Here is a 72,089-nt window from a genome sequence, read left to right on the forward strand (position 1 = left end):
AGCTCATGGCCAAGGACTAAGCCAGAACACCAGCTGCCTCCGCAGACCCTTGCACTCCGAGGGCACCCTGGATAGCCAGCAGGATTCTTAGGTGGAGAAGTCCTCCAGGGCCCAGTCTCATCTCCAGAATCAGCTGATTCTGTGCAGCTGGAAGGCGTGGCTCAGCTGCAGCTTGTGGGACCCTGGGTGCCCTCCCCTGACCTGTGACCCCCAAAGTCCTAGGTCATTCGGCAGGCCTAGAAATTAGATTTGGGTCCAGGACTGCAAGACCTTCGATTTCAGGGGTTGGAGGTGCAGGCAGCAAGGACTGAGGGATCAAAATAGTAGGTCAGTGTCTACTTAGGTCCACAAAGAAGAAGAAGAGGCAGGGTGCCAGGGTCCTGGTCTCCAGGGGCTGAGGAGTAGAGGGGGGTGCACACTCCAGGCTCCAAATGGTGGGGGCTTTAACGCCCAGGTAGGAGCTCACCCTTGGTGTCCTTGGGGATGGTATTCAGATCCGTGGTCCTGGAGGCCTGGAGAATGGGGAGGAAACCATTCGGGTTCCAAGGGAAATGTTAGATAGAAGCCTGGGCCCCGACTCATCACTGATCTCCTTGAAGCCCACTGTAGTCTCCAGACTCCACCCCATGTCCTGCCCTCCGCCCTGCAGAACACAGTCTCCATGGCCGCCAGCAGCTGGACAGCTCCCCGTCCCTGGCCTCGGGGCATTCTCTATGGAGCAGCAGCTCCTCCTATCTTAGCAGATGAAGAGAAGGTGTACAGGTAGCCGAGGGCTGTGAAACAACGATGGACTCGGACATGGCTGTGAAGTTATCATGCAGGGAGTGGGACACTGGAAACCCAGGAATCAGGGCCAGGGCTGTCCCCTCCAGGGAGGCACAGGCCTTGCTCTTCCCTCCTCTCAGTTCCTTCATTCTCTCAGTGACCCCAGCATAAGGTGGTCAGGGCTTGAGGGGAGCGTCTTGCTCTGGAAGAGAGGAAGCCCCTTAATCACCTCCCCCCTCCTCTTCTCTGCCCTTCTTGCCAAGTGTGTTGGAGTTATATCGCACCCATGAGTATGGAAAAATGCCAAATCTAAGTATAGCTTACCCACCAATTATAGGGCCAATTATGGAGCCCAGTTACAACACCTGTGCAATTACCAGCAGCAGAAAATAGAGACCCCAGGGCCCCTGTGCCTCTCCCCACACAGAACCCAGTCCCCCCAACACAGGTGTCCACTAAGGTGACCTATTCCACTGCCCCTTTCCTCTCTGGTTCCTCCCTGTCTACTCCTGTTGGCCTCCATCCTCCTAATGTCCCTCCCTTTGCTCACTTCAGGAGCCTCCCCATCTTCCTAGACCATTACCCTGGGGATCTCTTCCTCCTCCTCCCCGTCGTCCACCCCATCCTCGGGATGGAGAATCGAGAATTGATTCCCTGGAGGAGGAGACTTCATCCCTGGAAGCAGCCGCAGGAACAAGTGACAGAGACTCTGGGGTTCAAGGGCTCATCCAGGAGACTGAGGACACCCAGGATGTTTTCAGGGTCCACCCTGGACCTGGGAACCAGCTTTTATGGCCTGGAGATCTGCTCATTCGTCCCTGAGGCCAAAGTCCATGGTTATTCAATGGAGAGGAAAAAGTCTATGGTCAGCATGTATTTGGGGAAACAATTTGGACTCTGAGCCTTACACTTGAGTGGGGGCTCCTCCTCTTGTGCACAGCCCTGTCCTGCTGATGGGAGCCCAAGGAGACCCACAGGAGATCCCCAGGGAAGGGGCCAAAGGGGACCTCTGGTCTTCTGTTCTCAGCCCTGTGGCCACACGGGGGCGCCACCACCCTGCTTTCCTATTCGCACAGCCAGGGGAGAGGATGGGCTGTGGTCTGAGTCAGGAAGAGGTGGCTGATCTGGAGGCTGGACATCAATGGGGGATGAGGATGCCTTCTGAGCAGCCCTGGGCTCAGGCTCGGGGGTGGAGCAGGGATTGGAGGAGAGGGAGCTCTGGAGCCCTGCCCTGCGTCTGAGGCCTCCAACTTTTCTCCCTACAACCCCTCTCTCCAGCCCCTTGATGACAACACTCTGGAAAACTGAAAAATAGATCATGTTTTTCTTCCACTCCCTATTCCTTTTCTAAGGGCTATTTTAAAAAATAAACTCTTTTATTGTAGAATACATAAATGGAGGTTTACAGAAAAGTTGCAAAGTTAGTACAGAGTTCCTGTGTGTCCCACACTCAGGTGGCCCTGTTGTTAACGTCTACATCACTGTCATTCATTTGTCACAGCTAATGAAGCAATATTGATACATTATCACTAAACTCCACACTTTATTTGGATTTCATTAGTTTTTCTTTTTTCTGTTCCAGGATCCCATCCACGATACCACATTACGTCCCAGTCACGTCTCCTTCAGGCTCCTCTGGCTGTAACCGTTTCTCAGACTTTCCTTGTTTTTTGATGATGTTGACATTTTTGAGGAGTACTGCTCAGCTATACTGTACACTGTCCCTCAATTTGCATTTGGTCGACCAAGGCTATGGATTTGGGGAACAAGCCCACAGGGGTGAAGTGCCATTCTCAACACAGCATATCAAGGGTATATAATACCCACTCGATTGACCACTGATGATGTTAACCTTCCCCACCTGGCTGAGGGCGTGTTTCCCAGCTTTCTCCCTGTGAAACTCCTATTTTCTTTGTCCCTCTCCACACAGTAGTCTTGGGGAGGAAGTCACTGTGTGCAGCCCACATTTAGAGGGTGTTCTGCTATAAACATTTGCATGCAGGTGTTTGGACAAATGTAAGTTTTCCAATGAGTTGGGTAAAAACCTAGGAGAGTGATCAGTAGGCTGTATGGTAGGTCTATGTGTAGCTTTAAAGTGTCGACACAAATAATCTATAACCAATCTATAGACAAGAAAAATAGAGTGGCACTTCCTGAGCTGAGGACTAGCCCAGAAACACCATCTCCAGCAGGGAAGCAAACACCTAGGGAAGCGTGGTTTACGGCACGGTTACATCCCGTTTCAGAACAAAGTAACATACAGCAAGCATGACAGGAAGACAATTTTTTTTCCAAAGTCACAAGGAGATGTTTGGCTGCAGTTTAGCAGGTATACGACAGGTCAACTTGACCTAAGACCTCTGGGAAGAAAAGCTTATCTTCAAAGAAGTTTTGGTATCGGCATGAGAGAAAGGGAGATGTTCAATCCCCCTCTTTAAAGAGTGCATTCTTTGCTTTGGGAAAATGTTGGAAACAGATGGACAACGCGTCTTTGGTGGGCCATCAGTCAGATGGCTCTGGGAAAAAGAAGTTTCAGCCAAATCAGATTTAAACCAGAATGGCTTCCCCATATACCTCTATATGTGAAAACTTAGTATTCTTATTATTTTCATCAGAAGAAACTGCAGAATATCTCCCATAATGGCTGTGCTGTTTTGTGTTCCTGCCCACAATGAACGAGGGTTCTTGTTGTTCCACATCCTCGTCAGCACTTGGCATCACCAGTTTTTGGATTTAGGATATGCTAATAGGTGCGTAATGGTTATCACTGTTGTTTTCATTTGCATTTCCAGATAGCATGTGATGTCCAGTGTCTTTTCATATGCTTATTAGCCATCCATGTATCTTCTTGGGTGAGGTGTCTGTTCAGACTTTTGCTCATTTATTTATTGAGTTGTCTTCTTATTTTTGAGTTTTAAGTGTTCTATATATATTTAAAACAAGTCCCTTGTCAGATATATTATTTGCAAATATTTTCTCCCATGTCTGTCAATGGCCCCAGCCCTGCTCTCTCCAGATGCCATTTCCTGAGGCAGTTCACTCTCACACCTGCTGAGGGGGCTGTTTCTCATATTCTCCTCCCTCCTCAACACCCCCTCCCTCCCCACTCCCCACTCTAAAGTGATGAGTTTATTTCTTTCTTCACTCAAAGAAGGACTAGGTGAGAACTGCATCATCATCCCCCCACACCCCACATCTGTACCTGTGTCCTCTGCCTTCACAGCAGTGATGATGGATGGTCCTGCTCCTGTCTAAGGCCACCTCTCACCTGGGGCACAGGATCACGTCCCCTCCCTCCCCTGCATCATCAACTTCCCGCTCTCTACTGGCTCATTCATTCCTGGATACAAACATGCCATAATATGTCCTATTTTTAAAAAAAATAAACTAAATCAAAACAAAATCCTCTCATAAAAATCTACCACTCAATCCCATGTCACCTTCCAACCTGCTCTATTTTTGTGACGCTCCTCATAGAATAATTTCTCAGTCCATTCTCTCACCCACCATGTTGTCTTTTTATTTTTACCAAGTATCCATTTGCACATAGTTTAAAAGGTCCAATACTTCCACAAGGCTTGTTAGGAACAGAAATGTCCCACCCCCTTTTCCTGAATCTCAGAGACAACCGGTTTCAGTTCTTTTAGCGGATTTTCTGTTACTTCTTTGCTTCTAAATAGAATACTTCTAATACTCCTTTTTTCTTATTCAGTTTTATGCATCTTCTTTACTGAATTGACTCTTCTTTCACACTCCCCCATTCTCCCAATATAATTACTGTAAAACTGATTAGCTCAATGTGCAGTGTCTGCATTATTAGGACCAGTAAACATTAGTCACAACTGAGCATTTAGGAAACTATGATATCTTTCCCTTTCTTGAATCAACTTTTCATGTTCCTTGCAGTTAGTAAATATCTTGTTCCTTCATTTGATTAGTTTCTGTTGTATTTATTATTAAATCATTCCACTACTCTCCCCAGAGGCTAAGTGTTCACAAATACATTTGAGCACATTAGGTATTCTACCAACTTGATCTTTGTGAAGACACCTGTCTCACGGTCCTCAGTCCTGCCACACCTGGACTGGTTCCCTGCACTCCTGGGGTAGGGCTGACATCCCGGATCTCCTTCACCTCATCCTGGGAGCCCTTTGCTTCTTTGTTGTAGCTCCCCTGTTGCCTGGATCCCATTTTTTCCCTTTTTTGGTTTTCTCCATCATTGTTCCCCACTTTGCCCAGTAATATCTTGAGGAAGGGTACATGGAAAGGAAAACCTTGAAACCCTAAACATCTGAAATGTCTTTAGGTTGCCGCAGCCCTTACCCACATCTTAACCTGATAGAGAAATCCACATTGCAATATTTTTTCCTCGGAATTTGGAAGGCATTGCTGAAATTCTTCTAGCCTCTAGCCCTGTGTTTGTTGCCTCTTGAAGTTTTCAAGGTCTCTACTTTTGTATCCTCTTTCTGAAATTTCATTGTGATTGTCATGGTGTGGGTCTGTTTTCATCTACTGTAATAAGAACTTGGTTAGGCCATTCAAAACATAAACTTTATCTGTAGACTCTGAGAAATTTTCTTGCAATATTTTTATCATGTCCTACTCTCTAGTCTTTCAAAACTGATATTATTAACATGTTGGAATCTGATCGATAGACTAATACTCTCATAGGTCTTCTCTCCTGCTTGCCTTGACTGTTTCATCTGAACCTTTTAGTGGGAGTATGACTTTATTCTTCTGCTTCATCTACTGAATTATTCATTTCTATGATCATATTTTTAATTTTAAGTGCTCTTCCTTACTCTATGATTGTAAATAATTGTATATAGCTCTGTTCCTGTTTCATATGTCATATATCTCTTACATCTTCTATTCATTATCAATAATAGTGGTAGGGGACCTGTTAGGTCTCCTGGTTATCTGCTTTCATGATAACATGAAATTTTTTCCTCATAGCTCTTAGCTCAGTAGTGATTTCATTTATCTCTGTCATTTCTGCTAAATGTCCACCTTCTCATGACAATGCAAGCCCCATATCACCAGGGTCTTCTTTGCTCTTCATGTATCTCCTGAGTCTAGCTGATGCTGATCCACTGGAGGCCTCAAAATATATGCTGGTTGATGGACTTTACTGTGGTTTGGACAATTAATTCACACCGCTCCTTGAGGTCCTCCTGAGCCGTGATCTAGTGGCCTCCTGTCATAGAACGTTCTGGAACATTGAAACAGTTTATTTGCATGGGGTGCAGAGTCATCCTGCCACCAACAGTGGACAGAGAATCAACGAAAGACAAGTCAACAAAGCTCTGAGAGAAAACTCTCTGGGTTCAACCTTGGCTCCACCATCTCCTAAACCTCTCTGAGTCCCCCTCCCTTTGTTCATACAAAGGGATCACATGTTGGGAGCCCCATGGGTTTGCTTTGAGGATTAAACTTGACCCTCTATGTAAATCATGGCATCATTGCCTGAGACATATTATGTGTGCCACTATTCATAGTGACCATCATTATACAAATTATAGCATTGAGTCAAATTCTATTCTTTTGCTTGTATAAACCACTATTCAGAAACGTCCTTGAATACATATTTTTGGGAACATGTGTGATTATTCCTTAGCATAAATTCCTAAAGAGAAATTTCTGCATCAAAATTTAAGTCAATTTAAGTTGTTGAGACATTTTTCAAAAGTGCCCTGTAGACATTTTGTACCAGGTTTCAATCCCATCAATCTTTACCACAGTGTACTTTCCATGCCCTCTGGTAAATACTCTCATCGCTTGCTTTCATCTTTGGCAAGCTGATAGATTTTTATTATTTATTCCCATTTCTTATTCCACATTCTCATTTTGTTTCCATTTATTTATTACTACTATATTTGGTTCACATTTGCATTGCTTTTTTCCACATTGTTTTCAATATTCTTTAATTAGTTTTTGCGGGGAAGAGGTTACCTTAAAATACGGAATTTAGAAAGAAGGAAAAGCAGCCCCAACATCGGGAACTGGTCTGACGCTTACCGCTAGGCCTCAGTGTGGTCAAAAGCTGGCCCGGTGCTCACCACCTGGTGTGCTATTCTGTTGGACATAAGTGTTCTCACAGAACATCAACATCAGACAAGGACACACTGAGAACATGACAAAGTGAGACGAAACAAGAACACTACATCACTTTGTCTCAGCACAGACAAAATCAAGGCACTGTGCAACTCACAAAATACCAGACATCTCCCCGTGCTGGCTCATATGAGCGACTGCTGCTTCTTTCCAGTCACAGCCTTATCCTTGCTCTAGTCGGCCCTGTCTATAGATAAGATTTATTGAGATGCCCAATCACAGAATTGCCCCCACTTCCTGACAACATGCAATCTGGAGTGAGCCCGTGCTTCCATAGATCCTCCCCAAATCACCAGACCAAAGCCCAAATCCTATGAATGTTCTAACACCTTCATGCTAAGAGGCACTGTGGTCCCCAATGGTGTGTGTTCTCCCACAAGGTAACAAGTAATACATCCAACCTGTTGGCCCACAGATGTGCTCCTGGTGGCCTTTGGCTGAAGAACATTGAGGCATGTCATTACCGTTCTGTCTGTCAAAATTGTTTATGTGTCTTTGAGCTTGATCATGGGCAAGTGTTTGTATCATTGTGAGTGTGCGGTTGACACAGACAAGTTTTATGTTTTTCTTTATGGTTTTTCAACTTTGGGTCATGGTTACAGAATTCTTCATTCCACAACTGTAAATATTTCATGGATATTTTCATCTAGGAGAGGGGTGCAAGGGTGAAGGGAAACAGAGAAAATTGTTGGAATTATGGGGGCAGTATGGGAAGGAGCAGTAGGTGAAGCATTCTAAGGCGGTGGAATCCTCAGGCTGACATCTTCTCTCTGTAATTTTACAAGTAGGTGCAGGGCCTCAAAGTATTTGATGTACGTTGGGTCCAATAAATGCCTTCTCTTGGGCTAAGTGAAGACTTAACCTCTCTGCTTATGTTTACCAGGTTAGATAACACCACCAAGAGTCCCAGTGTAACACACACAAGGATTAGCTCCAGTGATGGGCATTTTTGAATGCTTATGACCTTAAGGTGATAAATCCTGTATTGGTTAATGTCTGTACACTCTAGTTGTGAAAATACATATTAATTAAACCTCTTGGGCACGTTATATTTTAAGGATATGTCTAAGATCCACATAGACAAATCCATGATCCCCACATGAAGATAATTTTAATATATATCAACCTATCAGTCACACAGTATCTTTTCTGGGGGAGGAGACTGAAAACTAAGAACATTCTAGATATGCACTGTCCAATATGGTAGCTACTAGCCACAGATGGTTATTTAAATTAAAAGTAAATAAAATTAAAAATTCAACTGCTCAGCACAGTAGCCACATTTCAAGTGCTCAGTAGCTACACATAGCTACTGGCTCCCATATTGGACAGTGCAGACACAGAACAATTCCTTCATCACAGGGTGTTCTATTGGACATGCTGCTCGTCACACTTTGTGGGCCTCAAATCAGATGCATCAGACCCGTGTAAAATGAAAAAGCCAATATTATTTCACTTAGAGATACGTCAGATTTCTGTCTGAGACAAGAATACATATCCAGCTGGTGTATAACAAAACCAACATAGGTCATCTGTGGGTCTGGTGCCTCAGGCACAAACTGTTCCCAGATCCAAAGAGAAAACCTGTCCCTTCAACTCCCGTTCCAGACTGAGGACATTCTCTGGCATCAAATTTCCAGCAAGTGAGTTCTCTTCTAGAGGAGACCAGGGGCAACGCTGTAAGTTAAGTTTTGGGAAGTAGGGAGTCCAAACTCATGGAGAGGAATTCCAGGAAATGAAGAGGAGGCAAAGGTGGGGACCTGCTGGGAGACTCTCCCCAGTTCATTCAGAACAGCGATTCTCAAAGTGTGGTCTGTGGAACCCTTGAAGTCACTGAGATCCTTTCACGGATCCATGAGGTAAAACTCTTTTCATAACATTACTAGACATCATTTGCCTTTGCAGTATGTTCACATTTGCACTGAGGTAAAAATTAGTAAGAATGGAGGCCGTGGTACCAAACTGCAATGGTAGTTATCTTCACCACCACTTACTTGCAGGAAAAAAATACCACTTTCACTTTAAAATGTCCTGAAGCATTCAAAATTATTATCTTTACCAAATCATTATCCTTAAATCCACATTTTAAAAATATCTTACATGATGATGTGGGAAGTACACATAAAGCCCTTCTGCTACTTTCCCACATACTATGTCCCAACGAGAATAATTTGCGTGAGCTGGGCTAGCCTCTTTTTCATGGAACATCATTTTTACTTGAAAGAATGAATGACAGGAACTAGGATTATTAGATGGGGTTAATTGGGATGCACTGTCTCAAAATGAACATGAGCTTCTCCCTTCAAGAAAATCCACCGACAGGTAACAACTGACAGGACTTACTGCCTTGATCAAAAGGAAGCTCTCAAGAGAAAATGAGAATTTTGGAAAACGTGTCCACCATGTAAGCCTGGCAGCTTCCCAGTCCTGACAGACTTTCTTGTTCAGATCTGTGGTCACATTAACAAATGTGATGTTTTCATAGTTTGTAGTTAAATGCATCAGCACAGGAAGATCCACATAACTTAGTGAAACAGTGCATTACTTTTAAAATCATACATTAGTACAAGAGCCATTCAATATGTAAAACAGGCCTGTGGATTTTTATGTAACAGAATAGGAAATATTCAATGATACTGTTTCAGGTTCCACCTTGCAAATAACCTGTGAGAAACTGCCACTTGTGTAGTTTCATTTTAGTACCAAAGTTGAATATCCACAATTATCTGGAAAGGTTATTAAAAATACTACTCCTACATATCTGTCTGAGGCGGTATTTTTTTCATATACTTCAACCAAAACAACAGATGAAATGAAGAGCAAATGTGAAGAGTCAGTGATCTTCTAATCCCAGACAAGAAAGAGACTTGCAAAAACATGAAGTGTAAAAAGACCCATTCTTCTCCTACCTTATTCTGGGAAATTGTTATTTTTCAGAAAAACGTTATTTCTTTTAACTAGCAGTGGGTTATAAATATTATTCTAAATAAATTAATTAAAATATTTAAAAACTTTTGTTCCTAGTAAGGTAAATATTGATAGATATAACCAACATAAACAAATTATCCTCGGGGCCCTCGCTAATATGAAGACTGTGTGGATATCCTGAAACTAAAGTGCTTGAGAATCGCTGACTCAAACAGCCCCTGGGCCAGGACTCAGGGAGACGGTGTGACAAAGAGCTCTCGGTGCAGGAGGAGAGGGGTCAGGGCAAAGTCCCAGGTCCCCGGACGTGGCTCTCAGGGTCTCCGCCCGAGGGCGGAGTCTGGGGCGGGGAAACTCAGTGTTGGGGAGTCCCCGTCTCCTGAGTTTCACTTCTGCCTCTCGCAACCTGTGTCTTGTCCTCCTGCCTGGAGACTCATGACGCGACCCCAGTTCTCACTCCTATTGCGTGTCCGGTTTCTAGAGAAGCCAATCAGCGTCTCCGCTGCTCCGGGTTATAAAGTCTGCACTGAGCACCCAGGGCTCAGAGTCTCCCCAGATCGTGAGGATGCGGGTCATGATGCCCCCAACCTTCCTCCTGCTGCTCTCGGGGGCCCTGACCCTGACCGAGACCTGGGCGGGTGAGTGCGGGGTCGGGAGGAAACGGCCTCTGCGGGGGGCGTAGCGAGGGGACCGCGCAGCGGGGGCGCAGGACCCCTGGGGAAGGCGCGTCTCCGCGGACCCAGCCCGAGACCCGCCCAGCGCGCCCCACCTCGCCCCCGCCGTGTCCTAACCCCGCTCCTTCCCTCCCCAGTCTCCCGCCCTCGCCTCTCCCCCACTGGGGTCTCCCGCGCTTCTCGGTCCGCCGCCCCTTTTCCGTCTCACGACCCCATAGCCCCCTCCCGCTCCCGGCCCCATCACCCTCGGACCCGGGACCCGCACCGGGAGGAGGGTCGGCCGCCTCTCAGCCCCTCCCCGCCCCCAGGCTTCCACTCCCTGAGGTATTTCTACACCGCCGTGTCCCGGCCCGGCCGCGGGGAGCCCCGCTTCGTCGCCGTCGGCTACGTGGACGACACGCAGTTCGTGCGGTTCGACAGCGACGCCGCGAGTCCGAGGATGGAGCCGCGGGCGCCGTGGGTGGAGCAGGAGGGGCCGGAGTATTGGGAGCTGAACACGCAGCGCGCCAAGGACACCGCACAGACTTTCCGAGTGAACCTGAACAACCTGCGCGGCTACTACAACCAGAGCGAGGCCGGTGAGCGACGCGGGCCCGGGTCCAGGCCGCGCCCCCCATCCCCACGGACGAGCCGGGGTGTCCCCGAGTCTCCGGGTCCGAGATTCACCCCGAGGCTGCGGGACCCGCCCGGACCCCCGACCCGGGAAGAGCCGGCGGGGACTTTTCCGCGGTTTCATTTTCAGTTTAGGTTTAATCTCTGCGGGGGGCGGGGGCGGGGGCGGGGCCGAGTGGGCGGGGCTGACCTCGGGGCGGGGTCAGGGTCTCACACCCTCCAGGGGATGTGTGGCTGCTACGTGGGGCCGGACGGGCGCGTTCTCCGTGGGTACAGTCAGTCCGCCTACGACGGCGCCGATTACATCGCCCTGAAGGAGGACCTGCGCTCCTGGACCGCGGCGGACACGGCGGCTCAGATCACCCGGCGCAAGTGGGAGGAGGACGGTGTGGCGGAGGGCTTCAGGAACTACCTAGAGGGCACGTGCGTGGAGTGGCTCCGCAGATACCTGGAGATCGGGAAGGAGACGCTGCAGCGCGCGGGTACGAGGGGCCGCGGGGCCTCCCGATCTCCCCTCGGGCTGGGCAGGCTTCCCACAAGGAGGGAGGAAATGGGGGTCAGTGTCAGAACATCCTCCCTCAGAAAAGAAAGGAATCCACGCAGGTTTTCATATTCTGTGATGACTCGCCCAGAGGGCCCGCCCTTCTCTAAAGGACAGTGAAGGAATCCGGTTTCTTCAGGAATAGGAGGGCAGACCACCCCTGAAATCGCTGCCCTTGGTTCCCTTTGACCCTGGCAGCCATCTTGTGACCCATGACTTTCTCAAGGCCTTGTTCTCGGCCTGAGAACATCTTTGCAGGTCTGACTCCAGCTTTTGTGAGTCATTCACCCTCCATCCAGATCAGAACCAGAAGTCTGTGTTCTCCTGTTTAGAGACCTGAAGGCTCGTACCCTGGGCTCTCACCGTGATTCTAGAACTTTCCAAGGACTCTGAGCTTATCCTGGATCCGGAAGTCCAGGCTGGTGTCTGGGTTCTGTGCTTCCTCTTTCCAAACCAACTGTCCTGTCCGTTCTCAGCATGGTCACATGAGTGCTGCTTCAGCGGCCCATGGAGGTAACTGAATTTTCTGACCCTTCTCCTCAGACCCGCCAAAGACACATGTGACCCACCACCCCATCTCTGACCGTGAGGTCACCCTGAGGTGCTGGGCCCTGGGCTTCTACCCTGCGGAGATCACCCTGACCTGGCAGCGTGATGGGGAGGACCTGACCCAGGACACGGAGCTTGTGGAGACCAGGCCTGCAGGGGACGGAACCTTCCAGAAGTGGGCGGCTGTGGTGGTGCCTTCTGGAGAGGAGCAGAGATACACGTGCCATGTGCAGCACAAGGGGCTGCCTGAGCCTGTCACCCGGAGATGGGGTAAGGAGGGAGCCGTGGGCTCAGAGCCTCTTCTCAGGGAAATCAGGACCCCTTCTGGAGACCTTCAGCAGGGTCAGGGCTGAGGCCTAAGGTCAGAGCCCCTCACCTTCCCTTCCCTTCCCAGAGCCGCCTCCTCAGTCCATCATCCTCATCGTGGGCGTCCTTGCTGGCCTGGTTCTCCTGGGAGCTGTGGGGGCTGGAGCTGTGATGTGGAGGAAGAAGCGCTCAGGTAGGGAAGGGGGTTTGGGATCTGAGTTTTGTTATCCCCCTGGGGGTTTCAAGAACCAAGCAGAACTTGCCCTGCCCTGTTATTGAGACGTACCATCCACACTCATGCACTTGCCATTTTGGAGCGGATTGCTAACACTGTTTTGTAAAGTGCTTATGAAAATGAAAGAGATTTTTTCACCTTGATAATTCTGGTGCTGGGGACCTGATTCCCAGCAGTCAAAGGTCAGAGGGGAGGGTCGCTGCTGAGGACAGACGTCCAGGAGAGCAGTTGGTCCAGTCCTCACACATCTCTTTTCTCATGTTTCTCAATCCTGCCCTGGGTCTTCAGTCATGCTTCTAGAAACTTCCCTGTGGTCCAGGACTAGGGGGTTCCTCTAGGATCTCATGGCCCAGCCTTCTTCCTGTTTTCTTCCCACAGGTGAAAAAAGAGGGATTTACGTGCAGGCTGCAAGTAAGTTTGAGTGGGGAATTGATCCCTGAGACCCTTGAAATAGTGTAGACAGGAGCCCTGGGGGGTGGGGAGCTCACTCACCCTGTAGTTCCTCCTTTAGTCTCATCTTCTCTGGGCTCTGACCACTTCCTGTTTTGTTCTACCCCAGACAGTGACAGTGCCCAGGGATCTGATGCGTCTCTCCCACAGAAAGGTGAGACTTGGACGGCCTGGGTGGGGAGGGGCTTTGGGGCAGAGGGGACACAACTGGTTTATGGGGATTCTTTGGCGTATTTTGAGCATGCAGAGGGCTGTTGAGAATGTCAACGCTTATGTGACTGACATGAATTTGTTCATGATTATTTTCTTGTACAGTGTGAGACAGTGGCCTTGTTGGAGACCAAGTGATGCAAGATTTGTTCATGCTCCTACTTTGTCACTTCAGATCCCCTGAGTTCTCTTTCTGCAGCTGGCATCTGAATGTGTCTGTGTTCCTATTGGCATAATGAGAGGAGGTGGGGAAATTGACCCACCCCTGCCTTCCACAACCCCCTCCCCACACTGACCTTTGTGCTTTCCCTGATGAAATGTCCTGTTGCAGCAGAGGTGGGGCTGGGCCAGCTCCCTCCCTGTCTTAACTTCCTGTTGCACTCACTAGTGATCATTTGCTTCCTTACTGAAAATATGAATCCAGATATGAATTTTTTTCTAATTCTTGTTCTAAGGGATTGATGTGTTAATTAAAGAAGAAGATTCCTAAAGTTTGAGAGTGGAAATAAATGGAAGCACTGAGAACTTTCCAGAAGTCATGTTTGCTGTGCGGAGTCTGCGTGTGGATTAGGCCTGTGCACAGTCGGTGTTCAGTACATCGTGGGCTGTGATGTTGTCATTCCTTGGCTGGCGCATCTCTCTGCTCCTTTGTCCTGGTTCCTTCTACAGAACCTTGTTCCATCAGTACCTGTGATCACAGGGATGAGGACATCACCTGGGTGTTGTCATGTCTTCAGGACCGTGGGCAGCGAGGGCTTCCTGTGGCCAGGTCAGCCAAGGCTCCGTCCAGGGTCCAGCCCTCAGCCCCTGCCTTTTGTGTGTTTAGACTTTGTTTCTTTGGGAGTTTTTTTGGATTATACCTGTTCTTTTTCATGTTTTGAGTTCTGGTTTCATTCTCCTCTGGGTGTCCCCGTCTCTGACAGCAGCGGGAGTCGTTTGGCCTGTCATTGTCCCCATGAGGCCCAGGGTGGCCCCTGCACACAGGAGACTCTGGTATCGAGAGACCAATTTCTGGACTCATTCTCTTCTTGCCTTCTCTCTAGAGCTGTTTCCTGGATTGTTCTTTCCATCTTTCCGCCCTTCTACAGAACCAGAATCTGGAAGTAGTAGACAGGAAGGATTCAGTAGTTTCTCATCTCACATAAATTCCCGCTGGTTTTCTGTCTTCTCTGCAGCCTGCCCCATCTCTCTGCCCTCAGCCCTCGTCATCCTAGTGCAGGCTCCGATCCAAACACATGGATTTATAAAGTTGAATCTACTTTAGATTCACAATTGATTGGAAAAATAGGTCCCATAAGCTTAGGATTGTCCTTTCTGAAGAGAGATAATTGTGTGTGTGAGTTTGCAGGAGGGCGGCTGTGGAAGGGAACGAGGGGAGAGCAGCGCCTGTGAGAAAAGTACAGGCGGCACTGATGTCAGTGTGAGCGGAGGTTGTGCTGTAGCTGCCACAAAACAGCATGTGACCTGAGGTTACATTAAGAAAGATACTCTCTAGAATAGGGAGGTGCTCTATACTGATCATTCATTCAACTGATTTGCCAGATAGATGACAAAGTATTTTACATCTAGGAAACCTCGGAGAATTAAAAACAGGCAGAAATTGCCAGCCTTGGGGAGCATGTGTTCCAGTGGGGAGGGGCACACTGTATGCTATAAGCATAGTGAATAAGGGAAGTGTTTATGTTAAAAGTTGTAAGTGCCTTCAGGGAGGTGACCCAGAGTATAAGTGTGTGGGGACAGGGAAGGTGGCTGTTTTCCTAGGGTGGTCAGTGTGGACCTCACTGGGAAGGTGACCTTGAGGAAAGATGTGAAGGACATGAGGCATTATTCACGAGGATGTCTGGGGAACTTCTTTGCAGGCAGGGGAACATCCAGTGCGAATGCGCTAGGGCAGGAGTGTGTCTGTGTTTCTGGGAAGAGCGAGGAGGCTGGTGTGGCTGGAGCAGAGAATATTGAGATGAGGTCCGAATTACACCCAGGCCATGTAGACCTCGAAGGTAGTGGAAGGGTTTGACTTTTCTGAGTAAGATGTGGAGTTACAAGACTGCTTTGAACAGAAGATAACCTCGTAGGCCTTCTCTTTAGAAGCGTCAGTCTGGTGCTGTGCTGAATCAAGAGGTGAAGGACAAGCAACTGGTAGGGAAAACTGTAGGAGACTGGTGCCGTGTCCTGGGCTAGAGATGTTAGCGGCTTTGTCTGGACTGTGAGCAGAGAAAATAATAGGAAGGGATTGGATTCTGGGTACCTTCTGAAGATGGGCTTTACAGCCTCTCCTAATGGATTAAATCTGGGTTATAAGAAAGAGGATCAAGGAGGACACCAAAATTTCAGACTGTGCGAGTAGAAATATGGAGTGCCTCCAGTGGAAATGGAGAGGAGGATAGAAGAAACACGTTTGAGGAAGCGGCATCATAGTCATCCGATTTAGGAAATGTTGAATTTGAGTTATTTATTAGACATGCAAGCGAGGTGAGCAGTTGGATAATTTGAGTCTTGAGTTTAGGTGACATGTCTTGGTTGCAGAAATGGATTTGAGAGGTAACACCATATATGTGATATTTAAAGCCTTGAAAACCGATGAGGTCACCGGGGGAGTGATGACTGTAGAAAAGAAAGGAACAAGGACTGAACCCTGGAGCCCCGCCCCCTCTGTGGTAGGTCATCTGATCAGACCACACATGCAGAGCCCCCTGCATAGTTCTCACACCACATCTAGAAGGCATGGAGACCAAGGGGTCCTCAACTTTCCTGTGCACAGGAATCCTCTGGACATCTCAGTAAGATCTAGACAGCCTAGAGTAGAGCTTGAGATTCTGCATTTATAACCCCTTTGGTGCTGATGCTGCTGGTCTTCAGATCACACATTTAGTAGCGCCAACGTAGACCAGGATTGCCACATCACTGTGCATCAGCCTCAGATGTAGGGCTAGCTAAATAAGTGATTCTTGGGTGCTGTGCTCAATACTCTAAGATAGTGGGTCTGGGGAGAGGCCTCGAGTATTTTGTAACAAGCCCACCAGCAATCCTGGTGCTTGGCCAGATTGGGAACCTCTGATGCCAATGACCAGAGAGTGTTCAGGGTGAAGAGGAATCTTAAATTCACATTTAACATTTTTTTTTGCTGGGAAGAAAGAGGCAAGACATGCTGGGAGGTATATGTTGTCTCTACCATGGGGTGTACACACGTGGTAGATTTTGGAAGTGGTTATCAGCTCAGCAAAAGAAAATCTGAGTTGCTGAGAGAGTTCTTAAATGTTCTCACCACAAAAAAGAAATGGTGATTATGTGACGTGATGCAGGTGTTAGCTTGCTCTATGGTGTTAATCATTTTGCTGTGTAAGGATCAAATCAACAGGTCGTACACCTCTGACATGCACAATATTATATGTCAATTTTATCTCAATAAAACTGGGAAAAAATCTCTGCATCCTTGCCCTGTGAATCTTTTCCCTACATGGATTTCTCACTCCCTTCTTGGTGTGAACGGTGGATTCCAAATTGTTCTAATTGAAACATAAATGAATGTAGATAAATAGAAAGAGAGAGAAGTGTTAGGGCCTCAGGTCCCTCATACGAATCGCTGCCGCGGCTTCTAGGCACAGATGCCACCGCTCCTACCACTGACCCTCCTGATGCTGGACACTGTATCCTGCGACTAGGACTGCTGTCTCTGCTGCCCCTGGCTACTTCACGACACTACTGCTGCTCACACCACCTTTGCCAAATGCTTTCTGCACAGTCCCAGTCTATCTGTGTCACCACGTCCTGAGTCAGAGTCCAGCATGTGGTCACCTAACTGGTGGAGCTGCATGACATGTCCAACTGCAAGGATGTTTGGGAAAGTGGGTTTCCCTCTCTTATGGGTGGAGGGGGTCTCTGCCTCCTTCCAAGACTCTTTAAGTGTGGGGTTCTCCCAACATGGAAAGAAGGTACAGGTTCTAAGGGTCATGTTAAGGGTGAGGGATGGGAAAAAATGACAAACTTCAACTTTTTTGGAGGAGTAATCTGAAACCAGAACCTCATCTGGCACATTGTAGACAGTCAGGTTTGCCTGGTTAAGTGACATCTTTCAACATATTCCCTTGATAGTGTGTTTTGGGGTCCAGCTTTTGTCTCCTCTAGTATTTTCACAAATAAGGGGAGTGGCGTTGTGGGATGAGAAAGTGATTCCTCAGAATGTCTTCTCTCCGTCTTTGTCTCTTGCTGGGATTAAAAAACCAAGATCTGTAAGACTTCAGAGGATGCTTCCTTATATACACTGACATTTTACATTAACTTTTATGTTTCTTTCTGCACATAGTTCTTGGGAGAATATAACATTTATCAGCATTTTTGTGACCCCAACAAGCATCTAAAAACCATCCTAGTTTAGAAACTCTGCCACTCAGTCTCTGGTCCATGAAGAAATATAATCAAACTGTTTCAGCAGATCCAATGACATAATAGAAATGCTCATCTTTTCTGTGACAGTCACCAGTCTGGGACAAGATAAGGTAGAGGTTTACTTGCTTACACTCACTTTCAGTTTCTGTATGTGTTTTACTGTGGGCAGATTACAAGCAGTTCAGAAAGGAGCACCGGTTCCTAAAAGACTCAAGTTAGCATTGGTTTAGGTGGACTTGCATTCTAGCACTTGCCCTGGAGCCAGTTAAATACCAGGAATCATTAAATAGATGATGGGGATCCCATATCCATAACCTGGGAGGCTAAATTTTAAAGCTGCCACTTCCACTGAAAACAACTGAACATAATCAATCAAATATAAAAAGCACCCAAAAGTATAGTAGAATAATCAAGAGAATAATGATTTAGACCAATATGTAAAGGTGGGCAAATAATCCAGGGAGAAAAGCTATTTTTATCCTTAGGGCATTTGCCAAATCTGGAAAAATCTTACCTTTGGTTGTCTTGGGTTCATGAGCTGCAATAGACAGGAAGTGATGCCCAGAGCTTATTCATGTGGGGAGACTAAGAGACATCCCCTTCCCGAAAACCTGGGGAAACAAGGTTCATATCCTCACAGTAAGGGTGAAACTAATCAAAATCTCCTTCATCCCCTAAAACAGAGTAGCCTAAGGAAATTTGCCTTTGAGCCAGCAAAAAAAAGGGGCACCCAACACTTTCCGATAATTTGCAACCATAGCTGCTACTCCTGTGATTTTAGTCCAAATTCACTTTACCATTTTGGACCATAATAACTTCACGCCATGAATTTACTTTATAATTGTCCTGGATTGATGATGACCTAAAAATTGGAAGAAAGAAACAAAAATCTCTACAGAAATCTACAATTAACCTAGATTTCTGAGAATTTGCACAAATAATTATGCAAGGAAAAAAAGCAGCTCATAGCAAGAAATGTAGAAGAGCAAATGGAAAAATATATGATTGAGAAGCAGAAAAAACAAAGGATAGTATAAAGAGGCTCATAAACTTCAATATTGGAATTATGAGACATAGATTACAACACAACCAAGACACGATATAAACATACAAACATATATATGATAAAAAGCAAAAGTGAAACATTGAAAATGTCTGGAGAAAAATAATGACAAAATTAAACATGCCTGCAGAACATAGGAAATTAAATATAACCTATCTGATTTTCAAAATAACCAAATAAGTTTTTCAAAATTAAAATTAAAACACTTTGAATTAAAAACTCAGTTTATGGACTTTTGAGCTATGAGGGATAAAAAGAACCAGATTTACTCTCCTATCTTAAACAACTACACATTCAGATAAATATATAAAACAAAGGCATTGAGACCTTGGACAAGAGGCAGCACAAGGATTGTGATCCCTAAGAGAAGGGAAAGAAGAGGTAAAGCAAGCCGACAATTGTCCACCTTCCTTCCTGGAGAGAGTGTCCAGGACACAGGGCAGGGAGGAGCAGCCCTAACAGAGCCCCGCAGTCTCACTGAGTTAGGGGGACAGAGTGGGGAAACGGGGAGGCCAGGACAGCCAATCGAAGGTGAAGGCACATAGAGAAGACAGCTGAACAGAAAAAGCACTGGAAGTCTGCAGAGGCTTCCCCTCAAGTCTTCAGCTCATCAGTGCTTGCACACAAGGAAACTATCCAAAGACAGGAAAGAATAATCCAAGAAGATTACAGGGAATATTATCTAGTACTCTACAGGGCTAGGAATAATGCCTGTCCCACCAGCCAGACTAGAAAACCTTATAATTTGCTGGGCATTGGGTAGAGTATGCAGAAGGGTCTTGTTTCTGAAGTTGGGAATAATTTGCCCTGGTCTAAAGATTTTCCTGTTTTGCCTAACAAATATTAAAAGCAAGATCCGAAAGCATCAAACAACTTCTAAATAACTTGTGTCCCAGAAATAAAAGGTGGAAAATATTTGTGAAATGCATAAATGTCTGGCACCTAATAAGGTAAAATCATAATGTCTGACATCAAGTAAAAAATAAGCACACATGCAAAGAAAACAAAAAATACAACCCACAAGGCAGAGAAAAGTAATCAATTTAAACTAACCTAGAACTGATAGAGATGTTAACAATAGCAGTAAATGACATTAAAAGAGCTAGTGTAAATGTATTTCTTATGTTCAAAAACTTACGTAAGAGACATGAAAGTATATAAAAGACCAAAATCAAACTTCTAGAGATGAAAAGGTCTGAGTTGAAAAATACACTGAATGTGAGATGGGATTAATGGTAGATTTGATATTGCAGAAGAAAAGATTATTGACCTTGAAGATATAGCAATGCAAACTGTCCAAAATTATATAAAGTAATAATTATTACAATGTGCTCTTGGGTTTGTAACACATTTAGATATGATTTTTATAACAAAACAGCCCAAAAAAGAAGTAGATATGCAGCTATAGAGTCATGTTTCTATATCTCACTGAAATTAATACAAACCTGAAGTGCACTTTGATAAATTAATATAAGGATATGGTCAACTATAGAGTAACTACTGAGTAAATTACTCAAAAATATAGTGAAAAATTATTAATTAAGTATTACGGTAGAAAATATCCACTTAATAAAAAGGAATCAACAAAAGAGGAATAGATGGGGGAAAAGACATGGGACGCATAGAAAATAAAAGTAAAATGGCAACACAAATCCAATGTATCAGCATTAACATTAAATATAAATGGATTAAACAAGTCAATCAAAGCACAGATTGTTAGACTGAAAACAAAACAAGACACATCTGTGCTGTCTACAGTAGACACATCTGAGATTCAATTATAAATGGATTAAAATTGCAAGGATGGAAAACATATCTCAGGAAAATCTCGACCATAACAAAGCTGGAGTAGCTACACTGATATCAGACAAAAGAGAGTTTTTAAAAAATTCTAGTAAGATGAACAGGGACATTTTACAATGATGAAAGGGTCAATCCATCAGGAAGATAAAATACTTGTAAACATATATGCACCTAATAACTGAGCACCAAATACATGAAAATGAAATTGACAGAAATTAAAAGAGAAATAAACAACACAACAGTAATAGTTGGAGACTTGATTATACCACTTTCGATAGTGGATAGAGCAACTACACAGAAGATCAGCAAGAAAATAAACGACTTTAGCAATACTATAAACCAACAGTATAAACCTAACAGACATTTATGGAACACTCCACCCAATCACAGCAAAATATACTTCCTTCTCAAATGCACAGGGAGCATTCCTCAGGATAAACCATATGCTAGGCCAGAAAACAAACCTGAATAAACTTAAAAGGATAGAAATAACACAAAGTATGTTCTTTTCTCACAGTGACATGAAATTAGAAATCAACCAATAATCGAAAGACATTTGGGAAACACAATCACGTGGAAATCAAATAACACACTTCTACATAACCAATGGATCAAAGAAGATATCAAAAGGGAAATTAGAAAATGTTTCAGATTAATGAAAATGAAGACACAGCATACCAAAATTTGTGGGATGTTACTAAAAGAATGTAGAGAGGGAAATTTATAGCTGTAATGCCTACATTAAAAGGGACATCGCAATTCAATGACCTAACCTTCCACCTGAAGTCAAAGGTAAAAGAGGAGCACACTAAACCAAAAGCAAGAAGAAGGAAGGGAAAGGGAAAGACTAGGGTGAAAATTAATGAAATTAGAAAAGAGAAGAGAGAAACTATACATAAAATTCACCAAACCAAATTTGGTCCTTTGAAAATCAACAAAATTGACAAAACTTCAACCAGAATCACTTAAAAAAAGAGAAAGAGAGAGAAGACGCAAGTGACTGGGATCAGCAGTGAAAGAGTTATGACTGACATGGTGACTGAGCACAGAGAAATAAGGAGAATTACAAAAGAATATTATGAACAATTGTATGCCAAGAATTAGATTAAATAGACAAATTCATAGAAAGATAAAAACTACTAAAGCTGATTCAAGAAGTAGACAATCTGAATACACCTACAGTGAGTCAGAAGATTGAATCAGTTATCAAAATTACCGAAAAGTCCAGGCCCAAATGTCCTCACTGGTGAATTCAATCAAATATTCAGATAAGAATTAAAAACAAGTCTTTATAAACTCTTTCAAAAAGGAGAAGAGGAAAGAATTTCATAAGGCCAGTATTATTCATATACCAAAACCAGACAATGATATCCCAAGAAAAGAAAACTACAGGCCAATATCTCTTATGAATATGGACACAGAAATCCTCAATAAAATATGGCAAGTCAAAACCAGCAACATATAGAAAATATTACACACCATGACTAAGTGGAATTTATTCCAGGAATGCAAGGGTAGTTTAACATACAAAATATCAATTAATGTAATACATCATATTAATGTAATAAAATACAAAACCCACACACTTATTTCAATAGACGAAGAAGAATTTGGCAAAATCTGACACTCTTCCATGATTAAAAAAAAACACTCAACAAACGGGCAAAAGAAGGAAATTATTCAATCTGATTCAGGACAATTATGGAAACTCTAAAGCTAATATGATAGTAAATGGCAAAATAATGGTTTTCCTCCTAAATCAGCAATAAGACAAAGATGTCGACTCTCACTACTTCTCTTCAACATTGTGCTCGAGGTTCTAGGCAGAGCAACTGTGCAAGAAAAAGACATAAAATGCATTCAAACTGGAAAGGAAGAAATAAAACTATCTCTATTCACAGATGACGTGCTGTTATACATAGAAAATCCTAAGAAATCCAGTAAAAAGTTTTTAGAACTAATGAAGTTCAGCAAGGTTGTAGGATGTGAGATAAGTATGCAAAAATCAATTATATTTCTATGCAATAAACAATCCAAGAATGAAACTAAGAAAATGTTCCATTTATAATAGCATCTAGAAAAATAAAATATTAGGGATATATTTAATAAAATAAGTGCAAAACTTACACTCTGGAAACTACAAAACATTGGTGAAAGAAACTAAACATCTACAGAAACGTAAAAATGTTCATGCATTAGAAGGCTTCATGTTATTAAGATGGCAATACACCTGAAATTGATCTACAGATTCAACACAATCCCTATCAAATACCTGACTTCATGTAGGAATTGACAAACTGACTCTAAATTCATATGGAAATTCAAGGAACCTGCAATAGCCAACCTTATCAAAGGAGAATAAAGTAGGAGGACTCACAATTATCAGTTTCAAAACCTCCCACAAAGCAATGGTAGTCAAGACAGTGGGGTACTGGCATATTGATAGACATGTAGATCAATGGAACAGAATTGAGAGTCCATAAATAAAACCACATGTCTATGGCCAACTGACTTTCAACAAAGGTGCCATGATCATTCAATGGGGGAAAGAATAGTCTTTTCAACAAATGGTGCTGGAACAACTGGACAGCCATATGCAAAATAATAAAGCTGGACACTCACCTTACACCATATACCAAACTTAACATAGAATGGACCAGGGGCCAGCCCAGTGGCACAGGGGTTAAGTTCGCATGTTCCACTTCGGTGGCCTGGGATTCGCCAGGTTCGGATCCCAGGAGTGGACATACGCATCGCTTGCCAAGCCATGCTGTGGCAGGTGTCCCACATATAAAGTAGAAGAAGATGGGCACGGATGTTAGCTCAGGGCCAGTCTTCCTCAGCAAAAAGAGGAAGGCTAATCTTCATCAAAATAAAGAAAGAAAGAAAGAAAAGAAAGTGCACAATAAGCCTCATTCACGCTGGGCACTGGAGATACAGGGAGGGAGCCCACAGTCCTCTGAGGAAGAAGCTGGTCACAGAACAGTGTGAGCACAGCTGCAGTGCAGAGGGGTCTCCAGGTGCAACTGTGCACATAAGTAACCATCTAGGGAAATGCTTCAGATGACAAGCGGAGGTGCCCTAGAGGAGGGAGCATTGGGAAGCAAGAGGGGAAGGATGGCATTCCACGTTGAAGAACTGGCAATTTAACCTCAGGAATGATGTCCATACTGAGATTCTGGGATCACATTGTGCAACAGGCCCTCTGTAAAACTTACCTTCTTAACTCCTCCAAATGTGGCTCTAAATCAGCATCATATCTTCCTTGGTGTCAGTTTCCATCCTAAAGTTGGTCCTCTTGCCAGGTTAGGAGTTTCTGTATTTCCTCTCCTTTGACATTTCCTCTCCACAGCCTGAAATTTCCCATTGTTCTGAAAGACCACAGTTAGGAGGAAACCCAGGAACCCGGCATCAAGCACGTGAGGCTGAGGGCCATGGCGTGCTACTCCAATTCTAAAACAGCCCATCTGCCCCCTGTGCTCTAGATTCTGAAGAAATGCCCAGCACCTGCTGATCCATGCGTCTTCAGACAGGGTCTAATGCACCAGCAATTTTGTATGATAAAGGCTTTAGAGACCTAACATTGGAAATCCATTCACCTTTGAGCATTCAACATGAATTACATGACCTGTATGTGGACAGTGAGTAGCTCACCGAGTCAGTAATAGAGCAGGAAAACGTGGATATCTGTCTACTGGACTTTCAGGCTACACTTCACGCAGGACTATCTCCTTAACTCAACATCATTCAGGAAACTCTCTTCTCCTGAGAATCGGTAATCTCCATTGACTATATGCTGTTTCTGTCCCTTACCCCACAAATCCAATAATGGATCATAGCTTTGATAGCATTTCCTGGGTGAGGGAAAGAAATGCTCTTCCATGACATGTAAGCGTGGTTTAGTTGTCACCATTTAATTGACACATGAGATATCTATTACCCCAAGGAGGGCTTACAAAGAGGAATATTAGTCAGGAAACCATAACATCTTTTTCTACAGCATCCATTCACCTAAGCTAAGTATAGAGCTCTACCTGCCAGAAGTAACATTTCATTCCCTCAGTTTTCAAACCCTGAAGATTCTTAAAAGTTTAAAAATGCTGAACATACTATATGTAAAAGGAAAGATAAACTACACCCCTGAAGGTGTCAATTCTTGTGCATTTGGTTAAAACTGTAATGAGCTTTAAAATATTTCACCGGAATCCTGAATTCCGTTCACAAGATCTGAATAATCCCTGGAGTTTATCAGATTCCCGAGTCAAGGGGCACAGATGTGGATGGTTTGCTCACTCAGATATTAAAGCCTAGGAAAGGGCTGATATTTAATTTTTAATAATAACTTTAAAAACATCTTCTTCTCTGACTTTACCCTGGGCTTGCTGCAGAGGAAAACCTGGGTGCTGTTTGCAGGGGAAGAGGGATCAAGGAAGGAGCAGCTCCTCTTTCTTTCTGCGAGACAGAGAGCAATGCTCAGCTCACTACAGCCAGGGAGTCTGGTGCTAAAATCTTCCACTTGAGACAAAGGTTTTGATTGAATGTCCACAACCGGTTTGGCTCAGGATCCACATTTAAGGCAAGAATCTCAAGTCTCTTGTGACAATAATACCGCTGCTGGATTATAAAAGGTTTGTGTTTTCACATCTCTGAAATTGAAAGTTGTGGGAGACTCCTGTGAGGTGCCACCACAGAGACAAAGTTGTCCTCAGCTGATGTTGCCTGTGCTTGTGTGAAGGTGGCCGGTAACAGGCAGGAGCTATTTATCTGATTGTCACCTCAGCTGATCACCTACATTGGAAACAGAATATGCAATTACGTTTAACCTAGATTTGATTTGTAACTGACTATTAAAAGGTTTGGATGATTATATTATAATTAAATATTAGTCATCATGTATGCAGAAGAGTCCAAAATCGCATTCAGAAAATAAAATTCTGTAAGAAAAGTGATTATTTATCAAGAGCAGAATGGCTGCACTTTTGGACTTTTTCATGAAGCGACATTCAGCTACAACAGAGGACCCACGCAGGGAAGAGAGCGGAATGTAGAGAAAGCACACTTCCATCTTCCCCCTTGAGACAGGGGTAAAATTGTTGTTTATCACATGGCTTGCAATGTATTAAGGGCAGTACAAGCTATCGTTTTCTAGAACAGTTTATGAACATGTTAAAAATCAGTAGAGTTTGGTTTGACCAATTTGTGATACAAACAAGTCATCAATAGTTTCCATTTCATTTTCAAAGAAACTGTTTCAATTACATTTGTGACTTTGAAGACGTTACTTTCTCTCTCAGTACCCTAGTCTCCTTATACATGAAATGCAGTTTAGTAAAGTAACTACAATATCTCAGAGGTTGGGAATTAAATGAGCTGATATTTGAAAGCACTTGGAACAGTGGCTGGCACATAGTAAGTGCTGTACCAGTGTTTGCTGTGAGTATTAATCTTATTACTGCAAGATGTACATGAAATTAGAGAAAATAAAATGAGAAACTTTAACCAAACAGAAAATTCGGAAGAAATCCCCTGCCTTTCAATATGCTGTCAAAGGACATAGGTGATCTTGAAAGTGGTAAAATGACTAAGGTCACAAACAAGTTCTGACGAGCAGAGTGTGGCAGCAGGTGTCTCAGTGACACTGTGCAAAACGACCTGCAGCCAAAGCAATTCAGAGAATGCTGCAGAGTCTTTAGATTTCTCTAATTATGAAATCCTAAATTGTGGGTATTGATGAGAACATATTATATAATTGAATGGATAATCATATGGTATGCCAATCAGCCAAAACATTGCATACATTCAATGTAGATTTATCCCTTTTTTCCTTTAGCTGTATTTTTGGTGACTTGTTTCAGAAAATGTAGGAAAATTCTCAGGTATGTAATGTTGCCTCCAACACTAGAGAAGCAATCAGTTGGGGGTGTCCCTCTGTCATTGTGGGTTGCATGGAGTCACTGATTCCCCTGAGGAGTTTGTGTGCCCAGACCCCAGCTCTAATCATAATTTCATTGGAGAAAAGTGACTAGGGAATCTCTGGTGCCTGGGTCTATATTAGTCTCACAAGATCAAATCACAGGCTGTGACCTTTTCTCCACAAAATCCTCTTGCAGGTGGGACTTCTGGTAATGACTGTATGAGGGGGTTGGGCAAGTCTTCCCACAGAAGACAATTGTGAAAACTGGACAAAAATATTAAAAACAAATGTTTGAAGCCACTGAAAAATAAACAAAGGAAGGCAGAAATGGGGGAAGAATTTTCATCTTGAATTACTCCTACTATAATGGTAAGAACTGCAAGTTTATAGCTTTCTGACCTGTGGGTGCTTCCAATCCCCCTGCAGGGGCCCCAGTGGCTCAAGGGGGCAGATGATAGAATTCAGAGTGCAGAGTGGCTGAAAATTTAAAGGTGAAAATTTGAAAGTGAGAGAGCAGCAGAAGGATTGAGATAAACTTGAATACAAGCTCCATCAAAATCCCTTGTTGACCCTACACTATGCATAGGTGTGGGAGACTCAAGAGAAACTGCTGAAAATCAGGGAGAACCCAGAGGGAGGTCTAACCATGACAGAAAGGCTGATCCTGGGAAAATCTGCGGTCTGCACCTTGGACTGATTCCCCAGTCAGCACAAAGCTCAAGCAGCAGAAACCAAAAATCTTACTGGATTAAGGAATCCAAGGTGAGAGTGCATGGCCGGCAGTGCATTTGGAAATGTAGGGGAAATATCAAAAACAAAGCAATCACAGAGGAAGTGAGTGTCAAAATGTGAGTATAAATTCCCAAATCCTTGGTTGACCACGAAAACACAGAGGCAGGAAATCTTTCAAGATCCATAATAAAAATGCAGTAACCGGATAGTGAAAATGGAGCAGAGACATTAACTGTTGCAAACTGCAGGGGTTCAGATTTCACAGTGCGGTCCAGGCAAATTAACTACCTTCTAGGAAAAAAAGCAATCCTCAGAAAAATAAATGCATTCCAGATTTGCTAAAACATAATATCTTTGATGTCCACTTTTTTGTTTTTTAAAGATTTGTACCTGCGCTAACATCTGTTGCCAATCTTTTTTTTTTTTTCCTTCTTCTCCCCAAAGCCCCCTGGTACATAGTTGTATATTCCAGCTGTGAGTGCATCCAGCTGTGCCATACGGAATGCCGCCTCAACATGACCTGATGAGCAGTGCCATCTCTGCGCCCAGGATCCAAACCGGCAAAACCCCGGGCCACCGAAACGGAGTGCACGAACCCAACCACTCAGCCATGGGGCTGGCCCCTTGATGTCCACTTTTAAATTAAATATTACTGGACATGCAAAGAAACAAAAATGTGTGACTATAATGAGAAAGTCAACAGAAATGTATTCCCAGTGTGCCCAGAGGTTGGATTTAGCACCTAAAGACGTCCATACAGCTTTAGAGACATATTTAAAGAACCAAATGAAAAACTGTTTAAGGAATTAAAGGAAATATACATATTATAGAATGAACCGACAGTAAATCTGAACAAATAAATGGAAAGTATAAAAAGTATCAAATAAAAATTCCAGAACTAAAAGGAAAAAAAATGAAATAAAAATTTAGTGGATGAATTCAACAGAATGTCTGAGAAGGCAGAATAAAGAATTCATAGAAATTACCCAATCCAAAAGAACACAAAGAAAATGGATTGACGAAAAACAAATAAAACCTCAAAACCCATGGGAGAAGACAAAATAAGGCAAATAAATGATCAGAATTCAAAAATGACAAGAAGGAGAAAAAAGAGCAGAAAAAATATTCAAAGAACTCATGTTTAAAATTTCTCCAAATTCAGAAAAAACTTTAGCTTATAGAGCCAAGAAGCTCAACAGACACCAAAAGAGAGAACTACAAAGAAGGCCACACCCAGGCTCACCAAAGTCAAACTGGTGAAAACCAAAAACAAGAAAAAGTCTTGAAAGCATCAAGAGATAAGGAATCTTACATACAGGATGTTGTGGTTTTTAAGTATTTACAAATTCTTTAACATTCCTTCCTTCTAACGGTAGAACTAACTCCCCTCCTCTCGAGTGTGAACTAGACTCAGCGACTCACTTCTAAAGAACAGAATGAAGTGGAAGTGATGCTGTGTGACTTCAGAGGTTAGCTCATAAAAGGGACCGTAGTTTTCTGCTCTCTCTTCTTCTCTCTCTCCCTCTCTCAGGTCATTTGCTTGGAAGAAGCCATGTCCTAACATGGAACCTCTGACATTTGCCTGGCTGGATGTGAACATTGCTATGGATCAGTGACTCCTTTGTGCCTCTCATTTCCCCCATTTTTAAGTGTCTATAGTGCTTATCCTTCCATCTGTCCCATAGCTGCATATTAGGTCTGTTGTGGGAGGGGGCAGGTAACTTGTCTCTTTAGTTCACAGTCTTCAGTCCATGAGGAACTCCATGTGAAGAGCTTCACTCACATAAACACACTCAGCGAGCATCATCTTCACCTGGACTTGATGTAGATGATAAGATTCTGGACTTTTCACTGATTCTGTAATGGAATGAGATTTTGGAGTCCTTGTGCAGAAAGCACTTTATTTTGCGTGTGGAAAGTGACAAAAATTCCCTCTTTGAATACACTTTAGTTAGACTCATCTGAGCCCTCTGTTTTACTAGGCCTTGACTTGTGTGCCTCAATATCCATCTTTGCTTCACCAAGTTTTGGTAGAAAGCCTATCAAGTTGGTTTAGCAAGAATCCCTCATCCTAGATATCTGGTCAAATTCCTCATCCCCCACTATGCCTCATGTAATATTAGATTGCTCTGGCCTGCCCTCAGTAAGATCCTATTAGGACAGTTTAGCAGAATCACCCTATCCACTCAGGAGTTTTCTATCAACTGACACTCTAGCCCTTGGGTATATATCGTCATTTTTCCCTGTATTAGTGGTTGAGTCCAATCTCTCTCACCTACTGAAAAACCTCTAGTGCAGCCGTCCTTTGAATAAAGTCTTCCTTACCATTCTTTAAAAGTTATCAGAATAATTTTTATTTCTTTGACACAGGAATGTAAATAATTAGTGGCCAGAAGAGGGACTGTGGTGGTTTTCAAATCTCCATAAATTCTCTGATACTCCAGAGGTAGAGACTAATTCCCCTCCCCATGAGTGTGAGCTGGATTTACTGGCTCACTCCTAAGGAATAGAATAGAGCAGAAGTGTTGATGTGGAACTTCAGAGACTGGGTCTTTAAAAGCACTGTGATTTCCTGTTTGGTCTACTGTCTCTTAAATCGTTATTCTAAGAAAGTCATCTGCCGTATTGTGCAGACACTCAGCTAAGGAGACACCCACATGGCAAGGAGCTGAGGCTTCTGCCAACAACCACATGAATGAGATTTGAATTGGATCCTTCCGTGCTCATCAAGCTTTTCAGTTCTGGTTTGACATCTTGATTGCAGCCTTATGGGACACCCACAGCTGGAACTACCAAGCTAAGCCACTCCTTCTTCTCTCACCCACTGGAAACATGTGAGATAATAAATTCTTGTTGTTTTAAGCTGCTAAATTTTGGAGTAATTTTTTACAAGCCAATAGATGACTAATGCACAGAGGAACAATAATGCAATAAATGACTGGTTTCTCACTAGAAACAAGGGAGACTAGAAGAAATTGGAGCAATATATTTAAAGTCAAGATCAAAAAGATGGGGCCAAACAAGAATTCTATATCCACTGAAAATGTCCTTCAGAATAAAAATGATTTTTTAAATTATTCAGATTGTTTTTAGAATTCAATTTTAATTCTTTTCTTAGCTTTTCGGTATTTTTTTATTTTTATAGTGGTTGTCCTAGGGATTACAATATACTTCCAGTTACTAATGTACTATTTCACAGAAATATACAGATCTTGCAACCATTTAGGCCTCTATATCATGCTCATCTTTTATGTTATAGGTGATATATGTAATACACCTGCGTGGGTTACAATCCCCACAAGAAAATGTTATAATTTTAATTTCAAACAGTTATATGTTTAAAAGTAACATGCAAAGGGCCTTTAAAAGGACAAGATGGCCTTTTGCATTTAGCCAGATATTTGCCATTTTTGATGCTCTTTATCTTTTCTGGGTCTGAGTTTCCATCTGGTATCATTTGACTTCAGCCTGAAGAACTTCCTTTGCCATTTCCTGTAGTGCAGGTCTGTTAGTGACAATTTCTTGTAATTTTCTTTTATTTGAAAATCTTCTTATTTTGCCTTCGTTCTTGAAGGACATTTTTGCCAGATGTAGAATTCTGGGTTGACAATATTTTTCTTTCAGGTCATTAAAGTATTTGTTCCACTTTCTTTTAGTTCTATGTTTTCTGATGAGAGTCATCAGAAAGTAAAGGAGGAGCAAAAGAACAAAAAAAAAAGAAAATATCATGATAGACATAGAATCTATCTTATCAACAGCTTCTATAAACTTCATTGATCACCATTCCAGTTAAAGAGCAGAACTTGTGAGAATAGGTTAAGAAACAACACCCAACTATACGCTGCTTACAACAGATGCACTTTCAATAGAAAGACACAAGTTGAAAGTAAATTGATGGAAAAAGATATGCCACACAAACAGAAACCATAGGAGGGTGAAGTGGCATACAGAAGATACACACAGAAAGGAATAACGAATAACAGAAATATACATAATGTTCTGTTTATCTACCTTTTTCTTAATTTCTTTAAAAGACACAACTTTTAAATAAAAAATGTGTTACTGTATAATTGGGCTTGTAATGTGCATTGATGTAATATATATGACAGTAACAGCATAAAAGTGGTTAAATGGAACTATATTGCTGAAAGTTTCCTCTATTTTACTCATTGTAGTTCAATGTTATTTTAAGCAGATTGTGAAAAGTTAAAAACACAGGTTTCAATTCTTACAACAATTGAAAAATAATGGAAGTATAGCTAAAAAGCCACTAGAAGACATAAAATCATAAACAAAAAGTATTTGCTTCAAACAAAGGAAGGTAGGAAAGGAGTCCCAGGAATGAAAAAGAGATGAGACCACTCAAAAACAAATAGCAAAATGATAGACCCAAATCCTACCATATCAACAATCATATTAAATATAAATTGACTATAATTCCAATCTAAAGGCTGAGATTATCAGGCTGGATAAATATCAAGACAGACTATATGCTCTATGTAATGGAAAAACTTAAAATACAAACCAAAAATAAGTTAGAAGTTAAAGGATGGAAGAATAGACCATGTAAATAGAAAGCATAAGAAAATTGGAATGTCTGTATTACTACAAAGCAAAATAGACTTTAAGAGAAGGAGTATTGCTAGAGACAAAGGACTTTTTACAATGATAACAGGTCAGTATCACATGAAGACAAAAGTAATACATGTACAAATATCTAACTATAGAGCTCCACGATAGATGAAGCATAAAGAACTGAAAAAGAAATAGATAAATTAACAATTGTATTTATAGATCAATACTCCTATCTCATTAATAGAACAAGTAAACACAAAATGAATATGAGCATAGAGGAGTTAAACCATATTTTGAGCCAACTTAAATAATTCACATGTATTGAGTACCACATCCAGCAAGAATAGGTAGACTTTTTTTCAAGTGTACATGGAACATTCACAAAAATAGACCGTATTCGGGGCCTAAAACAAGTCTCACTAAATGTAAAGAGATTGAAATTATGGAGTACACTCTCTGACCACAGTGACATTAAACTAGAAATCCGTAACTCAAAGATATCTGGAAAACTCCCAAATATTTGGAAATTAACCAAGATACTTCAAACCCATAGGTTATCATAGCTTAAAGATATCACAAGGGAAATTAGAATTCTTTTTAATTGAATTAAAATGTAATCAAAATTGGTAGGATGCATGAATAGCAGTGTTTAGAGGCAAATTTATAACATTAAATGGATAATAAAAGACTATTCTGAACTGAAACAAATAGATTTGATAACTGATGTTAAATGGACAAATTCCTTTAAAGACACAAATTACCAAACTGAATTGAGAAGAAATAGGAAAGGTAAATAATCTTGGATGAAATTAAAATCATAGTTTAAAAATATTCCACAAAGAAAACTCCAGGCTCCAATGGTGTCACTGGTGAATTCCATCAAACATTTAAGTATTAGCACCAGTCCTACACAAACTCTTGGAGAAAATAAAGGAGGGAGGAACACTTTCCAAATCATTTTATGAGGCTAATATTATGCTGATACCAAAACCAAACAAAGACATCAAAAGGTAACTTCAGACCAATGTTTCTCAGGAATCCTTAAGTAAATATCAGCAAATTGAATCCAACACATTATGACCCAGTAAGTTTTATCTCAGAATGCAAGTCTGGATGAATACATAGACATCAATCTAATGTATCATATTAATGGAATAAAGAACAATGACCTTAGGATCATCTCCATGCAGAAAAAGCATTTTAAAAATTCAACACCCATTAATGATAAAATCTCCCAGCAGAGTAGGAATAAAAGGCCACTTCTTCAATTTGATCAATGGCATCTATGAAAAACATACAGCTGACATCATACTTTACTGTGAAACTGAATACCTTCTACTCAAGATATGGAACAAGGCAAGGATATTGACTTTCACCGTTTCTATCACACACTGTTCTAGAGGTCCTAGCCAGAGTATTAATACAAGAAGAAGAAATAAAAGGATATGAATTATAAAGAAGAAGTAGAGCTTTAATATGCAGCTGACATGACTGTGTATATACAAATTCCTAAGGCAAGAAAGCTTCTAAAACTAATAGGTGAATCTAGCAAGACCTCAGGATACAAGGCCGATTGTATTCCTAGGTACCAGCAACGTAAAATTTGGAAAATGAAAAATTCTAAATTCCATTTATAACAGCATCAAAATAAAATATTTAGGTGTCAACTTGAAGAAAGTGTGCAAGATCTGTACACTGAAATCTACATACCGGCACTGAGAGAAAGTAAAGAAACACTGAATAAACAGAGAGAAATATCATATTCAAGGATTGGAATACTCCATATTGTTGTCATCAATCCTCCCGAAATTGATCTATAGACTAAATGCAATTCAATCCTCAACCCTAAATACAAATCAAAATTCCAAATGGTTTTTTAAAAAGAAATTGTTTATTCTACAATTTATATGCAAATGCAAAGGACTTTGACTAGTCAAAATAATTTTTTGAAAAGAAGAAGAAACTTGGAGGATACACACGACTTGATTTCAAGACTGACTACAGGCTCCAGTATTCAAAATAAAGTGATGTTGGCATGAGGATAGTCTAGATCAATGAAATAGAATCAAGAGTGTATTGGGCTGGCCCAGTGGCGCAATGGTTAAGTTCACACATTCCACTTCTCGGCGGACCAGGGTTCGTAGGTTCAGATCCCAGGTGTGGACATGGCACCACTTGTCAAAAGCCATGCTGTGATAGGCGTCCCACGTATAAAGTAGAGGAAGATGTGCATGGATGTTAGCTCAGGGCCAGTCTTCCTCAGCAAAAAGAGGAGGATTGATAGCAGTTAGCTCATGGCTAATCTTCCTCAACAACAAAAAAAGCATATAAAAAGAACTATACATATATGTTCATGAAAAGGAGTCAAGATAATTCAATGGAGAAAGGATAGTCTTTTCCACAAATGATGTTGGAACAAATAACCACAAGGAAAAGAATGAACATCACATACAAAAACTACCTTGAAATGAAGCGTAGACCTAAACATAACATCTCAAATTATTAAGCTTCTAAAACAGTGCTATCCAATAGGAGTATCATTTGAACCATAAATTTGAGCCACAAATGTAAACTTAAATTTTTTAGTAGCCACATTTTAAAAAGTAAAAAGTAATAGGTGAAAATAATGTTAATATTTTATTTAACTCAAAGCAATCAAAATACTAAAAATTAAGCACATAGCCAATAAAAAGATTACTGACGAAATATTTTACATTCTTTTTCTCATACTTTACTTTTCTTGAAATTTTTTTGAGTCTCCAGGAGTTGAAAATTCCTTAATTTTATGTCCTGCCATGTGGTGAATTTACTACAGATCCAGCTATCCTAGGATTTGCTGACCACATCAAAATCACTTACCCCTCAAACTCGATGTAGGAGAGAGTGAGCACAGAGACAGAGTTGGTGGTAGGACCCCACCTCAGCTTCCTCCCTCCTCTCCCAACTTTCCTCCACTCACAGGCCCTTCATCCTCCTCCAATCTCCAGGATTTCATGAATCCCCAGAGACAAGGGAATAGTTCATGAGATACACAAACCCAGATCCCCACAATTCCTCTACAGGAAGTCCTGCCTGCAGTCTGCCCACTCCCATTCCTGCTGGAGCCTCAGTGCTTCCCCAGTAGAGCCACAGGTCTGTTCAGAGGGTGATCTAGAACACGCTTCCTCCCTATAACCACAGGGCTCACTCTCTCACCTCCTTCAGGACTTAGCTCAAATGTCACCTCCCAGGAAAACCTCCCCTGAGGATAATATTTAAACTACAACCAGCTCCCTCATCTTCCCTGCCCTGTTCTCAGCACATAAGCTCCATGAGGGCAGGGTTTTGCCTGAGTTGGTGTGATACATCCCACAGGACCTAGAACAGTGCCTGGCACAGAGCAGATGCTCAGTAAGTATTTGTTCATGAAGGAAGAAGCGTAGGGTCCAGATCTCCTCAAAGCTGAGACCGACACAGACAGGAAAGTGGTTCCCTGGGAAGTGACTGGGGGAGGGGGCGTCTCTTTCAGTTGGGAGGGGGAGGAGCTGCTCACTAGCTTATCCCAGGCCAGAGCCAAGCAGACAGAAGGCCACACAGAGTCCCGCCACACTTCCCATGCAGCCAAAGCACACGGTCAAGGACTAACCCAGACACCAGCTGCCTCCGCAGACCCCTGCACTCCGAGGGGGACCCTGGATAGCCAGCAGGATTCTTAGGTGGTGAAGTCCTCCAGGGCCCAGTCTTTTATCCAAAATCCACTGATTCTGTTCAGCTGGAAGGCGTGGCTCAGCTACAGCCTGTGGGTCCCCGGGGAGCCCTCCCCTGACCTGTGACCCCCAAAGTCCTAGGTCATTCGGCAGGCCCAGAAATTAGATTTGGGTCCAGGACTGTAGGACCTTCAATTTCAGGCTTGGAGGTGGCAGGCAGCAAGGCCCAAGGGACCCAGTCAGCAGGTCAGTGTCTGCTTACATCCACCAAGGGGAAGAAGAGGCCGGATGCCGGGGTTCAGGGCTGAGGAAGAGGGTAGGGCTGCCCTCCAGGCTCCAAGATGGTGAATGGTCTGATATCCAGCGAGAGATCCGCCATTGGCATCCCTGGGTATGGTGTTTGTATGTGTGGGTCCTGGAGGCTAGGGAAAGGAAAGGGACACATTCGGGTTCTGAGGGGAATGTTAGGCAGAAGCCTGGGCCCTGACTCGTCGTCAATCTCCTTGCAGCCCACTGTAGTCTCCAGGCTTCACTCTACGTCCTGTGCTCTCTGCTCCAGGAATTCAGTCTCCATGGCCACAAGCAGCTGGACAGCTCCCTGACCGGGATCCCAGGGCAGCTCTTTTTGGGGCAGTGACTCTTGCCGTCTTAGCAAATAAAGGTGTCCAGGTAGCTGAGGGCTGTGAAATGGAAATGGACCTGGATCCAGCTGTGAAGTCATGGCTCAGGGAGTGCGACTCTGGAAACCCTGGCATCACTGCCAGGGCTGTCCCTTCCACGGAGGCACAGGCCTTGCTCTCCCCTGCTCTCAGTTCCTTGATTCTCCCTGTTACCCCAGCATAAGGGGGTCGGGAGTAGAGGGGAAGGTCTTGCTCTGGAAAAGGGAAAGCCCCTTAATCACCTCGCTTCTCCTTTTCTTGTCTCTCTCTTCCATGCGTGTTTGAGTTAGACCACACCAGTAAGTAAGAAAAAATGCCTAAACCTGATTATAGTTTACCAGCCAGTTATGGAGCTAACAGCTGTATAATTATCAACCAGGTAAAAACAGAGCCCTCAGTGCCCCAGAGAGGAGCCCCTTTGCCTCTCCCCACACAGAACCCATCCTCCTTCCATAGGCGTCCACTAAGCTGACCCCTTCCCCTGCCCCATCCTCTCGGGTTCCTCCCCCTCCACTGCTGTTGGCCTCCATTCCCCTAATGCCCCTCCTGCTCCTCACTCCTCAAGGAACTTCCTCATCTTCCTAGGCCATTACCCTGGGGATCTCTTCCTCCTCTTCCCCCTTTCTACCCATCCTGGGAATGCAGAATCCAGAATTGATTCCCTGCAGGAGGAGCCTTCAGCCATAGAAGCAGCAACAGGAACAAGTGACAGGGACTCTGGGGTTCAAGGAGAATGAGGACACTCAGTATGTTTCTAGGGTCCACTCCAGACCTGGGAACCAGCTGTTATGGACTGAAGAATTGTTCCTCCCTGAGGCCACAGTCCATTGTCATTCAATGGGGAGGAAAACGTCTATGTCTGCATGTATTTTGGGAAACAATTCAGACTCTGATCCTGACACTGGATGGGGGCTCCCTCTTGTGTGCACAGCCCTGTCCTGCTGCTGGGAGCCCAGGGAGACACTGCGGAGGTCCTGGGGGAAAGGCCAAAGGGGAGCTTTGGTCTTCCATCTTCAGTCCTGTAGCCACTCAGGGGCACCACCACTCTGCTCTCTCTTATTCCCACAGTGAGGGCAGAGGATGGGCTGTGGTCTGAGTCAGACAGAAGTGGCTGACCTGGAGGCTGGACATCAATGGGGGATGAGGATGCCTCTGAGCAGCCCTGGGCTCAGGCTCGGGGGTGGAGCATGGATTGGATGAGAGGGGATCTCTGGAGCCCTGCCCTGCGTCTAAGGCTTCCATCTTTTCTCCCACAACCACTCTCTCCAGCCCCTTGGTGATAACACCCTGGAAAACTGAAAAATAGATCATGTTTTTCTTCCACTCCCTATTCCTTTTCTGAGGGCTATTTTTAAAAACAATCTCTTTTATTTTAGAATACGAGTTTGAGACTTACAAAAAAGTTGCAAAGTTAGTACAGAATTCCTGTATATACCCCACTCAGTTCCCTTGATATTAACATCTATGTCATGATCATATATTTGTCACAACTAATGAAGCAATATTGATACATTATTACTAAACTGCAGACTCTTTTTGGATTTCATTAGTTTTCTCTTTTCTATTCCAGGGTCACCCTATGATACCACATTAGGTTAAGTCCCAATCACGTCTTCTTTAGGTTCCTCTGGCTGTGACACTTTCTCAGACTTTCCTTGTTTTGATGACCTTGACAGTTTTGAGGAGTACTGCTCAGCTATATTGCAGACTGTCTCTCAACTTGAGTTTGGTTGACCGGGGCTATGGGTTTTTGGGAAGAAGCCCACAGGGGGGAAGTGCCATTCTCAACACAACTTATCAAGCATATATAATACCCACTTGATGGATCACCGATGATGTTAACCTTCACCACTTGGCTGAGGTCATGTTTCCCAGCTTTCTCCCTGTGAAGTTCCTTTTTTTCTTCATCCTTTTCCACACAGTAGTCTTCAGAAGGAAGTCACTATGTGCAGCCCACACTTAAAGGGTGTTCTGCTTTAAACATTTACATGCACGTTTTGGTGCAAATGTAAGTTTTCAAATGACTTTGGGTAAATACCTAGGAGAGTGATCGGTAGGTTGTATGGTCAGTCTACATTTAGCTTTACAAGAAACTGCTGAATATCTTCCATAGTGGCTGTGCTATTTTGTATTCTTGCCCACGATGAATGAGGGTTCTTGTTGCTCCACGTCCTGGGCAGTATTTGGCATCACCAGCTTATGGATTTAGGCCATTCTAATAGGTGTTTACTGGGATATCACCGTTATTTTCTTCTGCAATTCCCTAATGACATATGAAGTTGAGCATATTTTCATATGCTTATTAACCAACCATAAATCGTCTTTTTCAGGTGTCTGTTCAGGATTTCGCTCATTTTTTAATTGAATATTTGTCTTCTTATTATTGAGTTTTAAGAGTTCTATATATATTTTAAAATAAATCCCTTATCAGATATGTGATTTGCAAATATTTTCTCCCAGTCTGTGGCCTGAGCCCTTTTATTGACATAACAGTATACATTAACGCACAGATAAATTCTTCTGGGAATAGAAATGAGGAATTGCTAACTGCGATGGCTTCTGGGTTCAGAACATGGGTGACATGACTCATTTATTTTTGTATATTCTTGAGGCTTATTTGAATTCTATTGTGTGTGCATGAATAAAGTTTTCAAAAATAAATTATATTAAATTCCCTTACACTTGTAAAACTCTTGACAGATCACCCTCGGATCGTGATTTAAGATTCATATTCTGATCCTCTACTTGAGGACCAATTACTTTTTCACTCAACTATTTTGCCTTAGAATTTCCAGTTCTGAAAGGGTGGGCTAGATTATATGGATAAATCCTCCCACTGAAAATAGCTAAAAATGCCACACAAACCACAAAAAGCATCTTCTTAAAAGCATCAGAGCTGACAAGTTACTAATAAATGACCACACCCCAAAAAGAAGGGAAAGATCCTGCTTGGCCTCCACAGAGAACAGCGTCCTGAGAGACGGAGAAAAGGCTCTGTGAGCTCATTGCCCAGACAGGGAGCCCAGCACTTCCAGCTCTGAGCCCCGAGCTCTGGACTGTCCTACCTATCTGTCTCCCTTTTAAAATTTAAACAAAGCTTTTATATTCTGATTATGATGTATACGTACAATGTACTATATATGATATAATGTATATTCACTATAGAAAGATTATAAAATGTTAAAAGTTATACATGACAAACTAAAAATAACTGTAATCCTCACACTTGGAGATATTTTGTTGCAGTGTCTCCTAGACTATTATATATCCTCCTGCTGCTGCCCCAGGGCTGGAACTCTCTCTCTAAGTTGATAAGCACAGAGCTCAGTGGGCCCCAGCCCTGCTCTCTCCAGATGCCATCTCCAGAGGCAGTTCACTCTCACACCTCCTGAGGGGACCATTTCTCACTTTCTCCTCCCTCCTCAATCCCCCCCCCCCCACTCCCTCTCCACTCCCCACTCTCAGGCAATGAGTTTATTTCTTTTTTCACTCAGAGAAAAGAAGACTAGGTGAGAACTGCACCATCGTCCCCCAACACCCCACATCTGTACCTGTATCCTCTGCCTTCACAGCAGTGATGATGGATGGTCCTGCTTCTGTCTAAGGCCACCTCTCAGCTTGGGTACAGGATCAGGTCCCCTCCCTCCCCTGCATTATCAACTTCCTGCTCTCTACCGGTTCCTTCATTCCTGCATACAGACAGGCTGTAATAGCTCCTATTTTAAAAGAAGAGAAAGAAAGAAAGAAACTAAATAAATCAAAACAGAATCCTTTCATAAAAATCTACCACGCAATCCCATGTCTCCTTCCAACTATTGCTCCATTTCTTTTCTTTTCTTCTTTTTTTTTTCCAAAGATTGGCCCTGAATTAACATCTGTTGCCAATGTTCCTCTTTTTTTTTTTCCTTTTCCCCAAAGCCCTCCAGTGCACAGTTGTATATTCTAGCTGTAGGTCCTTCTGGTTCCGCTATGTGGGACACCGCCTCAGCATGACTTGATGAGCCATGCTACATCCACACCCAAGATCCCAGCCAGTGAAACCCTTGGCCACCAAAGCAGAGGGCATGAACTTAACCACTCAGCCATGGGGTCGACCCCTATTGCTCCATTTCTATGACACTCCTTATATGACAATTCTTAAGTCCATTCTTTCACCTACCATGTTGTCTTTTTGTTTTTAGTAAATATGCATTTGCATATAGTTTAAAAGATCCAATACCTCTACAAGGCTTGTTAGGAAGATAGATGCTCCCCGCCCCCTCAGCCACATTTCCGGAGTCTCAGAGACAACTGGTTTTAGTTCTTTTAGCCGCTTCTCTAATTGTTACTTCTCTGCCTCTAAATAGAATACTTATAATACTCTTTCTTTTGTTTTTCAGTTTTATGCATCATCTTTAGTGAATTGGCTCTTCTTTCACACACCCCCATCCTCCCAACGTAATTACTTTACAATTTTGATGAGCTCAATGTGCCACGTCTGCATTTTTATGACCATGTAAACATTAGTCACAACTGAGCTTTTAGTAGACTGTGATTACTTTTCCTTTCTTGAATCAACTTTTTATGTGCCCTGGAGTTAGTAAATACCTTGTTTCTTCATTTGCTTGGTTTAAATGATTCCACTACTCTCCCCAGGATCTAAATGTTCATGAACATATTTGAGCAAATCTGGTATGCTACCAGCTTCAACTCTTCACGGACACCTGTCCCACAGCCCTCAGTCCTGCCCCACGTGGACTGGTTTCCTGCACACCTGAGGCAGGGCTGACATCTTCGATCTCCTTCACTTCATCCTGGGAACATTTGACTCTCTCTTGTTCTGACTCCCCTGTTGCCTAGATCCCATTTTTCCCCATTTTTGGTTTTGTCCATCCTCGTTCTCCACTTTGCCCAGTAATATCCTGAGGAAAGGAACATGGAAAATAAAACATGAAACTCTAAACATCTAAAATGTCTTTAGGCTGCCTTAGCCCTTACTCACATCTTGACTAGATATAGAACTCCGTGTTGGAATATTTTTTCCTCGGAATTTGGAAGGCATTGCTGCAATGTCTTCTAGCCTCCAGGCTTGTGTTTGTTGCCTCTTCAAGATTTCAAGGTCTCTTCTTTTCCACCATCTTTCTGAAACTTCACTGTGATTGTCATGGTGTGGGTCTGTTTTCGTCTACTGTAGTAAGAACTTAAGCCATTCAAAATGAAAATTTTTGTCTCTAAACCTCAAGAAATTTTCTTGAAATTTTTTTATCATTTCCTACCCTCCATTATTTCATTTTTATTAACATGTTGGAATCCCTTGATTGATAGACTGATTTTCTCATAGGTCTTTTCTCCAGCTTGCCATGACTTTTCCATCTGAACTATTTAGTGGGAGTATGACTTAAGAACACGTGTGATTATCTTCTTAGGATAAATTCCTAAAAGAGAATTTTCTGTGTCAAAATGTACGCACATTGAGGGGCCAGCCCAGTGGCATAGTGGTTAAGTTCGCGTGCTCCACTCAGGGACCTGAGGCTTGCAGGCCCAGATCCCAGGCATGGACCTGGCACCACTCGTCAAGCCATGCTGTGGTGGCATCCCACATAAAATAGAGGAAGATTGGCACAGATGTTAGCTCAGCAACAATCTTCCTCACAAAAAATAAAAATTAAAAAAAATGAAAGCACATTTAAATTGTTGAGATATTTTTCAAAAGCTCCCTCTAAAGATTTTGTGTGTTTTCCAGTCTATTAATCTTTATGACATATATTTTCCCTCCCCTCTGGTTGATACTCTCATGACTTACCTTCATCTTTGCCAAGCTGATAGACTTTTGGTTTTAATTCCCATTTTTATTCCACATTCTCATTTTTGTTTACATTTATTACTAATATATTTATTGAACATTGTCATTTCTGCTTTTCCAAATTGTTTTATAATTAATATTCTTTATTTTTTGATCGAGTTGTAGTTATTTTAAAATATTGAATTTAGAAAGAAGAGAAAGCAGCCCCAACATTGGGTACTGGTCTGACACTTACAGCGAGGCCTCAGTGTGGTCAAAAGCTGGCCTGGTGCTCACCACTTGGCATGTTATTCTCCTGTTGGACATAAGTCATCTCAAAGAACATCAACACCAGACAAGGACACTCTGAGAATGTGAAAAAGTAAGAGAAAACAAGATCACTACATCATGTTGTCTAAGCAAAACAAGGCACTGTAAAACTCACAAAATACCGAACATATCCCTCTGCTGGCTCATATGAGCTCCAATTACAGCTTTGTTCTTGCTCTAGTCGGCCACGTCTACAGATAAGATTTATTGAGATGCCCAATCATAGAATTGCCCCCACTTCCTGACAACACCCAATCTAGATAAGATTTATTGAGATGCCCAATCATAGAATTGCCCCCACTTCCTGACAACACCCAATCTAGAGTGAGCCCCTGCTTCTATAGACCCTCCCCCAAATCACCCAACCAAAGCCCAAATCCCGTATATGTTCTTACACCTTCAGACTCAGATGGCCTGTGGTCCCTGTGGTGTGCATTCTCCCTCGCAGCAACAAGTAATAAACCCAACTTGTTTGCCCACAGGAGTGTTCCTGGTGGTCTCTGGTTGAAGAACATTGGCCATGTTTTTATCCTTTTGTCTGTCACAATTTTTTGTGTGTCTCTGAGTTTGGTTACTGGCATGTGTATTTATCTTTGTGAGTGTGTGGTTGACATAGAGAAGTTTTATGTTTTTCCTTATGGTTTTTCATCATTGGGTCATGCTTAGAGAATTCTTCACTCCACAGCTATAAAACTTTCACGTATATTTTCATCTAGGAGAGGGGTACCGGGGTGAAGGGAAATAGAATTGCTTGAATTTGGGCTGAAAGTGTGGGAAGGAACAATAGGTAAAGAATTCTAAGGTGGTGGCATTCTAAGGTTTATATCTTCTGCTCTATAATTTTACAAGTGGATCCACAGGGCCTACAAGGTAATTGACATACATTGTGTTCAATAAATGCTTCCTCTTAGGCTAAGCAAAGACTTATGTCCCTACTTATGTTGACAAGGTTAATGAAAACAACACCAAGAGCCCCAGTGTAATGTACATAAGGATTAGCTCCACTGATGGGCATTTTTGAACACTTATGGCCTTAAGGTAATAATCATGTTTGGGTTAATGTCTGTACACTCTAGTTGTTAAAATACATGTTAATTCAACTTCTTGGGCATGCTATATTTTAAGGATATGTCTAAGACCCACATGGACAAAGCCATGACCCCCAAATGAAGATAATTTTAATATACATCAAACTGTGAGTCACACAGTATCTTTTCTAGGGGAGGAGACTGAAAACTAAGAACACCCTAGATATGCACTGTCCACTATGGTAGCTACTAGCCACAGATGGTTACTTAAGTTTAAAGCAAATAAAATTAAAAATTCAACTGCTCAGCACAGTAGCCACATTTCAAGTGCTCAACAGCCCCATGTAGCTACTGGCTTCCACATTGGACAGTGCAGACATAGAACAATTCCTTCATCGCAGGACATTCTATTGGATAGTACTGCTCTTCACACTTTGTGGGTCTCAAGCCAGACGCATGAGACTCACGTAAAATGAAAGAGCCAATATTATTTCTCTTAGAGATACATCAAATTTCTATCTGAGATGTGAATACATATTAAGCTGGTATGTAACAAAACCAAAAAAGGTTGTCAGTGGTCTGGTGCCTTCACACATAAACTTGTCAGTTCCAAAGGGAAACCCCTGTCCCTGCACCTCCCTTCCCAGACTGAGGACACTCTCTGGCATCAAATTTCCAGCGGGTGAGTTCAGGGGAGACTAGGGGCAATGCTCTAAGCTAAGTTTGGGGAGGCAAGGAGTCCAAACTCAGTGAGAGGGATTCTGGGAAATCAAGAGGAGGCAAAGGTGGGACCAGTTGTGGGACTGTGCCTGCTTCATTCAGAACAGCAGTTCTCAAAGTGTGGTCTGTGCAACCCTTGAAGTCCCTGAGACCCTTCCATGGGAGCCATGAGGTCAAAACTCTTTTCATAGTATTACTAGACATTATTCGCCTTTTCACTATGTTGGCATTTGCACTGAGGTAAAACTGAGTAAGAATGGAGGCTGTGGTACCAAACTGCAATCGTAGTTATCCCCACCCCCACTTACTTGCAGAAAAACAAAATGAAAAGAAAAACCACTTACTTTAAAACGTCCTGGTTGAAGCACTAAAAATTACTATCATGACCAAATAATTATTCTTAAATCCACGTTTTAAAAATACCTTACATCATGACGTGCGAAGTACACATAAGGCCCTTCTGCTACATTTCCAAGTGCTATGTCCCAAGGAAAATAATTTGCACGAGCTGAGCCAGGCTTTTTTATGGAATATCATTTCTACTTGAAAGAATGAAGGACAGGAACTATGATTATCTAGACTTAGTTAATTGGCGTACACTTTCAAAATGAACAGGAGCTTCTTTCTTTAAGAAAAAAACCTGACAGGTAACAACTGGCAGTACTTATTGCCTTGATAAAATGGAAGCTCTCAAGAGAAAACCAGAATTTTGAAAAACTTGTGTCCACCGTGTAAGCTTGACAGCTTCCCAGTACTGACAGACTTTCCTGTTGAGATCTGTGGTAATATCAATAAATGTGATATTTTGATAGGTTGTAGTAAAACACATCAACAAGGGAAGATCTATATAACTTAGGGAAACAATGTATTACTTTAAAAATTATACATTAGTACAAGAGGCATTCATCATGCAAAATAGGTCTGTGGATGTTAATGTAACAAAATAGGAAATATTCAATGATATTGTCTCAGGTTTCACCTTGCAAATAACCATTGAGAAACTACCACTCGTGTAATTTTATATTAGTATCACAGTTGAACATCCACAATTATCTGAAAAGGTTATTAAAAATACCACTACATATTTGTGTGGGGCTGTATTTTTTTCATATACTTCAACCAAAATAGCAGATTAACTGCAGAGCAAATATGAAAATCCAGTGGTCTTCTCATGAGACAGACAAGAAGGAGACTTGCAAAAATGTAAGATGTAAAAAGACCCACTCTTGTGCTACCTTGTTTATTTTGGGGAATATTTTTCATAAAAACTATAGATTATGAATATTATTCTAAGTAAATCAATTAAAATATTTAAAAACTTTTATTCCTAGTGTGGCAAATACTGATACATACAACCAACATAAACAAATTACCCTCGGGGCCCTCGCTAATTTGAAGACTGTATGGATATCCTGAAACCAAAATGCTTGACAATCACTGATTCAAACCGCCCCTGGGCCAGGACTCAGGGAGACAGTGTGACAAAGAGCCCTCGGAGCGGGAGGAGAGGGGTCAGGGCAAAGTCCCAGGTCCCCGGGCGTGGCTCTCAGGGTCTCAGGCCAGAGGGCAGAGTCTGGGGCGGGGAAGCTCAGTGTTGGGGAGTCCCTGTCTTCCTGAGTTTCACTTCCTCTCACAACCTGTGTCAGGTCCTCCTGCCTGGAGACTCATGACGCAGCCCCAGTTCTCACTCCCATTGGGTGCCTGGTTTCTAGAGAAGCCAATCAGCGTCACGGGGTGGGGGGGGGGGGTCCCGGTGTCGTCGCAACATAACCAATAACTATCCCATAGATAAGAGAAATAAGGTGAGTTTACTTGAGCCAGAGTGAGCATTATAAACCTGGAAGGCCTTAGGAAGCGTTCAGGAGAAGCATGGTTTTCAGTACAGTCTTATATCTTTCTAGAACAAAGAACATACATTAAACACACCCAGGATATATTTTCACATTCAGTTACAAATTAGCAGGTCAATATGACTGTGATGTCAGGCGTTACCTATAGGACATTACCAATATGGCGTAGGAGGGGAAGTCTGCATTCTTATCTTAAAAGAGTGCATTCTTTACTTTAATGGTTAAGCAGATGTACAACATATGTTTAATAGGCCGCAAGTCAGGCTTTTTAGTTCAAGCCGAATCAGTTTGGAACCAGAATAGTTACCCCATGTACCTCAATAGGTGAAAATCTCTTGTCACCGGTTATAAATTCCACACTGGCCAGCAGGGGCTCAGATTCCTCCTCGACCACGAGGATGCGGGTCATGATGCCCCCAACCTTCCTCCTGCTGCTCTCGGGGCCCTGACCCTGACTGGGCGGGTGAGTGCGGGGTCGGGAGGAAACGGCCTTTGCTGGGGAAGGCGGAGCCAGGGGACCGCCTGGAGGTGGCACAGACCCCCAGGGAAGGCGCGTCTCCGCGGACCCAGCCCTGACCCTCTACCTCGGCCTGACCCGTCCTGACCCCTCCCTTCCCCCGTCCCTTCATCTTCTCACCCCAAGTCCCCAACCTTCTCGGACCTGCCGCCCCTTTTCCATCTCCCGAGCCCCTCCCCGCTCCCGACCTCATCAACCTCGGACCCGGGGACCCGCGCCAGAACCAGGGTTGGGCCGGGTCCCGGGTCTCAGCCCCTCGCCGCCCCCAGGCTCCCACTCCATGAAATATTTCAAAACCGCCGTGTCCCGGCCCGGCCGCGGGGAGCCCCGCTTCACCTCCGTCGGCTACGTGGACGACACGCAGTTCGTGCGGTTCGACAGCGACGCCGCGAGTCCGAGGATGGAGCCGCGGGCGCCGTGGATGGAGCAGGAGGGGCCGGAGTATTGGGAGCGGGAGACACGGAGCGTCAAGGGCCACGAACAGAATTTCCGAGTGGGCCTGAACAACCTGCGCGGCTACTACAACCAGAGCGAGGCCGGTGAGCGACGCGGGCCCTGGTCCAGGTCCCGACCCCCCATCCCCACGGACGGGCCGAGGTCTCCCCGAGTCTTTGAGTCCGTCATTCACGCCGAGTCTGCGCGTCCGAAATTCATCCCTATTTTGCGGGACCCGCCCTGCCATCCGACCCTGGAAGAGCCGGCGGGAACTATTCTCGAGTTTAATTTTCAATTTAGGTTTCCTTTACTGCGAGTAGGCGGGGGCGGGGCTAACTTCCGGGGTGGGGTCAGGGTGTCACACCATTCAGTGGATGTCTGGCTGCGACCTGGAGCTGGACCGGCGCCTCCTCCGCGGGTACAGTCAGTTCGCCTACGATGGCGCCGATTACCTGTCCCTGAACGAGGACCTGCGCTCCTGGACCGCGGCGGACACGGCGGCTCAGATCTCCCGGCGCAAGTGGGAGGCGGCCGGTGCGGCGGAGCAGCGCAGGAACTACCTGGAGGGCACGTGCGTGGAGTGGCTCCTCAGACACCTGGAGAACGGGAAGGAGACGCTGCAGCGCGCGGGTGCGAGGGGCCGCGGGGACTCCCGATCTCCCCTCGGGTTGGGGGCGTCCGACAAAGAGAAAAGGAAAATGGGATCACCGTCAGAATACTGTCTCTCAGGAAGGGGGAGGAATCCACTCAGGTTTTCATATTTTGTGATAGTGACTTGCACAGAGGGCCTGCCGTTGTTCTCTAAAGGACACTTAGGGAATCCAGTTTCTTCAGGGGTCGAAGGTGAGACCATGCCTGAAATTGCTCATCATTGGTCCCCTTTGACCCTGTCAGTGAGATCTTATGAACCGTGATTTCTCAGGGTTTTGTTCTCGGCCTGAGAACGTCTTTGCAGGCCTGACTCCAGCTTTTCTGAGTCGTTCACCCTCCACCCAGGTCAGGACCAGAAGTCTGTGTTCTCCTCATTTGAGACCTGGAATCTTACCGTGGACGCTCACCCTGATTCTAGAACTTTCCAAAAAGAAAAGATTATCCCAGATCCCCAAGTCCAGGCTGCTGTCCGGTTTATGTGCTTCCTCCTTCCGAACTAATTGTCCTGTCCATTCTCAGGATGGTCACACGAGTGCTTTAGTGGCCCATGGAGGTAACTGAAAATGTGAATGAATTTTTTGATTCTTCCTCCTCAGAACCCCCAAAGACACATGACCCACCATCCCATATCTGTCCATGAGGTCATCCTGAGGTGCTGGGCCCTGGGCTTCTACCCTGCGGAGATCACCCTGACCTGGCAGCGTGACTGAGAGGACCTGACCCAGGACACGGAGTTTGTGGAGACCAGGCCTGCAGGGGACGGGACCTTCCAGAAGTGGGCGGCTATGGTGGTGCCTTGTGGAGAGGAGCAGAGATACACGTGCCATGTGCAGCTGGAGGAGCTGTCTGAGCCCGTCACCCTGAGATGGGGTAAGGAGGGAGCCGTGGGCTCAGAGCCTCTTCTCAGGGAAATCAGGAGCCCTTCTGGAGACCTTCAGCAGGGTCAGGACTCAAGCCTGAGCTCAGAGACCCTCATGTTCCCTTCTGTCTCCAGAGCTGCCTCCTGAGTCCACCATCCCCACCGTGGGCCTCATTGTCGGACTGGTTCTCCTCGGAATTGTGGCCACTGGTACTCTGGTGGCTGGAGCTGTGATGTGGAGGAAGAAGCGCTCAGGTAGGGAATGGAGTGGGGGTTTGAGTTTTCTTGTCCCATTTGGAGGTTTCAAGCCCAGGTAGAAGTTTGCCCTGCCTCATTAATGGGAAATCCCATCCACACACGTGTGCTCACTACTCTGGAGCTGATTGTTAACACTCTTATTAAAGCGCTTGTGAAAATGAAAGAGATTTCTTCACCTTGATAATTCTGGTGCTGGGAACCTGATTCCCAGCAGTTGAAGGTCAGAGGGGAAGGTCACGGCTGAGAACAGAGCTCCAGGAGGGCAGTCGGTCCAGTCCCCACATATCTCCTTTCTTCGTCTTTCCCGATCCTGTCCTGGGTGTTCAGTCACGGTTCTGGAAACTTCCCTGTGGTCCAGGACTATGGGGTTCTTCTAGCATCTCATGGCCCAGCCTTCTCCCTGTTTTCTTCCCACAGGTGAAAAAAAGAGGGGGTTACTTGCAAGCTGCAAGTAAGTTTGAGTTGGGAGGTTGATCCTTGAAACACTCTGGATAGTGTAGACTGGAGCCTGTGGGGGAGCTCACTCACCCCGTAGTTCCTCCTTTAGTCTCATCTCCTTTGGGCTCTGGCCAGGTCTTGCTTTTGCTCTACCCCAGGCAGTGACAGTGCCCAGGGCTCTGATGTGTCTCTCACAGATCCTAAGGTGAGACTTGAGAGGGTGTGCAGTGGGAGTGGCATTGGAGAGAGGGGACACGACTGGGTTATGAGGATTCTTTGATTGGGACATTTTGAACATGCAGTGGGCTGTTGAGAATATCAACATTTAATGTGACTGACATGAATTTATTCGTGATTATTTTCTTTCATGGTGTGAGACAGCTGCCTTGTGGGGACCGACTGATGCAAGATTTGTTCACACTCCCACTTTGGGACTTCACATCCCCTGACTTCGCTCTCAGTAACTGGCATCTGAACCTGTCTGTGTTCCATTTAGCATAATGAGAGGAGGTGGGGAGACTCGCCCACCCCATTCCCCTCACGACCTCCTCCCCACAGTGACCTTCCTCTTTCCCTGATGACTTTCTTGTTCCAGCAGAGGTGGGGCTGGTCCGTCCCCATCCCTGTCTTAACTTCCTGTTGCATGAGTAGTAGTGATTTGCTTCCTTACTGAAAATAGGAATCTTGATATGAATTTGTTTTTTCTAATTCTTGTCATAAGGGATTTATGTTTAATTAAAGGAGAAGATTCCTAAGGAGAGAATGGGAAGGAACGCACTCGGGTTCTGAGGGAAATGTTGGATAGAAGCCTGGGCCCCGACTCATCACTGATCTCCTTGTAGCCCACTGTAGTCTCCAGACTCCACCCCATGTCCTGTCCTCTGCCCTCCAGGAACAGTCTCCATGGCCGCCAGCAGCTGGACAGCTCCCCGTCCCTGGCCTCAGGGCACTCTTTACGGAGCAGCAGTTCCTCCTATCTTAGCAGATAAAGAAAAATGTCCAGGTCGCTGAGGGCTGTGAAACAACGACAACCTCGGACACAGCTGTGAAGTCATCATGCAGGGAGTGGGACACTGGAAACCCAGGAATCAGGGCCAGGGCTGTCCCCAGCAGGGAGGTACAGGCCTGGCTCTTCCCTCCTCTCAGTTCCTTCATTCTCTCAGTGACCCCAGCATAAGGTGGTCAGGGCTTGAGGGGAGGGGCTTGCTCTGGAAGAGAGGAAGCCCCTTAATCACCTCCCCCCTCCTCTTCTCTGCCCTTCTTGCCAAGTGTGTTGGAGTTATATGGCACCCATGAGTATGGAAAAATGCCAAACCTAAGTATAGCTTACCCACCAATTATAGGGCCAATTATAGAGCCCAGTTACAACACCTGTGCAATTACCAGCAGCAGAAAATAGAGACCCCAGGGGCACGGTGCCTCTCCCCACACAGAACCCAGTCCCCTTCACACAGGTGTCCACTAAGGTGACCTATTCCCCTGCCCCTTTCCTCTCTGGTTCCTCCCTGTCTACTCCTGTTGGCCTCCATCCTCCTAATGTCCCTCCCTTTGCTCACTTCAGGAGCCTCCCCATCTCCCTAGACCATTACCCTGGGGATCACTTCCTAGTCCTCCCCGTCGTCCACCCCATCCTAGGGATGGAGAATCTAGGATTGATCCCCTGGAGGAGGAGACTTCATCCTGGAAGCAGCAGTAGGAACAAATGACAGGGACTCTGGGGTTCAAGGGCTCATACAGGAGACTGAGGGCACCCAGGATGTTTGGGGGGTCCACCCTGGACCTGGGAACCAGCTTTTATGGCCTGGAGATCTGCTCGTCCGTCCTTGAGGCCAAAGTCCATGGTTATTCAATGGAGAGGAAAAAGTCTCTGTCAGCGTGTATTTGGGGAAACAATTGGGACTCTGAACCTTACACTGGAGTGGGGGCTCCTCCTCTTGTGCACAGCCCTGTCCTGCTGCTGGGAGCCAAGGGAGACACTGGGAGGTCCCCAGGGAAGGGGCCAAAGGGGACCTCTGGTCTTCTGTTCTCACCTCCGTGGCCACACGGGGGTACCACTACTGTGCTTTCCTATTTGCACAATCAGGGGAGAGGATGGGCTGTGGTCTGATCAGGCTGACCTGGAGGCTGGACATCAATGGGGGATGAAGATGCCTTCTCAGCAGCCCTGGGCTGAGGCTCGGGAGTGGAGCAGGGATTGGAGGAGAGGGAGCTCTGGAGCCCTGCCCTGCGTCTGAGGCTTCCATCTTTTCTCCCACAACCCCTCTCTCCAGCCCCTTGATGACAACACCCTGGAAAACTGAAAAATAGATAATGTTTTTCTTCCACTCCCTATTCCTTTTCTAAGGGCTATTTTAAACAATAAACTCTTTTATTGTAGAATACATAAGTGGAGATTTACAGAAAAGTTGCAAAGTTAGTACAGAGTTCTGTGTATCCCACACTCAGTTGTCCCTGTTGTTAACGTCTATATCACTATCATACATTTGTCACAGATAATGAAGCAATATTGATACGTTATCACTAAACTCCATACTTTATTTGGATTTCATTACTTTTTCTTTTTTCTGTCCCAGGATCCTATCCATGACACCACATTTAGTCCTTCAGGCTCCTCTGGCTGTGACAATTTCTCAGACTTTCCTTGTTTTTGATGCTCTTCACATTTTTGAGGAGTACCGCTCAGCTATACTGTAGACTGTCCCTCAATTTGAGTTTGGTTCACCAGGGCTATCGATTTTGGGAACAAGCCCACAGGGGTGAAGTGCCATTCTCAACACAACATATCAAGGGTATATAATACCCACTCGATTGACCACTGATGATGTTAACCTTCCCCACCTGGCTGAGGTCGTGTTTCCCAGCTATCTCCCTGTGAAGCTCCTATTTTCTGTGTCCCTCTCCACACAGTAGTCTTGGGAAGGAAGTCACTGTGTGCAGCCCACATTTAACGGGTGTTCTGCTATAAATATTTGCATGCAGCTTTTGGGGCAAATGTAAGTGTGCAAATGAGTTGGGTAAAAACCTAGAAGAGTGATCAGTAGGCTGCATGGTAAGTCTATGTGTAGCCTTATAAGTGTCAAGGCAAATAATCTATAACCAATCTATAGACAAGAAAAATAGAGTGGTACTCACTGAGCTGAGGACTAGCCCAGAAACACTGTCTCCAGCAGGGACGCAAGCACCCAGGGAAGCGTGGTTTACAGCATGGTTATATCCCGTTTCAGAACAAAGTAACATACAACAAGCATGACCAGAATACAGCTTTTTTCCAAAGTCCCAAGGAGGTGTTTTGCTGCCGTTTAGCAGGTACATGACCGGTTAACTTGACCGTGGTTCTCTGGGAAGAAAAGCTTCTCTTCAAAGAAGTTTTGGTATCGGCATGGGAGAAAGGGAGACATTACATCCTCCTCTTTAAAGAGTGCATTCTTTGCTTTAGGAAAATGTTGGAAACAGTGGACAACGCGTGTTTGGTGGGCCATCAGTCAGATGGCTCTGGGAAAAATAAGTTTCAGCCAAATCAGATTTAAACCAGAATGACTTCCCCATATACCTCTATATGTGAAAACTTATTATTCTTATTATTTTCATCAGAAGAAACTGCGGAATATCTCCCATCATGGCTGTGCTGTTTTGTGTTCCTGCCCACAATGAACGAGGGTTCTTGTTGTTCCACATCCTCGTCAGCACTTGGCATCACCAGTTTTTGGATTTAGGATATGCTAATAGGTGTGTAATGGTTATCACTGTTGTTTTCATTTGCATTTTCAGATGACATATGATGTTGAGCACCTTTTCATATACTTATTAGCCATCCAGGTATCTTCTTGGGTGAGGTGTCAGTTCAGACTTTTGCTCATTTGTTAATTGAGTGGTCTTCTTATTGTTGAGTTTTAAGTGTTCTCTGTATATTCTAAAAGAAGTCCCTTGTCAGATATATTATTTGCAAATATTTTCTCCCATGTCTGTCCTGAGCCCTTTTACTGATGTAACAGTACACATTAACGCATAGATATATTTTAATGGGAATAGAAATGAGAAATTGCTAACTGTGATGGTTTCTGGGTAGAGGACTTGGGTGACTAGCAGATGGGGAGAGATGATGTGACATATATTTGTATATTTTGGAGTATCACTTGAACTCTCTTGTGTGTGCATGAATGTTTTCAAAATAAATTACATTAAAATCGCTTACACTTGTTAAACACTTGACAGATCACCCTCTGATCATGTGTTAAGACTGAGATTGGGATCCTCTACTCGAGGACCAATCAGCTTTTCACTCAACTATTTTGCTTTAAAATTTCCATTTCTGAATAAGGTGGGCTAGATTGTATGGACCAATCCTCCCCCTGAAAATAGCTAAAAATGAAATATAAACTACAAAAACCATCTTCTTAAAAGCATCAGAGCTGACGAGATACCAATAAATGACCACACCCCAAAAAGAAGGGCAAGATCCTGCTTGGCCTCCACAGAGAACAGCGTCCTGAGAGACGGAGAAAAGGCTCTGTGAGCTCATTGCCCAGACACGGAACCCGGCACTTCCAGCTCTGAGCCCCGAGCTCTGGCCTTTCCTACACATCTGCCTTCCATTTTAAAATTTAAACAAAGCTTTTATATTCTGATCATGATGCATATGTATAATGTACAATATATATGTTATAATGTATATTCGCTATAGAAAAATTATAAAATGTTAAAAATTATACATGACAAAGTAAAAATAATTGTAATCCTCACACTTGGAGATATTCTGTTGCAGTTTCTCCTGGTCTATTATGTACCCTCCTGCTGCTGCCCCAGTGCTGGAACTCTCTCTAAGTTGATGAGCACAGAGCTCAGTGGGCCCAAGCCCTGCTCTCTCCAGATGCCATTTCCTGAGGCAGTTCACTCTCACACCTGCTGAGGAGGCTGTTTCTCACTTTCTCCTCCCTCCTCAATCCCCTCCACTCCCTCCCCACTCCCCACTCTAAAGTGGTGAGTTTATTTCTTTTTTCACTCAAAGAAGGACTAGGTGAGAACTGCGCCATCATCCCCTCACACCCCACATCTGTACCTGTATCCTCTGCCTTCACAGCAGTGATGATGGATGGTCCTGCTCCTGTCTAAGGCCACCTCTCAGCTGGGGCACAGGATCAGGTCCCTTCCCTGCCCTGCATCATCAACTTCCCGCTCTCTACTGGCTCATTCATTCCTGGATACAAACATGCCGTAATATCTCCAATTTTTTAAAAAAGAAACTAAATCAAAAAAAATCCTCTCATAAAAATCCACCACTCAATTCCATGTGTCCTTCCAACCTGGTCTATCTCTGTGGCGTTCCTCACAGGATAATTCCTCAGTCCATTCTCTCACCCACCATGTTGTCTTTTTATTTTTACCAAATATCCATTTGCACATAGTTTAAAAGGTCCAACACTTCTACAAGGCTTGTTACGAAGACAGATACCCCATCCCATTTCCTGAATCTCAGACACAACTTGTTTCAGTGCTTTTAGCTGATTCTCTAATTGTTACTTCTTTGCCTCTAAATAGAATACTTCTAATGCTCCTTTGTTATTCAGTTTTATGCATCGTCCTTGGTGAGTTGGCTCGTCTTTCACACTCCCCCATCCTCCAGATATAATTAATGTACAACTGATTAGCTCAATGTGCAGTGAAGGGAAGTGTTTATGTGAGAAGTTGTAAGTGCCTTCAGGAAGGTGACCCAGAGTATAAGTGTGTGGGGACAGGGAAGCTGGCTGTTTTCCTAGAGTGGTCAGTGTGGGCCTCATGGGAAGGTGACCTTGAGGAAAGATGTGAAGGACATGAGGAATTATCCACGAGGATATCTGGGGAAGTTCTTCACAGGCAGGGGAACCTCCAGTGCAAATGCGCTCGGGCGGGAGTGTGTCTATGTTTCTGGGAAGAGCGAGGAGGCTGGTGTGGCTGGAGCAGGCAGCACTTGAGATGAGGTCCGAATTACACCCAGGCCATGTAGACCTCGAAGGTGTTGGAAGGTTTTGACTTTTCTGAGTAAGATGTGGAGTTACAAGACTGCTTTGAACAGAAGATAACCTCATAGCACTTCTCTTTAGAAGCATCATTGTGGTGCTGTGCTGAATCAAGAGGTGAAGGACAAGCAACCAGTAGAGAAAACTGTAGGAGACTAGTGCCGTGTCCCAGGCTAGAGATGTTAGCGGCTTTGTCTGGACTGTGAGCAGAGAAAATAATAGGAAGGGATTGGATTCTGGGTACCTTCTGAAGATGGGCTTTACAGCATCTCCTAATGGATTAAATCTGGGTTATGAGAAAGAGGATCAAGGAGGACACCACAAATTTCAGACTGTGCAAGTAGAAATATGGAGTGCCTTCAGTAGAAATGGAGATGATGATAGAAGAAACACGTTTGAGGAAGCAGCATCATAGTCATTCGATTTAGGAAGTGTTGAATTTGAGTTGTTTATTAGAAATGAAAGTGAAGTTAGCGGTTGGATAATTTGAGTCTTGAGTTTAGGTGACATGTCTTGGTTGCAGAAATGGATTTGAGAGGTGACACCATATAAATGATATTCAAAGGCTTGAAAACCAATGAGGTCACCAGGGGAGTGATGACTGTAAAAAAGAAAAGAACAAGGACTGAACCCTGAACCACACCCCCCCCCCCCCGCCCCCTGTGGTAGGTGATCTGATCAGACCACACATGCAGAGCATGCTGCATACTTCTGACACCACATCTAGAAGGCATGGAAACCAGGGGGTCCTAAACTTTCCTGTGCACAGGAATCCTCTGGACATCTCATTAAGATCGAGACAGTCTGGATGAGCTTGAGATGCTGCATTTATAACCCGTTTGGTGCTGATGCTGCTGGTCTTCAGATCACACGTTTAGTAGCATGAACATAGACCAGGATTGCCACATTGCTGTGCATCAGTCTCAGATTTAGGGCTAGCTAAATAAGTGATTCTTGGGTACTGTGCTCAATATTCTAAGATAGTGAGTCTGGGGAGAGGCCTTGAGTATTTTGTAACAAGCCCACAAGCTATCCTGCTGCTTGGCCAGATTGGGAACCTCTGATGCCAATGACCAGAGAGTGATCAGGGTGAAGAGGAGTCTTAAATTCACATTTAAAATTTTGCTGGGAAGAAAGACGGAAGACATATGCTGAGAGGTATATGTTGTTGTCTCTGCCATAGGGTGTACACAGGTGGTGGATTTTGGAAGTGGTTATCAGCTCAGCAAAAGAAAGCCTGAGTTGCTAAGAGAGTTCTTAAATGTTTTCACCACAAAAAAGAATTGGTCATTATGTGATGTGATGGAGGTGTTAGCTTACTCTATGGTGTTAATTATTTTGCAATGTAAGGATCAAATCAACAGGTCGTACACCTCTGACATCCACAGTATTATATGTCAATTTTATCTCAATACAGCTGGGAAAAAATCTCTGAATCCTTGCTCTGTGAATCTTTTTCCTACATGGATTTCTCACTCCCTTCTTGGTGTGAACAATGGATTCCAAATTGTTCTAATTGAAACATAAATGAATGTAGATAAATAGAGAGAGAGAGAAAGTGTTAGGGCCTTGGGTCCCACATAGGAATTGCTGCCGCTACTTCTAGGTACAGATGCCACTGTTCCTACCGCTGACTCTCCTGATGCTGGACACTGGGTGCTGCAGCTGGGACTGCTGTCTCTGCTGCCCCTGGCTGCTTCATGACACTACTGCCACTCACGCCACCTTTGCCAGATGCATTCTTCACAGCCCCAGTCTATCTGTGTCACCATGTCCTGAGTCAGAGTCCAGCGTGTGGTCACCTGACTGGTGGAGCCTTATGACATGTCCAACTGCAGGAATGTTTGGGAAAGTGGGTTTTCCTCTAGTATGGATGGAGGGGGTCTCTGTCTCCTTCCAAGACTCTTAAGTGTAGGGTTCTCTCAACATGGAAAGAGGGTACAGGTTCTAAGTGTCATGTTAAGGGTGAGGAATGGGAAAAAATTACAAACTTCAGCTTTTTTGGAGGAGTAATCTGAAACCAGAACTTGATCTGGTACATTGTAAACACTCAGGTTTGGTTGGGTAAGTGACATCTTTCAACTTACTCCCTTGATGGTGTGTTATGGGGTCCAGCTTTTGTCTACTCTAGTATTTTCACAAATAAGGAGAGTGGCATTGTGGGATGAGATAGTAATTCCTCAGAATGTCTTCTCCCTGCCTTCGTCTCTTACTGGGATTAAAAAAAACAAGATCGGTAAGACTTCAGAGATCCTTACTTATATACACTGACATTTTACATTAACTTTTATATTTCTTTGTGCACATAATTCTTGGGAGAGTATAACATTGATCAGTATTTATGTGACCCCAACAAAAGGCTAAAAACCATCTTAGTTTAGAAACTCTGCCACTCAGTCTCTGGTCCATGAAGAGATAATAATCAAACTGTTTCAGCAGATCCAATGACATAATAGAAATGCTTATCTTTTCCATGACAGTCACCATCTGGGACAAGACAAGGTAGAGGTTTACTTGCTTACACTCACTTTCACTTTCTGTTTGTGTCTTACTGTGGGCGGATTACAAGCAGTTCAGAAAGGAGCACCGTTCCTAGAAGACTCAAGGTAGCATTGGTTTCAGTGGACTTGCATCCTAGCACCTGCCCTGGAGCCAGGTAAATACCAGGAATCATCAAATAGGTCATGGGATTCCATTTCTTTAACATGGTAAGCTGAATTTTAAAGCTGCCGCTTCCACTAAAAACAACTGAACATAATCAATCAAATATAAAAAGTGCCCCAAAGTATAGTAGAATAATCAAGAGAATAATGATTTAGACCAATACACAAAGGTGGGCAAATAATCCAGGGAGAAAAGCTATTTTTATCCTTAGGGCGTTTGCCAAATCTGGAAAAATCTTAGCTTTGGTTGTCTTGGGTTCATGAGCTGCAATGGACAGGAAGTGATGCCCAGAGCTCATTCATGTGGGGAGCATGAGAGACATCCCCTCCCCGAAAATCTGGGGAAACAAGGTTTATATCCTCACAGTAAGTGTGAAACTAAACAAAATCTGCTTCGTCCCCTAAAACAAAGTAGTCTAAGAAAATTTGCCTTTGAGTCAGCAAAAAAAATAAAAAGGGCAAACAACAGTTTCTGAGAATTTGCAACCATAGCTACCCCTCCTGTGATTTTACTCCAAATTTGCTTTACCATTTTGGACCAAAATGACTTCATGCCATGAATTTAGTTTATAATTGTCCTGGATTGATTATGACCTAAAAATTGGAAGAAAGAAACAAAAATCTCTACAGAAATCTACGCTTAACCTAGGTTTCTAAGAATTTACACAAATAATTATGCAAGGAAAATAAGCAGCTCATAGCAAGAAACGTAGAAGTACAAATGGAAAAATACTATGAGAAGCACAAACAACAAAGGCTAGTATAAAGAGGCTCATAAAACTTCAATATTGGAATTATGAGACATAGATTACAACACAACCAAGACATGATGTAAACATATAAACATATTTATGATATAAAGAAAAAAATGAAACATTGAAAATACCTGCAGAAAAAGAATGACAAAATTAAACATGCCTGCAGAACGTAGGAAATTAAATATAACCTATCTGACTTTAAAGCGACCAAATAAGATTTTTGAAATTAAAATTAAAACAATTTGAATTAAAAACTCAGTTTACAGACTTTTGCTTTGGGCCATGATGGAATAGAAAGAACCAGATTTACTCTCCTATCTTAAACAACTACACATTCAGATAAATATATAAAACAAAGGCATTGAGACCTTGGACAACAGGCAGCACAAGGCTTGTGATCCCTAAGAGAAGGGAAAGAAGAGGTAAAGCAAGCCGACAATTGTCCACCTTCCTTCCTGGAGAGAATGTCCAGGACGCAGGGCAGGGAGGAGCAGCCCTAACAGAGCCCCGCAGTCTCACTGAGTTAGGGGGACAGAGTAGGGAAACGGGGAGCCCAGGACAGCCAGTTGAAGGTGAAGGCACATACAGAAGACAGCTGAACAGAAAAAGCACTGGAAGTCTGCAGAGGGTTCCCCTCAAGTCTTCAGCTCATCAGTGCTTGCACACAAGGAAACTATCCAAGGGCAGGAAAGAATAATCCAAAAAGGTTACAGGGAATGGTATCTAGTGCTCTACAGGGCTAGGAATAATGCCTGTCCCACCAGCTGGACTGGAAAACCTTATAATTCGCTGGGCATTGGGTAGAGTCTGCAGAAGGGTCTCATTTCAGAAGTTGGGAATAATTTGCCTTAGTCTAAAGATGTTCCAAACAGGAAATATTATGCCTAACAAATATTAAAAGCAAGATCCAAAAGCATCAAACAACTTCCAAATAACTTGTGTCCCAGAAATAAAGGTGAAAAATATTTGTGGAATGCATAAATTTCTGGCAACTAATAAGGTAAAATCATAATGTCTGACATCAAGTGAAAAATAACCATTCATGCGAAAAAAACAAAAAGTACAACCCACAAGGCAGAGAAAAGTAATCAATTTAAACTAACCAAGAACTGACACAGATGTTAGCATTAGCAGTAAATGACACTAAAAGAGCTACTGTAAATGTATTTTTTATATTCAAAAAGTTACATAAGAGACGTGAAAGTATATAAAAGACCAAAATCTAACTTCTAGCAATGAAAATGTCTGAGTTGAAAAATACACTGAATGGTAGATTTGATATTGCAGAAGCAAAGATCAGTGACCTTGAAGACGTAGCAATACAAACTCTCCAAAATGGTATAAAGTAATTATCATTACAATATATTGCTGGGTTTGTAACACATTTAGAGATGATTTGTATAACAAAACAGCCCAAAAAGGAGGAAGTAGATATGCGGCTATGGAGTCATGTCTCTATAGCTCACTGAAATTAAGTTAATTTAAACCTGAAGTGGATTTTGATAAATTAACATAAGTATATGGTAATCTCTAGAGTAACTACTGAGTAAAATACTAAAAAATATAGTGAAAAGTTATTAAAAAATTAAAATATTACAGTAGAAAATATCCACTTAATGAAAAGGAATAAGTAAAAGAGGAATAGAGGGGGGAAAAGACATGAGACGAGAGAAAATAAAGGTAAAATGGCAACACAAATCCAATGTATCAACATTAACATTAAATGTAAATGGATTAAAGCCAATCAAAGCAGAGGTTGTTAGACTGAAAACAAAACAAAATACATCTATACTGTCTACAGGAGACACACCTGAGATTCAATTATGAATGGATCAAAATTACAAGGATGGAAAACATATCTCAGGCAAATGGCAACCAGAAGAAAGCTGGAGTAGCTACACTGATATCAGACAAAAGAGACTTTTACAAAAGTGCTAGTAGTTAAATAGGGACATTTTGTAATAGTAAAAGAGTCAACTCACCAGAAAGATAAAACCGTTGTAAACATATCTGCACCTAATAATAAGCACCAAATACAGGAAAACAAAATTGACAGAAATTAAGAGAGAAATAAACAATACAACAATAACAGTTGGAGACTTCAATGTATCACTTTCAATAACGGATAGAACAACTACGCAGAAGATCAACAACAAAAAAGAAGACTTCAGCAGTACTATAAACCGACAGTATAAAGCTAACAGACGTTTATGGAACGCTCCACCCAATCACAGCAAAATATATATTCTTCTCAAATGCACATGGAGCCTTCCACAGGATAAACCATATGCTAGGCCGTAAAACAAACCTCAGTAAATTTAGAAGGGTAGAAATAACAGAAAGTATATTCTTTTCTCACAGTGGCATGAAATTAGAAATCAACCAATAACTGAAAGAAATTGGCGAAACTCACAAACATGTGGAAATCAAATAACACACTCTACATAACCAATGGATCAAAGAAGATATCAAAATGGAAATTAGAAAATGTTTGAGATTAACAAAGACACAACATACCAAAATTTATGGGATGCTACTAAAAGAGTAAAGACAGAGAAATTTATAGCTGCCATACTTACATTAAAAAAGAGACATTGCAGGGGCCAGCCTCATGGCCAAGTGGTTAAGTTTGCTTACTCTGCTTCCGTGGCCCAGGGTTTCACTGGTTTGGATCCTGGGTGCAGGCCTAGCGCCGCTTGTCAGGCCATGCTGAGGCGGCGTCCTACATAGCTCAACTAGAAGGACCTACAACGAGATTATACAACAATGTACTAGGAGGCTTTGGGGAGGAGAAGAAAAGAAAAAAAGACTGGCAACGGTCTGGCCCTGTGAGCTCACGGCCAATCTTTGAAAAAAGAAAAAACAGACATCTCAATTCAATTATCTAACCTTTCACCTTAAGTCAAAGGTAGAAGAGGAGCACACAAAACCAAAAGCAAGCAGAAGGAAGGCAAAAGTAAAGATTAGAGTGAAAATTAAAGAAACAGAGAAAAGAGAATAGAGAAACTATACATAAAAGTCACCAAATCAAATTTGGTCGTTTGAAAATCAAAAAAGGCAAAACTTCAAATAGAATCACTTTTGAAAAGAGAGAGAGAGAGAAGACTCAAATTACTAGGATCAGCAGTGAAAGATGGGACATTATGACTGACCATACAGAAATAAAGAGAATTATAAAAGAATATTATGAACAATAGTATGCCACGAATAAGACTAAATAGACAAATTCATAGAAGGATACAAACTACTAAAGCTGATTCAAGAAGTAAACAATCTGAATACACCTATAGCGAGTCAGAAGATTGAATCAGTTATCAAAATTACCACAGAGAAAGCTCAGGCCCAAATGTCCTCACTGGTGAATTCTACCAAATATTTGAAGAAGAATTAAAAACAATGCTTTATAAACTCTTTCAAAAAGGAGAAGAGGAAAGAACAGTACCACATCATTTCATAAGGCCAGTGTTATTCACATACCCAAACCAGACAATGATATCCCAAGAAAAGAAAACTACAGGCCAATATCTCTTATGAATATGGACACAGAAATCCTCAAAACAATATAGCAAGTCAAACCAGCAACATATAGAAAGAATTATATACCATGACTAAGTGGAACTTATGCCAGAAATGCAAGGGTAGTTTAACATTCAAAACATCGATTAATGTAATACATCATATTAGTATAATAAAAAACAAAACCCACATGCTTATCTCAGTAGATGAAGAAAAAGAATTTGGCAAAATCTGACACCCTTTCATGATTTAAAAGAAAACAAACCAACACTCAACAAACAGGCCAAAGAAAGAATTTCTTCAATCTGATTAAGGGTATTTATGAAAACTCTAAAGCTAACATCATAGTAAATGGTAAAATAATGGTTGTTTTCTTCCTAAGTCAGCAATGAGACAAGGATGTCCACTCTCACCACTTGTATTCAACATTGTGCTAGAGGTTCTAAGCAGAGTAACTGTGTGAGAAAAAGAGATAAAATGCATTCAAACTGAGAAGGAAGAAATAAAAGTATCTCTGTTTGCAGATGACACGATGTTATACATAGAAAATCCAAAGGAATCCACTAAAGAGCTGTTAGAACTAATGGAGTTCAGCAAGGTTGTAGGATTTGAGGTAAGTATGCAAAAATCAATTCTACTTCTATACAGTAAACAATCTAAGAGTGAGATTATGAAAATATTCCATTTACAATAGCATCTAGAAGAATAAAACATTAGGGATATATTTAGTAAAAGAGGTACAAAACTTACACTCTGAAACTACGAAACATTGATGAAAGAAGTTAAACATCTACAGGAATGGAAAAATATTCATGGATTAGAAGGCTTCATATTATTGAGATGGCAATCCACCTGAAATTGTTCTACAGATTCAACACAATCCCTATCTAATACCTAACTGACTTCATCTAGGAATTGACAAACTGACTCTAAATTCATATGGAAATTCAAGGAACCTACAATAGCCAACCTTATCAAAGGAGAAGAAAATAAGAGGACTCACAATTCTCAGTTTCAAAACTTCCCACAGAGCAACGGTAGTCAAGACAGTGTGGTACTGGCATATTGACAGACGTGTAGATCAGTAGAATAGAATTGAGAGTCCATAAATAAAACCATGTGTCTATAGCCAACTGACTTTCAACAAAGGTGCCAAGATCATTCAATGGGGGAAAGAATAGTCTTTTCAACAAATGGTGCTGGAACAACTGGACAGCCACATGCAAAATAATAAAGCTGGGCACTCACCTTACACCATATACCAACATTAATATAAAATGGACCAAAGACCTAAACATAAGAGCTAAAACTATAAAAGTCTTAGAACAAAAATAGGGGAAAATCTTCATGACATAGCATTTAGCGATGATTTCTTAGATATGACACCAAAGGCACAGGCTGCAAAAGGAAAAATAGGTTAATGGTAGTGTATCAAAATTAAAAACTTCTCTGTATCAAAGGATCATATCAACAGTAAAAGGGCAACCACGAAATGGAAGAACATATTTGCAAATCATGTATCTGATAAGTGATTAATATCCAGAATATGTAAATCCAACAACTCCATAGCAAAAAGACAAACAACTCTATTTTAAAATGGGCAAAAGAATTGAATAGACATTTCTCCAAATAGGATATTCAAATGTAAGCATATGCTTATATATTGTGCTTTGGATATTCCTTTCCTGACTGATTAATGATTTTGAACATCTTTTCAGGTACTATGATACATATATATGCCTGGTAGTGTCTAGGGTCTGAGAAAGGGGTGAATTGGGAGTTACTGTTCATTAGGAATATAGTTTCAATATGGGATGATGAAAAAGTTTTGCTAAGATTGTTATAGCTCCAAATGGATTCAAAGATTCAATGTAATCTCTATATGAATCCCAGCTGGTTTCTTTCCAGAAGCTGATGAGTTGATCTTAAAATTCGCATGGAAATTCAAAGGGCTAGATAAAAACACTCCTGAAAAAGAACAAAGTCTGACTTTGTTCACACTCTTGGTTTCAAAATTTACTACAAAGCTAAATTAATCAAGACAGTGTGTTACCAGCATAAGGATCGACATGTAGAATAGAATTAGAATTGAATGGAATAGAATTGAGAGGTCAGAAATCAACCCTCACATTTATGATCAATTGAATTTCAACAGGAGTGCAGAGACAATTCAATGAGGAAAGGCTAATCTGCTGAAATAATTGTCTACCCACATGCAAAAGAATGAAGTTGGACCCTTACCTCCCACCATATGAAAAAATTATCTCAAGGTAAATCAAAGATCTAAATATAAATGCTAAAACTATAAAACTCTTAGAAGAGAATGCATGGATAGTTCTTCATGACCTTAGATTAAGCAATGTTTTCTTACATATGACAGCCAAAATATGTGTAACAAAGGAACAAAGAGGTTAATTGGACTTACCAAATTTAAAAACTTTTGTGCTTTAAAGGACACCAACAAAAAAGTAAAAATACAGCCAAGACTGGGAGAAAATATTTGCAAATCTTGCATCTAAGGAACTAGTCTCTAGAATATATAAAGAGCTCTTCCAACTCAATAACAGGAGAAAAAACAAATTTAAAAATGAGCAAATGTTTGATAAACATTTACCCATGGAAGATATACAAATGGCCAATAAGTACAGAGAAGATGCTTCACATCATTAGTCCTTAGAGAAATGCAAATCAAAAATACAATGAGATACCACTTTATGCTTCCAAGGATGGCAGGAATAAAAAAAGACCAGTATTAATAAGTGCTGTGAGGTTGTGGAGAAATTGGAACCCTTGTATACCGCTGGTGGGAATATGAAATGGTGCCGCCACTTTGGAAGAGTCTGGCGCTTCATCAAGGTCAGCACTTGCTATATGACCAGCAAATCCATTCCTAGGTGTTTACCCAAGAGAAAAACACAAAAACTTGTACACGATATTCACAGAAGCATTTTTCATAATAGCTATAAAGCAGAAATAATTCCTATATTCGTCAATTGATAAATAAATAAAAGTGGTATCCATGCAGTAGGATATTATTTGGCAATAAAAAGAGAATGAATTATGGATGCATGCTATACACGCTGAACCTTGAATACATTCAGCTTCATGAAAGAAAACAAACAAAAGATCAAATGGATTGTTTCATTCTATTTATGTGAAATGTCAATAATAAGCAAATCCATGTGGACAGAAAGTAGATGAGTGGGTTCCTAAGGATGAGGGGAATTTTGGAGGGAACTAGGGACTGACTGCTCAGGAATAAATGGTTATGGGGTAATGAATTGGATTCCAACATGGATTGGGGTGATGGTTGCACAACGCTGTGAATATACTAAAAACCAGTTCTTTTAAATGGTTGAATTACATATGGGAATTATATCTCAATAAAGCTGTTCTAACAAAAACATTTGGTGGCCCACATCAAATGAAGTAGAGATGCCAAAACTGCCATGGCAGATTGTAGAGAAAGAGATGAAAAGGCTCAGAGAAGTGGGCATGCTAGCATGAATCTAATCTGTGAAACTGGAAACCTACCAGGTGACTATTTTCCTTGGAAGGGCCCAGAGGATACTCTGCATATCGGGATGAGGAATGAGCAGGTGAGCAGAGCATCAACCTCACTGTGTCTGTGCTCTGTAGGCTGGGGCTGACTCTAGGAGATAATATTAAAAACTAGGCTCCCTAGCATCAATGGGCAAATAGGATCCCAGAAAGCCAGAGGACAGGTGGCAGTAAGGTAGAAACAAGGGCAAAATTGCCAAAATAGCCAGCAATGTCAGAATGGAAGCCAGGAAATTCTGACTGCAAGGGATTTTGAGAAATGCCTAGCAGACATGTTGTTTCTAGGGGCAAGAGAGCTGGGCAGCCAACACGAGTGTCGTTTAATATAGATTAACAGATCAAGAATGAACAAATTGAAAGCTGACATTAGTTGCCCAATAGAAAGTTACAATCCCTTGCCCGGTTTCCAAACCTGAGACAATTGGTTGAAGGAGACCCTAGGTCCCCTGAGGAAGAACCCTGCAACACCTGGCAACTGTGTGCAGTAGTAATTCCCCAAGTCCTTCCACACAGGGACCTATGGCCATTTGCTCAGGCACGCATACATTCACTGATGAAAGAGAATATCCAGATACTTTTTAGATCTATTGGAGGCATAGTCTAGCTAGACATAGATATCTGGGGAACCAAAGCACCGTCATGAATCCCCATTAGAGGACAGGCAAAGGGGGAACAGGAAATAATTTGAGTCCTGTCTCATGTCCATCCAAATCTTAGTGTGTTCTCTGTCTCCACACATCTACTTGCTGGTCATTTCCTGGGTTTCCAAACACGTAGTTGCAGTGGACGTATTGGCAAGAACCCTCACATTGGTTCTTCGACCTGTGGAATATAAGCTTTTCAGTAAGAAAGGCCAACTGGAAGCCCCTGAAACAGCCTCCTAACTTCGGCCAAGTCAGGAATTTAAAACATTATTGTATCTTTGGGGCAGTGAAGGAGGTTAATGTCATCTTCAAAGACTTAAAGGATGCAGCAGTGGTGGTCCCATCACATGCCCATTTAACTCACCACTGTGGGCCTTAAAAATTGGATGGATTGTTTACAATGACAGTGGATTACTGAAAGCTTAATCAATGATTAGCCTCAATTACAGCAGCTGTGCTGAGCGGGATATCTTTAATAGAGCAGGTTTACAGAGTTACTGGTGTGTGGTAATGACAGTTGATATGCCCAATGCATTGAACACCTACAAAAAAGAGAATCAGAAGTTGTTTATATTCACCTGGGACAAATACACTATACTTTCTATGTTTCCCCAGGGCTCTGCTACTTTTCCTGCTCTCTGTCATAATGTAGAAAGAAGGAATTTCTATGGAACCTCAAATGATCACAAGTAACCAAAGAGATTCTGAGAAAAAACACAGCTGGAGGCATCAAAGTTCCAGATTTCAAACAAGGCTATAGTAATCAAAACGTATGTTATTGTCCTAAAAGCAGAAACCTAGACCAATGGAACAGAACGGAAAGCCTGTAAATAACCCATGTGTGGTATAATAAGAAATACATTTGGTCTTTATCCCATGTTCTTAGCACACAGCTCCTAAAACCCATGGAATTTCCTGAGTGAAAGGAGTGTCTTTTGTTACTCGTAAGGAGCCCCTTTTGACACATCTGAGTTCATACAAATGAGATAACTTAGGGTGGGGCTCCTAGATAGACTCAGGATGGGGCTGGTCACCAAAAACACCAACTGATTAGAGGCTTGGGACTTTCAGGCCCACCTACTAACCACTGGGAAGGTGGGGGGTGCTAGAGATCAAGCTCTATATAAACTCTTGGACAACAAGATTGGATGAGCTTTCAGGTTGGTGAATGGATCCATGTGCCAGGAAGGTGGCACACAGCAGTTCCACAATGAGAGGAGCTCCTGTGCTGAGAACCCCTCTGGACCTCTCCTTATATTTCTTTTTATCTGGTGGTTCATATGGATCTTTTATAATATCCATTATAATAAACTGGTAAACATAAGTAAATGTTTCTCTGAGTTCTGCGAGTGGCTCTAGCAAATTATTTGAACTTGAGGAGTGGGTCCCAGGAACCTCTGATTTATAGTCCAGTTGGTCAGAGCACAGGTAACTACCTGGACTTGCAATTGGCCTGTGAAGTGGGGCAGTCTTGTGGGACCGAGCCCTTAATCTGTGGGATTTGATACTATCTCCAGATTAAAGTGTCGGAATTGAATTAAAATATAGGACACACAGTTGCTGTCTACTGAGAACTGAGGAATTGTTTGTTGGTGTAGACAAAACAGATAGGACTAGGCCTATACAGTGAGTTAATATTTGACAAGGCAGCCAAGAATACTCAATGGGGAAAGAATAGTCTCTCTAATAAATGCTAATGGGACAGCTGGATATTCACATGCAGAAGAATGAAATTGGACCCAAATCTTACACCATTCACAAAAATTAACTCAAAATAGATTAAACACTGAAATATAAGACGTGAGTCCATAAAACTCTTAGGAGAAAACATAGAGAAAAAGCTGTTTGACATTGGTCTTGGCAATGATGTTTTGGATGTGACAACAAAGCACAAACAACAGAAGCAAAAATCAACAAGTGGGACTACCTCAAACTAAAAAGCTTCTACACAGCAAAGGAAACCATCAATAAAATGAAAAGGCAATGCATGGAAAGGGAATCAAATATTTGCAGAGTGTATATCTGATAAAGGGTTAACATCCAAAATATATCAGAGACTCATACTACTCAATAGGAACAAAACAAATAATCTGATTTAAAAATGAGCACAGGCCCTGAATAGACATTTTTCCAAAGCAGACATCCAGGAGGCCAATAGGTACATGAAAAGTGCTCAACATCAATAATCATCAAGGAAATGGAAATCGAAACCACAATGAGATATCACCTCTCACCTGTTAGAATGGCTATTATCAAAAAAGAAAAGAGATAAGTGTGGGTGAGGATGCGGAGTAAGGGACACTTGGGCACTGTTGGCAGGAATGTAAATTGGTGCAGCCACTATGGAAAGCAGTATGGAGATCGCTCAAAAAATTAAAAATAGAACTACCATATGATTCAGCAATTCCACTTATGGGTATTTATGTGAAGGAAATGAAATCACTATCTCTCAAAAGATATTTACAGGCCTGTGTTGATTATAGCATTATTCACAACAGCCAAGACATAGAAACAACTTAAGCATCCTTGAATGAATGAATGCATTAAGAAGATTTCATGCATATATATAATACAATATTATTCAGCCGTATAAAATGAAGGGAATCCTTCCAATTGAGACAACATGGATGGTCCTTGATGGCATTATGCTAAGTGAAATAAGTCAGACAGAGAAAGACAAATACTGTATGTATTTGTATGTAAATACTTATATATGGAATCTAAAAAGGCTGAACCCATAGAAAGGGAGAGTAGCTTAGTGATTGCCAGGGGCTGAGCATGGGGGAAATGGCTGATGCTGGTCAAAGCGTACAAACTTCCAGTTATAGATGAGTAAGTGTGGGGATCCCATGTACAGCATGGTGACTACAGTTAACAATACTTCATTGTATACTTGGAAGTTGCTAAGAGAGCAGATCTTAAATGTTCTCATCAGACATATACACAGAGGTACAATGAAAAGCGATAGATAAGTTAACTTAGCTTATTGTAATCATTTTGCAATATATACATATATCAAACCATCCTGTTGCATACCTTAAACTTACACAATGCTATATGTCAATATATCTCAATAAAGCTGGAATAATATTATTTTTAAAAAACATGGAAGATAATTTGTTTACCAGTAAAGAATGTTTTCCAAAAAATAGAAAAGGGACTGGGACATCGGGACATTCTACAGAATATCGCATTGGTCCAATATATCGATAACATCACCTTACTAGGCTCTGATGAGCAAGAAACAGAATGTACTCTGGATGTTTTGGTTACGTGAATGCATCCCAGTAGGAGGCAGTTAAAACTATTGAAAGATATAGAGGCCTGCCACATTGGTAAAATTTGAGGGATCCAGCGGTGTGGGGCATGATGGCACATCCTCTCAGAAGTAAAGGACCGGTTATTGTGCTTTGTCCCTCCTGCCACATTAGGCAGAAGACCCACATTTGGACGCTTTCTTCAGCTTTTAAAGGCAGCGTGTTCCATACTTTGGCAATATTGTCCTGACTTATATAACAGATGACAAGAAATCCTGCTGGTTTTGAGTGGAAGCAAGTCCCGGCTATAGTAAGTAGCCTTGCTACTTACAATTTCTGGTCCAGGGTTTATCATAGTACTAGAGGTATGTGTGGTAGGAAAAGTAGCCATGTGGAATCTGGTATATCTGGCAATTCCCAATAGAAGGGTCTTCAACACAGGTCCCTACAGCTCTGGAGCAATGAGCATGGCCATCTGCTGCAGAGAACTATACATCAGTCAACAAACAGCTCCCAGAATGTGGCTGGGCCCTGGGAGAGGCGGAAAATCTGATCATGGGACATTAAAGGACCATTAATCACATATGGCTTTCATGATCTGGGTACTGTCAGACCCTAGCAGCAATCTGTTCTAAGATGGAAGTGGTCTATCCAGGATTGGACTAGCACAGGGGTCAGCAACTACAGCCCATGGGTCAAATCCAACCCACTGCCTGTTTTTGTGACAAAGTTGTACTGGAACACAGATACATCTGTTCATTTAGGTGTTGTCTATGGCTGCTCTTGCGTTATAACAGCAGAGTTAAGTAGTTGTAAAACAGAACCTATGCACACAAAGCAGAAAATATCTGACACAAATTAGTTACATAACAAATAGTTCATCCCCCCGTGTCACCTGCCACTATTGTACCTTTGCCTTTTCCTCAGCTCTCACTTATGATCTAATGGGGAGTTCCTATGACCAGCTGACCCAAGAGGGAAAACCTGAGCTTGACTCACAAATGCGTCAGCTCAGTAAGTTGGCGTGAGCTGGTAGTGGACTACCCTATTCAGGGATGATCAGACACAGTGTGGAGGGAACTTCCTTCCAATGGGCAGAACTTCAGGTCGTGTTCCAATTCATCCACTTTGTGAAGAGACAAAGTGACCTGAGGTAAGAACACGCACAAACTCACAGGCAGTGGCAATGGCTTATCTGATGAGGGTCCTTGAAGGAGCAAGATGGGAAGATCAGGGACAAGGATTCCTGGGAAGAGGTATGTAGTAGACACAAAGCATTAGGATCTTTTGTATCAAGTGTTAACGCTCACCAGAAATTATCCACTGAATAAGGGACACTAAACAACCAAGTACACACAGGGTGACTCACCAGTAGACATTAGCCAGCCTCTGTCCTTAGTTACCACAGAGCTTACACAACAGTCTCATGAAAGGAGTATGCATGGTGGCAGAGGGTGACTATGCACGGGTCTGACAGCATGGGCTCCCTCTCACTACGGCTGATATACTTACTGCAAAAACTGATGTGTGACCTTCCAGCAACAAATAAATTCCAATACAGTACCAACTCTGTGGATGCCAACCTGACATTTGGTGGCAAGTGGATAAGACTGTTAGTCTTCCACCTGTGAAAAATCAAAGATTTATCTAATCTGGATTACATGTATTCCAGGTATGGGTTTGCCTTTCCTTCCCATAGTGTCTCCTTCATAACCATTATCCGGGTGCTCACATAGGTACGATCTTCTAATACAGGACCATACATAACAGTGCCCCAGATCAAGGAAACTACTTGCCAACATTGCAGTGTGTCAGTGAGCACATGATCATGAGATCCTCTGGTCCTAATGCATGCCACACCATACAGAAGCTCCCAAATGACAAGGCAGTGGAATGGCCTCTTGAAAGTGCAGCTATGGAACCATGCTGAAGGTGACAACCTACATGGATGGGTGCTGTCCTGCAGGATGAAGTATACACAAAGGCTTAAGTCAAAAGCATTTCATGGTGCTGTGACATCAAGGGCAGAATAAGAAGGTCTTACAACCAGGTTGAAAGAAGGAGGGACTCTACTCACATAACTCCCAGTAATCCACTTGGAGTGTTTGTACTTCCCATCTTCTCAAAAGTCTCTACTGCCCTAGAAGTTCAGATTTTCCAGAGGAGGATGCTTCCTTCAGGAACACAGTAAGAGTTCCAACAAACTTAGAGCTATGGCTGCCACCTGTTCTTTTTGGGATCCTCATGCCAGCAGACCAATGGACAAGGGAAGGTGTTACTGTGTGGGCAGCGATAATAGATCCCAATCACCATGAGGAGCATGAGGGGAGTCAAGGGGAATATGTTTGGCACTCAGGGGATCCACAAGGGCTTTGCTTGGTATGCCCATGTCCATTTATGTTTAAACATGTCCATGCTGTTTAAGTGGTGGATAGCAACCAAAGGTTGTAAAGGTCTAGAAACCAGGAACTCAGACTCCTCAGGGATGAGATTTGGGTAAATCACCAGATGGTTACCTGGACCACTAGAAGTGTCATCTGAGATACAGGAGAATCTAGAATGGGTGGTTGAGGAGGTGATGTGTTGTAGCCTTGGAACCAACTGGCCCAAGGGCTTTCTTCATTCCACCAACATTCCTAGTTGTCCTTTGCTGA

General features: G+C 42.9%; 1 protein-coding gene, 2 long non-coding RNA genes and 1 pseudogene across 6 annotated transcripts; 3 read left to right on the forward strand and 1 right to left on the reverse strand.

The window, feature by feature from the left end:
- Window positions 1–10,265: 10,265 nt before the first annotated feature.
- On the forward strand, window positions 10,266–13,920 carry LOC138919609 (patr class I histocompatibility antigen, A-126 alpha chain-like). Of its 2 annotated transcripts, none has more exons than XM_070245077.1 (8): window positions 10,266–10,442; window positions 10,787–11,056; window positions 11,297–11,572; window positions 12,175–12,450; window positions 12,575–12,679; window positions 13,100–13,132; window positions 13,281–13,325; window positions 13,487–13,920. In XM_070245077.1, the coding sequence occupies exons 1-8, from the start codon at window positions 10,370–10,372 to the stop codon at window positions 13,489–13,491; spliced, it is 1,083 nt and encodes a 360-aa protein (XP_070101178.1). In that variant the 5' UTR covers window positions 10,266–10,369; the 3' UTR covers window positions 13,492–13,920. The 2 variants fall into 2 exon arrangements, with proteins under 2 accessions (XP_070101178.1, XP_070101177.1); XM_070245076.1 differs by having other exon boundaries at window positions 10,311–10,442; window positions 13,837–13,920.
- A 4,324-nt stretch (window positions 13,921–18,244) lies between these two features.
- On the reverse strand, window positions 18,245–46,346 carry LOC102150441 (uncharacterized). Of its 3 annotated transcripts, XR_011429935.1 has the most exons (6): window positions 46,202–46,346; window positions 42,214–42,323; window positions 39,748–39,912; window positions 25,003–25,418; window positions 23,849–24,001; window positions 18,245–18,375 (listed from the first exon to the last, which is right to left on the reverse strand). It is a non-coding gene; the product is annotated as an uncharacterized lncRNA (long non-coding RNA). The 3 variants fall into 3 exon arrangements; XR_011429936.1 differs by lacking the exons at window positions 18,245–18,375; window positions 23,849–24,001; window positions 25,003–25,418 and adding an exon at window positions 33,731–35,959 and having other exon boundaries at window positions 46,202–46,342; XR_011429937.1 differs by lacking the exons at window positions 18,245–18,375; window positions 23,849–24,001; window positions 25,003–25,418 and adding an exon at window positions 38,088–39,169 and having other exon boundaries at window positions 46,202–46,342.
- Window positions 46,347–46,352: 6 nt separating this feature from the next.
- LOC138919681 (patr class I histocompatibility antigen, A-2 alpha chain-like) lies at window positions 46,353–49,368 on the forward strand (annotated as a pseudogene).
- A 2,852-nt stretch (window positions 49,369–52,220) lies between these two features.
- Window positions 52,221–53,782, forward strand: LOC138919617 (uncharacterized). The gene is made up of 3 exons (XR_011429944.1): window positions 52,221–52,349; window positions 52,635–52,769; window positions 53,445–53,782. It is a non-coding gene; the product is annotated as an uncharacterized lncRNA (long non-coding RNA).
- Window positions 53,783–72,089: the final 18,307 nt, after the last annotated feature.

Source organism: Equus caballus, chromosome 20 (assembly GCF_041296265.1).
Source record: "Equus caballus isolate H_3958 breed thoroughbred chromosome 20, TB-T2T, whole genome shotgun sequence".
Classification (NCBI taxonomy): Eukaryota; Metazoa; Chordata; class Mammalia; order Perissodactyla; family Equidae; genus Equus; species Equus caballus.

Excerpts from the sequence above, each read along its gene's own strand:
- LOC138919609 (XM_070245076.1), top strand. The coding sequence starts at position 10,370 with ATGCGGGTCATGATGCCCCCAACCTTCCTCCTGCTGCTCTCGGGGGCC. Across the intron at positions 11,057-11,296 it reads CTACAACCAGAGCGAGGCCG|GGTCTCACACCCTCCAGGGG; the intron begins GTGAGCGACGCG and ends GGGCGGGGTCAG. Across the intron at positions 13,133-13,280 it reads GATTTACGTGCAGGCTGCAA|ACAGTGACAGTGCCCAGGGA; the intron begins GTAAGTTTGAGT and ends GTTCTACCCCAG.